At 49.7% G+C, this 71,777-nt stretch overlaps 1 protein-coding gene across 1 annotated transcript; it reads right to left on the bottom strand.

The window, feature by feature from the left end:
- Positions 1-13,891: 13,891 nt before the first annotated feature.
- On the bottom strand, positions 13,892-66,565 carry C13H14orf132 (chromosome 13 C14orf132 homolog). Its single transcript, XM_061159125.1, has 2 exons — positions 66,035-66,565; positions 13,892-21,970 (listed from the first exon to the last, which is right to left on the bottom strand). Exons 1-2 carry the CDS (start codon positions 66,563-66,565, stop codon positions 21,746-21,748), a joined length of 756 nt encoding a protein of 251 aa, XP_061015108.1. The 3' UTR covers positions 13,892-21,745.
- Between the last annotated feature and the right edge of the window lie 5,212 nt (positions 66,566-71,777).

Raw genomic sequence — 71,777 nt, 5'->3', positions numbered from 1 at the left:
AGGCTTCCCTTCTCTCCACACTCCCTCCAATGTTGTTATTTGTGTTCCTTTGGGTGATGGCCATTCTGACGTGTGTGAGTGATATTTCACTGTGGTTTTAATTTAGGGACGGGGCCTTTAAAATGTGGGCTCAGGACCATGTTCCCTCTTGCCTGGCCTAGAATGGGGGTACTGACATGCACTGATATGTGCTCACCTCCTTTAAAGTCGGCAGCCAACCTCGGTTCCCTCCACCTCTTTTTTGTCAAGAAATTCAGATTTTTCTACTGCTGTTGTTGTTGGCAACTAATTACATTGACGTTTACAGCATTGTGCAGGCTGAAGGGCTTCCTGGATGAGCTGAGACCATTCGGCTTATGGGACCTGAGTCTTTGATTTATGTGTGTGATGACCTCAAAAATTCACCGAACTGTGGGCCTATGACATGTGCATTTTCTTTGTGTATCATACAAAACTATCAAAACAGAGCCATGCCCAGGCACATCAGAAGAGCTCTGTGGGCCAAGTTCATCTGAAGATCCACCAGTTTGAATCCGCAGCTTTAATGACTGCTTGGCATTTGCAGGGCAGGGTCTGGGCACAACAAGGTTTGATCAGTTTCCGCCCTGTGGGACCATGATCTGCTGAAAAATACCAGAGTTCCTGCTGGCGCTTCCTGTAGGCACGTTTTCTCACACCGGTCTTACCCACAAAGCAACAGACAGCTACCAACCCACTTGCCCAACTGGCTGCCTCCCACCTGCTCGCATCCCTAGAGCCACACTGCCCCCTGCTGGTCCCAGCTCACTGCCTTTATCCATCTTTCCAGGCCCCGCAAACCTTGGTGCCCTCTTGGGGCAAATTTGGAGAATGAATTAAGTGCACTGGCATTTTCTGGGCAAGGCAGGATTTTGAATGGGTTTCCAGGGGATGGAAAACTAAGCATTAATGCAGGTATGGACACACTGTATACATACTCCTTTCCCATAGGAGGGTCCCACAGGTGGGGAAGGGGAGAGGTAGTTAGGGCTCTTGCCAAATGCTCCTCTGAAGACAGCCGAACTCCGCAGGATGCCCCTTGCCCCTCCAGGGCAAAGTGTGTGATTAAGAGCTCAGATGCCACTACCTCGGAGCCTAGTGGCCCCCAGGGCCCTCCAGCGGTGCCTGATGCCCCAGTGGAATGAACAAGGGTCATCACAGGTTCATTCTGTGACCTCAACTGACCTAGTCACACTGCATTTCATTCTCATACTTGACAAATGATGCTTCAACTCTCCTTCCCCTGGCCCTACTCATAATAAAACAACCCCAAGGAGGTGAAGTGTTGAGTGGACATAAGGACAACTTTGTAAATGACTTTATTCAGTTCAGTAGCTCAGTAGTGTCCAACTCTTTGTGACCCCATGAACCACAGCATGCCAGGCCTCTCTGCCCATCACCAACTACTGGAGTTTACTCAAATTCATGTCCATTGACTCGGTGATGCCATCCAACCATCTCATCCTCTGTCGTCCCCTTCTCCTCCTGCCTTCAATCTTTCCCAGCATCAGGGTCTTTTCTTCACATCAGGTAGCCAAAGGATTGGAGTTTCAGCTTCAGCATCAGTCCTTCCAATGAATATTCAGGACTGATTTCCTTTGGGATGGACTGGTTGGATCTCCTTGCAGTTCAAGGGACTCTCAAGAGTCTTCTCTAACACCACAGCCCAAAAGCATCGATTCTTGGGCACTTAGCTTTCTTTATAGTCCAACTCTTACATCCATACATGACTACTAGAAAAACCATAGCCTTGGCTAGATGCTTTGTTGGCAAAGCAATGTCTCTGCTTTTTAATATGCTGTCTAGGTTGGTCATAACTTTTCTTTTTTTTTTTTTTTCCTCTTTTTATTAGTTGGAGGCTAATTACCTCACAACACCTCAGTGGGTCCTGTCACACATCGACACGAATCAGCCATGGACCCACACGCATTCCCCATCCCGATCCCCGCTCCCACCTCCCTCTCCACCCGATTCCTCTGGGTCTTCCCAGTGCACCAGGCCTGAGCACTTGTCTCATGCATCCCACCTGGGCTGGTGATCTGTTTCACCATAGATAGTATACATGCTGTTCTTTTGAAATATCCCACCCTCACATTCTCCCACAGAGTTCAAAAGTCTGTTCTGTATTTCTGTGTCTCTTTTTCTGTTTTGCATATAGGGTTATCGTTACCATCTTTCTAAATTCCATATATATGTGTTAGTATGCTGTAATGTTCTTTATCTTTCTGGCTTACTTCACTCTGTATAAGGGGCTCCAGTTTCATCCATCTCATTAGGACTGGTTCAAATGAATTCTTTTTAATGGCTGAGTAATATTCCATGGTGTATATGTACCACAGCTTCCTTATCCATTCGTCTGCTGATGGGCATCTAGGTTGCTTCCATGTACTGGCTATTATAAACAGTGCTGCGATGAACATTGGGGTGCACATGTCTCTTTCAGATCTGGTTTCCTCAGTGTGTATGCCCAGAAGTGGGATTGCTGGGTCATATGGCAGTTCTATTTCCAGTTTTTTAAGAAATCTCCACACTGTTTTCCATAGCGGCTGTACTAGTTTGCATTCCCACCAACAGTGTAAGAGGGTTCCCTTTTCTCCACACCCTCTCCAGCATTTATTGCTTGTAGACTTTTGGATAGCAGCCATCCTGACTGGCGTGTAATGGTACCTCATTGTGGTTTTGATTTGCATTTCTCTAATAATGAGTGATGTTGAGCATATAACTTTTCTTCCAAGGAAATTAAGTGACTTTGTACCCAGCATTTTCCCCACCCCCTGCAAGTTAATGGAAATGTGCTATGCTGTGCTTAGTCGTGTCTGACTCTTTGTGATTCCATGGACTGCAGGCCACCAGGCTCCTCTGTCCATGGGGATTCTCCAGGCAAGAACACTGGAGTGGGTTGTCATGCCCTCCTCCAGGGGATCTTTCCAACCCAGGGATCGAACCCAGGTCTCCTGCATTGCAGACGGATTCTTTACCAACTGAACCACCAGGAAAGCCCTAATGAAAACAAGTCTTTATTAAGTAAATTTAACATTAGAAAATTTAAACTCATAGTAATTCTCACTACAGCAAATTATATTACCAGTGCTTTGGCCATCTTAAGTTAAAGGCCCTTTGTCTTAAGATTGCTGTTGTTGCTTAATCACTAAGTCATATCTGACCCTTTGTGACCCCTTGGACTCTAACCCGCCAGGCTCCTCTGCCCATGGGATTTCCAAGGCAAGAATACTGGAATGGGTTGCCATCTCCTTCTCCAAGCGATCTTCTCAACCCAGAGATCAAACCCAAGGCTCCTGCATTAGCAGGAGGGTTCTTTACTCCTGAGTTACCAGGGAAGCTTGTAAAATATATGGTTTTAAATTTTATTCACATTTGTAATCCCTTTGACTACACAACAAGAGTGTAAGAAAAGTAGCAAATTCCAAACTACATTGATAATGTATTAATCTTAGTTTGTGGGTTTTGGAAATAGCACATGCAAAGAATACACATTAATTTCTTGGCTTTTTAGTTGCAATGTACGACTCAGCAAACTACGTGCTGGGGTGGGCCAAAGCAAGCCCTCCTTGGCACTCTGGGCAGAGTGCTGCAGGGCTGTGACAAGATCCAGTCAGAAAACATCGCCCAAAGCACTTTGTAAAGTATAAAGCGTTGTGCATGTGTTGGTTACGTCAGGCTCCCCAGAGCAACAGTAATTACACCGGATTGTATTGGGGCTGCCCCCACTCTACTGAAATGAAAAAAAATGGGGGAGCTTTTCTGATGCGTTCTAATTCATTGGGGGCAGGACACAAAGGGGTGCCGGTTCATATGCTGATACCAGAGTCAGGTCCTAGGTGCTAGGACTCACTGGTGAGCTGTGCCTGGGGTCATGCATGCTTGATGCTTCATCGCTCAGTCATGTCCAGTCCTTTGTGACCCCATGGACTGTAGCCCACCAGGCTCCTCTGTCCGTGGAATTCTCCAGGCAAGAATATTGGAGTGGGTTGCCATTTCCTCCTCCAGGGGATCTTCCCAATTCAGGGATTGAACCTGGGTCTCATGTGTCTCCTGAATTGACAGGCAGATTCTCTACCATTCTCTTTCCATTTCTCTTCGCCAAATGGAAAGCCCATACTTGGGGCCATCAGAAGCCATAAAAAGGCCAAAGCCAGAAAAGTCGAACCTGTGGTCAGATTCAGAGTGCAGGATGCTGGGGGCAGGGGATGCTAGAGTGGGAGCAAGAATGGACTGAGGCAGCAGCAGGATAAAGAACACAAGATGGCTGGTGATGAATGAGACAGGGCCCCTGGAGCTCCCACAGGAGAGTTCTCACGGGAGTTAAGGTCAGCATGGACTGAGCAAGTATCAACCAAGACTCTTTCTGTTACAAGGGGAAGAAACCCAACTCAAACTGATGCAGACAAACAGGGAATGTATTAGCTCATGTAGCTGAGAAGCCCATGGGTAGGCCTTCAGGTAAAGCTTGATCCAGGAGCCGTCAGACCCATGAGGAGCCAATGTTTTTCTTTACATCCCTGGGTTCTGCTTCCTCTATGGCTCCATTCTTAGACAGTTCCTCTATTGCAAGGGCAAGATGGCAGCTGCCACTGCAGGTGCACACCCCGTGATGGCCCATCCAGCAGAAATAGCCTCCTCTCAGTGTTCTTGTACAAGTCAGGGGATCGTCCTGCCTGCACCCACTGGGTCAGGTAACTATGCCTGGCCCAGTCACTGGTGCCAGGGGGGTGGAAAGTCATAGGTGGCCAGGCTAGGACCATATGCCTGCCCTTCACACATTGTTGTGGCCACTGAGCCTGGGAAGGACAGAGTACATAACTGAGGGGGGTGGGTCACCAAAAGAAGATGGGTGCTCTAGCAAAAGGGGAACAGCAGGTGCTGAGAAGTCCCAAGACCAACACAATCTGCTTCAGAGCCGGGAAGCAAAGCCTGAATTCTGGAGGTGCTAGATCCCAGGGGAACACTCGCAAGAGTCATGTTGGGGTGCCCTTTCCACTTAGCAGAAAGACCAACAAGGTAACCCCTCCAACCACCAGCATACCCCACCTCCCCGACCACCGGCATGCCCCAAGGACATCAGTTCCCTGCTGATGTTTCCCCAATTATAGACCCCCTGCTGGGAATAAACTACCTTCAGAGGCTTCATCTCAGGGGAGAGCTGGGTCATGTCACATGACCTTCTCTGAGCGGGCCTTGGAGACTAGACAGTAGGCTCTCGGATACAGGAACTGAGTCCTACTCCTGTCTATTCATCTCAGAGTAGTGCGTGCTAAGTTGCTTCAGTCGAAACTCAGTGAATGCTTGCTGGTTGAATGAATGAATGATGCTATTTCCAAAAGCAATTTTGGAACAAGACAACACTTTGTGAGAACTGGGTACAAAACTCTCCTCCCCACCCAGCTCCTCGGGGTGGCTGGGCGCCTCGGATCTCCTCTTTGAACTGTCATCCTGGGCTGGACCAGCAATCCCCCTCCTCCCCGACCTCCCCCGGGAGCAGAAGTCTGAGAACTGCAAAGGTCTCTCTCTGCACATGCCAACTCCATCCAAAGCCCGACTCTCAGACCCCTGACCAACACCAGCAGGCTCCCAGCAGCCTCAGGCTGTGTCCCTGGCACGACCCAGCCCTTCTGAGTGGGTTTCTGTCCGGAAAAGCTCCCAGCTGGCAGAAGAATTTGCCATTTTCTCTAGCCAACACCTCCTGCCTTTTCTTAGATTGCTGACTTTAAAAAGGCTTAACAATTGTGAATCCTCCATCTGTCCCTTTGAGAGGTCTGTGGCCCTCTTACAACACAGGAGGGTCTTTCTCAAGGAACTGAAATGCAATCTTCAGGAAGGAGGGGGCCTCTGCCCCCCATTCCCTGGGTTGAGGGGAGATTGCATAGAATTGCCAGCCAGCGGACACCGCTGGCCTCACTGCATTACCCTGACCTGTGCTTTGCAGTTTTTCACTTCCACGAGCCACTCCCCCACCGCCCCCAACACCCTGCTTGCCCCTCGCCTCTCTCCTCTCCCTCACGCTCGCTTTAGAAGCCGTCACCTCTAGACAAGTCAGAGGGTCCCCGCAGCCCGTCGTTACTGAAGAAGCTCTGTTCTCACACCTTTAACTCCTGCCAGCTATGTTTGTCTTTGCCAGCTTCCTGACAACCCTCTCTCTAAACAGCCTGACTTTTCATCCTAGCCCATCTTTAGCTTTATTTTTTTCCTATGACACTTCGTATCATTTGATCTTTTCTTTAATGTTTATTTAAAATATATTTTAGCTTTTATTTATTTTTTTTTTTTGGCTGGGCCGAATGCCATGTGGGATCTTAGTCCCCTGACCACAGATCGAACCTATGCCCCCTGCAATGGAAGTGCAGAGTCTTAACCATTGGACCATCAGCGAGGTCTCAGCACCATTTGACATTAAAGGGAAGCTGTTCTTCCACTTAAAATACTTCTGACACCAAAGGTATGGGGCTATTTTCCCCATGCAAAGTGATTCTCAGATACCTATTGGATATCCAGTCTTATAATTTAATTCAATTCTGACACTACTTAGGTTTAGTGTCAAATCTCAGATTTAATGGCTTAGTCCCAAATACTGCCCCCACTGCAGACACCAGGCACAAGTACCAGGTCCCCAGGCCCTCCATACTTCTGTCTGGCTGTAAATAGGGGGTTCCCACCACCCCCTTCCTTAAGTTTGATACTTTGCTCGAACAGTTCACAGAATTATGTTTACTGGTTCATCATAACGCACACGAAGCTTCCCAGGTGGTTTAGTGGTAAAGAATCTGCCAGCCAACACAGGAGAGGCAGATTCCATCCCTGGAGATCTCCTGGAGAAGGAAATGGCAACCTGCTCCAGTATTCTTGCCTGGGAAATCCCATGGACAGAGGAGCCTGGTGGGCTACAGCCCATGGGGTTGCAAAGAGTTGGACACGACGGAGTGACTGAGCACACACCCACACATCAAGAACATTAAAAAGGATCCAGATGAACAGGTGGATGGACAGGAGCACAGAGCAAGGCCTGCAAGAGTCCTGAGTAAGGAGCTCTGTCCCCGTGGAGTTTGGGGTGCACCCCTTCAGGAACATGGACGTGTTAATCACCCAGGAAGTTTTCCCACCCCCACAGTCTGGGGGTGTTTACAGAGGCTTCACTGAGTAGTCAGGATCAATGATGAACTCAACATCCTCACCCTAGAGGATGGGGGTGGGTCTGAAAACTCCAAGCTTCTGATTATGGCTTGGGCTTTCTGGTGATCAGCCCCCATCCAGGAGCCCACCTAGAATCACCCCACCTAGAATCAGTCCACCTAGAAACACCCCATTAGAACAAGGGATGCTTCCAGCACCCAGGAAGTCCCCAGGGATTTAGGATCTCTGGATGAGTTCCTCTTATCACTCAGGACGTGACAAGGGTCTTTGGAGTCCTATGTCAGAGACCAGGGACAGAGACCAAATATATATTTTCTTTTATTAAAAAAATATCGGGTTGGCCAAAATGTTCGTTCAGGTTTTTCATAAGCTGTTCTGGATAAATACACACCCATGGAGCCATCACCGCCATCGAGGCCATGGATAAATCTGCACCTCCCAGTGTTTCCTCCATCCCTGTATTATTATTGTTGTTGTTCTTATTGCTAGAACACTGGACATAAGATCTACTCTCTTAGCAAATTTTAAGTATACGATGCGGTGTTGTTACCGAAAGGGTGTTTGTGGTCTGGCCGCACGAGCTCAAAAGCCATACAGGCCAGGCTGGTGGAAAGGAAAGCTTGGTTGTTTGCTTTATTTCAGATGCCGGCAACTGGTTGAGGGGGGTTGTCAGACATCTGTCCAGAGGCTGATTCCACCCCCACCCCTGGTCGACAAGCTGGGGTGAGAGCTTTTACAGAAAGATAGAGCAGGGGGACGCTTGGGCAGAAACAGCACAATCAACCCTGACAGTCATCTTCAAAGGTCATCGGTGGTCTGATCAGTATCGTCTCGGTTGTTTTAAGTACAGTTAATCTCCAGTTCCAGGGTCCGTTTGTTCCCATTTCTTTGAGGCCAGTTCTCGGAATTGTGGCAGCTCATGTCGTGGGTACAGTCTGGTCATCACGTAATTAACTTCTCTAGAATACTGGTGTTCTAATATCTATATGACAGCTCACAGGATATGGCTCAGAATATTATCTACAGCTCTTGAGAAACAACTAAAGGTCCTTGACTATGCTTAATGACGACATTATTCTTATTTAGTCTCCTCTGACGGTTTTCCTTTGTTTCCGCATTTCTCACTTCTGATTAAACTTATTCTTTGACTAAAGTTTTCCACAGACCAAAGGCAGGCCAAAGACACAGTGAGGGGGCAAGGACCATAGGGTCCTGCTCCATTGCAGGATTGTTAACTGTAGACACCGATATATTTCTTATGATGTCACAGATCCATTATTTAACTATTTCCTTATTTGGAGACCTGGGTTCGATCCCTGGCTTGGGAAGATCCCCTGGAGCAGGGAAAGGCTACCTACTCCAGTATTCTGGCCTGGAGAATTCCATGGACAGTCCATGGAGTCACAGAGTCAGACACAACTGAGCGACTTTTACTTCATTTGTTTCTTATCTCCCATCCCCATGAGAGTGTGCTAAAGAGACTTTGGTTTGGTTACTTCTGCACCTTTTCTGTCTAGAATAGAGTCTGACCCATAATAGGTGCTGGAGAAGGAAATGGCAATTTGCTCCAGGATTCTTGCCTGGAGAATCCCAAGGACTGAGGAGCCTGGAGGGCCAGTCCACGGGGTTGCAAAGAGTCGGACACGACTGAGTGACTCGGCATAGTAGGTGCTCAGCCATTAATGATTGAATGTACAAGCACATGAACTTCAGCTCTCTTTTCTAAAAACTGGATCTCGGCCTCTCGTCTGGGCTGCCAGCCTGGGTAAGGAGACCCTCCTCTAGCCGCCCCCTACCCACTGGGCTTCCCACAGTCCACATTTCACACCTTTGTCTTCAGCTGATCCTGTGTACCCTCCCATCCGCCCAAGACAGAGTGGGGTCCCTGCCTCATTCCAGCCCAGACAGGAGCCAGGTAGGCGTTGCTTGGAAGGGGCCCGTCCAGAGTCAAGGCTGGACTAGAAAGTGCTTTGTCAACCTCCAGGGCAGCACCTCTGGAGTGCTGGTTGCCATGGTAGTTAATGTTATTTGTTCAGTTTGCAGAAAAGGCCCCAGCAGCCTGGCTTGTATAAATATTAATCATGGGGCTATTTCTGCTGCCCGAGTCAGGCCAGCGCCCAGCTGGAACCCGGGCCAACAGGGGCCTGGCCGGGCCAAAGGAAAGATGCCCGCAGAGGGTGGGCTCCCGAGCTCTGTAAACAGGCCGGGCTCCCGGAATCACTAGATGACCCTTCTGCTTTCCTCCCCTTCCTCCATCCTCAAGGCTCCGACAGCTCCACGGGTGATGCGGAGTGTGGCCCTCCCGCCAGGCACCCAGGTGCCACGGTGCTTTTCATTCCAGCTCTTCTGTTCATTTGTCCGCCCACGTATGTGGAGGCATGGTAGTGTCCCCACTGGGCCGTGTGGGAGACACAGGGGGAGCCCACAGGGGCCTTTGTCCTCCGTGGAGACGGGAGCATGACAGCCCCCTCCACAGCACGGCTCCTGGAGGAAAAGGAAGAGCTGTGGTTGGTCAAAAGGTTATTTCTTCACAGGTTCAGTGTTGCATCTGGACATTCTGCCCCAGGAAACCCATTACCAGACCATTAAACTATCAAGGCTGATTGGTAGCAGGCAAATAGAATGTGAATGGATGTATTTACCAACCAAATTTGTAACACCAAAAGTTTAGTATAACATGCTGGCAGGGGTGGGGTGGCAGTGGGCAGTGGGGGCATTTTTTGGTAAAGGCTGGCCTGGCTGCAGGCTTCCCAGGTGGCTCAGTGGTGAAGAATCTGCCTGCCAGCACAGGAGATGCAGGAGACATGGGTTCAATCCCTGGGATGGGAAGATCCCTTGGAGAAGGGAAAGGTTACCCACTCCAGTATTCTTGTCTGGAGAATCCCACGGACAGAGAAGCCTGGCAAGCTGCAGTCCATGGGGTTGCAAAGAGTCAGACATGACTGAGCAACTGAGCATGCATACACGGCCTGGCTGCAGCCTCTTAAAATGGAAATATAGCAGCTTGGACTGCGGTGCCTCCTTCACTTGAAAAATCTTGCTGCCTGCCTTTTTCCTTATTTCCGAGTGACTCTCATCCATCTTGAGAACACTGTGTGTTGGGCTGTGTGAAAACCGCTGCCGTCTTCACAGGCTGCACGGGGGTGGCGGGGGTTGGGGGGGGAGGAAGGCCCCAGGCTACTGGCCCAAGCTGGGGGAGGAGGAGGTGCTGGGGAGATGGTGGGAGGTACATGTTTGAAAAGTCAATCAAGAGTCACTTCCCAGCATCTTGGTAATCCCCTGGTGGCTCAGAGGTAAAGAGTCTGCCTGCACTTTGGGAGACCTGAGTTCGATCCCTGGGTCCAGAAGATCCCCTGTAAAAGGAAATGGCAACCCATTCCAGTATTCTTGCCTGGAAAATCCCATGCACAGAGGAGCCTGGCAGGCTACAGTTCAAGGGGTTGCAAAGAGTTGGACACAACTGAGTGACTACAGTTTCTTTCCCTGCTCCCTCCTTGTTTCAGACCCTGTGCTCCTCTCTCTGAGGATCAGACCTGCTTGGGTACAGCTGATGGCAGCCCACAGCCTACCATGACCCTCACCCTGACATTCCGGCCCCTTCAAGCTGAGCTGATCCCCGTCACAGCCTTGACCTCCAGGCTCCACCCTGAACTCTCACCCCCACCCCAGGATCCATGGACCCCTGTGAAGGATCTGCTTCTCCAGATTTTACGCAAGGTTGAATTTTGCCTCCTCCAGGCAGCCTTCTGTGATTTATTTGGCTTTATTTGCCCCCTTAGGAGCCCATGCAGACTTGCATTCTGGAACCCCTTTGTTCCCTTGGCCTTACTCACCTGTGGGGCAGTTGACAGGCTGTCGGCTGGGACAGAGGGACGCCTGGGCCCTGGGCTCACCTCCTCAGGCAGGCTAACCTCACCTCCGCAGGGTTCCAAGGTCATCAGGAGAGAAAGCTGTAAAGCTTCCCGAGGCCCATGCCCAGGACTGGCCCAGTGACCATCCTATCAAACCCTCTTGGTGGACACAGGTCACAAGGCCAGTTCACAGAGTCAGATGTTGGGGAGACAGGGCCCCCCTGAATAGGGCAGCTGTGAAGTCATACTGGGAGAGGAGCCTGCATGCAGGCATGGGAATATTTTCTGGCCCTTTCTGCATCTCCCACAGGCAGTCAACATGGGTTTCCCTGAGGAGCAGCCTGGGGGAGAGGATCGCACAGTGTGGTGTGAAGTGAGTTAGTCTGCCCCTGTCTTCCCCTGGCTGCGGGTGGGGTTCAGAGCAGCGGTGGCCAGGCCCAGCCTAGTGGGCAGGTAACCCGTGTCGTCAAGCTCAGAAGGGCCCCACACTTGGTTTAATGCCCCGCGGTCGCCATCTTGAAATTCTTCATAACTGAACAAGAGTTCTGCATTTTCAGTTTTCAATGGGTTCTGCAAATGAGGTAACTGGACCTGAGGGTGGCAGGTGTTGGTATCTGAATGACCCTGCCTGGGAGGACTCTTCCTGCCAGACAGATACTAGAAGAGCTGGAACCAGTCCAAGGTGATGGTTGAGGGAGGAGGACCCTCTGCAGCCCAAGGCCTCCTGATCATAAGAGCCATGAAATTTTTGACTGGTCTGTCCCCTCCTGTGATGGCCCCATGGGTAGACCCTCTTATCTTTTAGGATGTCTGGATGACCTCGATGCATGCTCAGTCACTTATATCTGACTCCTGGCGACCCCATGGACTGTAGCCCAGCTGTCCATGGAATGGACTCTGTCTGTAGAATTTTCCAGGCAAGAATACTGGAGTGGGTTGCCATTTCCTACTCCAGGAGATCTTCCTGACCCAGGGTTTGAACCCTCGGCTCTTGCATCTCCTACGTTGGCAGGCAGATTCTTTACAACTAGTGCTACCTGGGAAACCAAGAAGCCACTGTAAGTGTTCCCAACTGTGCACCCCAGGGGACTCAGGATGGAAAAAAACAGAAAACTGACCCTAGATAGCTGGAGTTCACATCAAATGAAGGACTCAGTCACTCTTGCATCTTCCAGTCCATAGAAAAGTGCTAAATGTATTAACTTGAAATGTCTGGTTTTCTTTAATGAGCATTAATCTTTTGATGTTCAGCTACCTGGTTTACACGGCAAAAATTCCTGTATATCCTGGCTCCCCCCCTCACCTCTTCAGAGCAGTCCCTCGGGATATCTTATAAGCTTTCTTCCAGACTTGAGTCCTCACTTTTGTCTGCTAAATAACACATAATTCTCAGCTTTTAGGTTGCACATTTCTTTCCAGTCGACAAAGTAACAACAGTACCTACTTTACACAACTGCTGTGGAGATCAAATGAGCTAATATACATGGAAAGAACTCAGAACTGCACAGAACACCTGGTCAGTGCCAGTTGTTTGCTGTTACCAGTGAATGAATGAATAAAGCTGGTATATAACTGCACACTCACTGTGCCAAGTAGTGCTGAAATTTCCTGGGCTGGCCCTTCAGATGCCATTCATTTATTACTTGCATGTCTGTTTCGTGTTTACCATGAGCCTGGCACTGTGCTAGGCACAGGAGATAAAAAATTGAGTAAGGTCAATTTTGCTTACAGATAACTCAGAGTGGGGAAACTGATGGGTACGTGAATGTAGCTTCTGTGATTTGCTGCAGGGGATGTGATGAGGGGGAGGTGTAGGACAGGGCAAGAGGGGCTCTGTTCTCCTGGGGAAGTGGTGGGGGGCAGAAGTGCTTCTGGGATGGGGGGCTCCGAGTAGCTCCAGTTCTTTATGTCTCATGGCAGAACGAATTCGGCGAGAGGCAAAACGATACATAAGAGGTGATTCATTAGAAAAGGACGCTTGTGCTTTCCAGGAGGCGCAGTGGTAAAGAATCTGCCTGCCAATGCCGGAGATGCGAGAGACGTGGATTTGATCCCTGGGTCAGGAAGATCCGCTGGAGAAGGAAATGGCAACCTGCTCCAGTACTCTTGCCTGGAAAATCCCATAGACAGAGGAGCCTGGCGGGCTACAGTCCATGGGGTCACAAAGAGTTGGACACGGCTGTGCACACATACCCATGAGGCTTATAAGGGGGTGGGCAACAGAGTGTGGCCCTAAGAACTTCGTGGGCTATGGTTTTATAATCAAAGGAAAAGTGGGGAGGGGGAGAAGACCACCTCTCCCTCCTTCTTGAGTAGATGTCACCCTTCCAGAGGTCATGCTTCCATCATCAGTTCCTCCTCCATGTCAGGCAGGGGAAGTTTTTTGTCTCTACAAGGTCAAACTGAGTCTGTGGTGGCACAGTGGAAATGAGCAAAAAGGCAGTGGACTGTGCTAAAATCCTCAGTCATATGGTTTCAGTGTAATGTCACCTTTTACTTACACTTTTGTTTTTAATTTCTGCAGAGAAGCCTGTTGTAGGAATCATTAACTTACTGACCTCCTGGGCAAAATGTGCATCTCAGGTTACCACCATTTTACTGTTCTGGGGGGCATGCCTCCTGCTTCTGTTGCATGGTGTCGTGGTTAAGCAAACCTGCTCTCTCGAGTGATCATTAGTTTACGGGGGTCTCTCATACTTCTTCCTTTACCTGTGATCCCTTAGTGGGATTGACTGTGTAATCACCTACTTTGTCCTTTTACTCCGTCCCTATGAGAAGGAGCACCAGGAGGGAGACAACACTGGTGGCGAGCCTCTCAAAGATGAGTCGACAGCATCCTTCAGACAAAGCACAGGTTGGACTCAGACACAGAGGAATCAACTGTTTCCTTTTCTTGTTTTAATGATCATAATAGAAAATGACAACAACAGCGACAGTGCCAACGGTCAAAGGGACACGATTCCACATGGCCACATTTTTTACATCCATTAAGGTTATAGGTTTTGGATCAAAAGAGCACATTGAAACCTTACATTAAGAAATAGCCTTTTCACTGTAGTAAAAGTTAGGGATCCCATTGTGAAGCCTGGGGGCTTCAGTAGCAAAGGACTAAGAGAATAGTTAAAATACCTTTTTATTAAGCAAACTACTTATAAGTACAAGTTGAATAGGAAAACATTAGTAAGACAGAGAAATATTTCCGATTTTCTCGGCATGAAGAATTGGCATCTGGACGGTGGCTAGTTCCAAGAATAAGGTTTAAAACTTTAAATAGTAGAAACTTTAAACAGTAGAAAGAGTGTTAGTATGTTTTCAACTGGGGGAAGTAGGGTGAGAAAAGGTCAGAAACAAGAGAGGATGCGGATTTGTCCAAAGGCTGTTAGCCAGCTCCTCCATCTCCACCCCTTCTAAGATTTTCCCCAAGAAGCATATCTCAGATACACTGACAAGGGGTCGGGTGCCTCAGGGTCCTGAGACTCAGATACTGGCTCAGGGGGAACACGGGACAAGTTCAGACCTACTGTCATATCCACTTCGTAGAGTTCTCCATCGAGAAGCCCGAGACAATGGAAAGGGAGAGGACGTGGATTTTCAAACAATTTGCTAGATTCCAATTCGCTGCCTTCCAACTGGAATATTTTTTAACTTGAGGCAGCAACCCTGATCACTTCTGTAGCTCAGAAGACCTTTGATTTACTCAATGACTCACAATCGGGGAAAGGGGCGCTTTGGAAGATTCCCATAGTCTGGGAACTAGAGACGGCATGGTCCAGTGCTGGGTTTCCCAACCTCAGCATGATTGGCACTTTGGGGGCTGGTCAGCGGCATCCCTGGCTTCCACCCACTAGGTGCTATCAGAGCACACCCCCCGTGTCATGAAAATCAAAACTGTCTCCAGACATTGCCAACAGTCCTTTGGGAGATGAAATGGCCCCCAGATGAGAACCACAGCCTAGTGGTTGAGAAGCTTCATAGATAGAAGCCCTGGGCTCCAGACCCCACTCTCCTGCTCACCAAGGTGACCTGGCAATGCTACCAAACCTCTGGGGGACTCGATTTCCTGGAGGAAAGTGTGAACTGTTGGAGGTCCCTTCCTGCCAGCTTACAGAGCCCGGGTCAGGACCATCTGGATTGCTAGGACAACACTTTAAACAACGTTGATGGTGGTGTTCAGTCACTCAGTCGTGTCTTGACTCTTTGTGACCCCACAGAGAGTAGCATGCCAGGCTCCCCTGTCCTTCACTATCTCCTGGAGTTTACTCAAATGCCTGTCCACTGAGCCAGTGATGCTATCTAACCATCCCATCCTCTGCCGCTCTTTAAACTATACACGCGGTGATTCTCTGGTTCATAATGACATTGGGGGAGAGAGAGCTGATGAAACTGACACTGAGGCCGCTGGTGGCCGCTCACCACGTGGAGGGGGCTCAGTGGCGGGGAGGGCTCTGCATCCCCCCAGTAGTCACGAATTCCCTTTGGATGTGCGTCATACATCTGTCAGGACTTCTTCCCAAGACGGCAGGTGTCTCAAACCTCCTCCTGGGAAGGCAGGAAATCAGCTTGCAAAAGGGCCCAGGAGTAGATGAAAGGCTTCATCAGACAGCTGGCTGGAGAGGTCTGGGCAGGCGCGAGTTGTCCAGGGCAGGCACAAAAGCAGGGGCCCGCACATCCTGGGAACTGGGCAGCCCGACCAACCTCTCCAAGGGCTTTCTCTGCCTTTATTCTCTATCTTGACAAAAAATGTACGACTTTTACCATGACTCAGAGCAAGCCATGCAGACTTATATTCCAAAATTTACATAGTCAGTTGTTTCAGGTACGCTTGACCATTCATTTCATTGCAGTTCCAGTAGCTGCTGTCTTCTCACTCTGGGAGGAACGTTCCTCCCTGTACTCACTATGGTCTGCACTGCTTTGCCCCTGCCCACGTCCATCCTCCCATCCAAAAAAGGGCAAGAAAATGCCCAAGGTCTGACCTCCAGAAGCGACTTGCTGGGGACACCCGGCCACCGCTGCATTCTGATTTCCTGGGTTTCTTGGAGGGGCTTCTTTTCCCACTTGGAGATTTTCGACTCCAGCCCTGTGCGCTCCCCGGGCTCCATCCCCTGGCTGTCCTCCACCCGCTCACTGCTGACCAGGACCAGGGCCCCGTGGGGCAGGCGGGGCAGCACGGGCGCTCACGGGACATCCAGGCTCCCGCTGCTCCCTTGGGCCAGAGGCGCAGCTCCGAGGGCATCTCCATCAGGGCAGCGCAGCGCTTCCAGGACTTGCTGTGTGTGTGTGTGTGTGTGTGTGTGTGTGTGTGTGTGTGTGTGTTAGCTGCTGTCATGTCTGACCCTTTTCAACCCCATGGACTGTGGCACACCAAGCTCCCCTGTCCATGGGATCCTCCATATTTATTTTTTGGGGCAGACCCAGATACAGAATTTCCCAGTTAATGGGGGGTGTGGCTGTTTCAGAGCTTCTAGTGCTCAGGGACAAAATTCTCAGAAGAGTGACTAATACCCCGGCCCTGCTTTACTGCCCAGGAAGATGCCACATGTTTGCACTCCAGGGATCAGAGCTTCTCCTTCCATTTGTAAAGGCTTTTGCTCCTGAGACTCAGTGAAGGGGGGCGGGGGGAGGTGTTGGGGAGGTGGGTTGCTCAAAGGGAGGGCTTGGCCCTGGATACAGTCCAGAAGATCAATGTCCAGGCCATCCAGACCCTTCCAGACATGTTTACAGGCTGATATGCCTTAAGTGCCAGAGTTGGCTTTGGCAGCTATTGCTGTTGTTTAGACTGTAGCCCACCAGGCTCCTCTGTCTATGGGATTTCTCAGGCAACACTGGAGTGGGATGCCATTTCCTTCTCCAGGGGATCCTTCTGACCCAGGAATCAAACCCGGGTCTCCCGCATTGCAGGCAGACTCTTTACCAACGGAGCCATGATAGCAGCCCACAGAGGATAGTCAAAGGGGCAACGGGGGCCAGATGACAGCTGGCTGAGAACACGATGGATGCCCATTCGAAGGCTGGGGGCAGGCAATCTGGGATCCCTCAGTGATCCCGGGCCGATGCACAACACCCCCAGCCTGGCATCCATCCAGGGGCCTGTCAGCTCTCCATTAACTTACAGCCTGGCCCCAGCTGACCTCCCGAAAGTCCCGATTAAACACTCTCTAAGGCCTCTTGCTGCTGCGAGGTTCTGAGACTGACAAATACCTACGCATGGTTGTCTGCCCCTTTCTAGGACTTCCATCGAAATCCATGCTCTAGGACCAGCAGAGCCCAGCCTCAGAAGTCCGTCCGAGATTGCTCCCATCCCAGAGGGCTCATCACAGAGGGTGTGGATGCGGGGAGACGCGAGGTAACCAGTGCGCCTACAGTCTGAATCACAGCTCCTCATCCACACAGCCTGGCCTCAGCTCCCTCTACAAAAAAAGTGACAATAATCCCCGTGCACCTCTCTGCACCCTCACTCCTGCCGAGGGGTGATTTGAGAAGTAAATGAGATACGGCTCACAGCACAAGGAAGGTGTGTAGGCTGACAGCAGGAAGGACAATCACGGTTAGTGGCATCACTACTAATAAAGAGAGAAGGTCAGCTTCCTGCAGGAGGAGGGGACCGTGTGTCTGGAAGGAGTCGGGCAGCGGTGCAGACAACAGCCAAGTCTCTTCAGTCTCCAAGGACAGCTTCCAAGGGATGCTAGTGGGCTGGCAGGCGGCCAGGCCTTCCATTTAGTACAAGCTGGAGAGTGACCTGTTGTCTCTTGAGCCCAGCGGTACTTACTAGCCAGTTCTCCCCTTGGATCCCAGGGGACTCCCTAAAGGAGATACGAGCTTCTTTCTCTGGGGGGTAGATGGGCGGATGGGGCCAAGGGAGCCTCATTTGCCTCTTGACCTTGGACCCATGGAAAGGGCAGCGATGACAGAGCGGGAGCCCGCAGAGCGATCGTCTGCCCCGGGGCCTACGAATCCCCTGGGGACACACCCGGCTCCAGGGTCCTCTGGCCTGGCCGTTCCTCCAAAGCTCCAGGGACTGCAACTCCTGCCCTCCTAAAGCAAGTGTTGCTGTGCGCGGTAAAATGGAAACACACACAGGTGTGGGATGTGGGATGCTCACAGCTTGCGGAGGGGAAATGGAGGGGCACGGGGAGGGGCAAATACAGAGAACATTCCAGAAAAGGTGGGATGCCTTCTCCGAGGAGTAGCCACAAAAGAGGCAAGTCCCTCCTTCCTCAGCATGGGCCTGTCAAGCCAGGGTGGGCTCAGGGGCCAACCTCGCCCAGGAGAAGCCAGAACAGGAGCCCCAGGCTGGGGTCCAAGGGAGGAGCATCCGTCCCCCTTGCTCAGGAGAGTCTTGGCGCTCAGAGGAAGGCCTGAGCCCGGGGTTGGGGCCCAGCCTGCAGTGCCGACTGTCCCAGGACTGTCCTTATCGATTTTGGTTGTGTGAGCCCCTCCTCGTGTGGGCCCTCCTGTGGGGCTCTGAGTCAGGGCCCTTCTGCGTGTGTCTTGAGAATGCTGGTCTCTGGGCACTTCTCTGGGCAAGGAAAGAGAGTTGAGTTCAACTTAAAGAGGTGGGCAGGCAACAGGGACCCCTTCCCCAAGGAGGCTGAGCATGTCCCAGCGCAGGATGGTCAGACACTTCCACCTGCAGAGGTCAGAGCCAGCCGGGCCACGCCATGACCTCAGGAAATGACCTCCAGAGACTCAGGGCCTGGTTTAAAGGTGCCTGGAGATGCCACACAGCCACTGAAGGCAGCATGGCATTCCAGAAAGAGCCTGGCTTTGGGACCAGATAGTTCAGGTTCATCCTGATCGTCACTTTGCTGCTGTGGCCTCAGGCAAGTTATTCCACTCCTCTGAGTTTCTGGTCCCTTATCTGCGCATCGAAGCAATGATGCTCTAGAGTAATGCCTGCATGCTCAGTCACTTCAGTCGTGTCTGACTCTTTGCAACCCCAGGCACTGTAGCCTGCCAGGCTCCTCTGTCCATGGGATTCTTCAGGCAAGAATACTGGAGTGAGTTGCCATGCCCTCTTGCAGGGGATCTTCCTGACCCAGGAATTGAACCCGCCATCTCTTAGGTCTCCTGCATTGTCAAGTGGGTTCTTTACCACTAGCGCCACCAAGGGTAATGGTGAAGATTAAATCTGTGCCTGTTACAAGGGCACAAGGCTTGGACAGACTCAAGCAATATGGCCTTTACTTAACATCCAAGACAGATCCCCTTCTGTGGCCAGAGGGAGAAGACAACGCACTCTGGCTGGAAAAATTAACAGGCACGTCAATCAACGATGTTATATGAGTGAAGCTGGAAAAAAATAAACAAAACCACAGCAGATGGAGATGGGCTGACCCTGGACAAGACACCGTGATCCATATGGATGCAAAGTTTGGACAAGAAGGTCCCTGAAACTCCTGATCATCTCTGGCCCTGACATTAAGAAGAGAGAGAGACTTGAAAGTTGAATTTAACTAACATTCACGTCAGGGGAAAGAAAACCTTCATAGGGGAGACTCCTGTGCCCAGAAACACCTAGTGAACCTGGGTGCCCCCAGGGCTGCCCTGGAAGGTTGGAGGTCTCCTTAGAGCTAAAAGTCAACCTTTCCTCTCTTCCCCTCTCTGCCCCATGTTACCAAACACAGAACCTTCTCTCCCAGGGCCACCCCGACATGCCATTTGAGAACAGGGACCTGCTACCTGCCTCAGACAGGCCTGCAGGCTTCCAGGGGATGTGAGGTCAGAAGGAAAATAATGGGGGTGTTTTGACGGGAATGAGCCCCATGAAGACAGCTTGCCTCCCCACCCTGGCTCTGGGCCTTACTCTTGGGTTTGCTCATGAACACACGTGTCTACCTATCTGCTCACGGGGCAGGGCCCAGGCCTTGACAGAGAGGGGGCTACTGGAGAAGCAGCTGAGATGCTGCGCTCGAAACGGCCACCACTCAGCGCTGCCTCAGAGCTGGTCCTGCCCGCAGACTGCGAGGCCTGCTTCGCTCCGCGGTTCCAGAAAGAGTCCAGGGAGGCAGTGCTACATTCCTTCTCCCAATCCCCAAAGGCCATACTAACACTCAGCGCTCATGACCGCCACTTGAGCTGAAGGTCAGGTGAAGGTCAAAGTTGTCTGGCGGTCAGGCTGCTAACCCCATTAACGCAGCAGCTCGGGGCCAATCTCCCAGACACAAGTGGCCGCCTCCAGACATGTCCCTTCACCTGTCATCAAGAACATTCCTTTTCTCCTGAGACCACAGCGACAAACTCAATTTTTACGATTGTCCCCAAATACACACGAGGGCTTCTTTACCAGTCTTTGAAGTTTCTCAGCCACTGAGAGGGAGTTTATGCCATCTATTTCCTTTTGTCCAACTGCAGGGAGGAAGCAAGGAAAAAGCCACTCTGGACTTGTGGGCAAACCAGCCTGTGTCCTAGCTCCCCCTACTCTTGGGGGGACAGGGAGGGCTGTCTTTGGGAGGGGGGTGCTTTGCCATGAACTTTCCTAAGGACGGAAGAAAAGCGAGTCCTTTGCTGTCTGAATCTCCCCCAGCATGTGGGTGCACTCAAAGGCCAACAGGTCTGTGGTCTTAATGAGAGGGCTCCCAGGCTAGCCAGGATTCCCCAGCCACTGATTTTTAAGCATATCAGGAAACTGACTCAGGCAGACCACAATTACACCTGCAAGAGTGCACGGGAGCCTAGCGGAGTCTAAAGCGTGGGTATCTTAATGCCCTGCCCACCTTGCACACAGCTTCAGAACCATCTGGATAGTCCCTCCCCACCCAGGGCAGCTGAGAAGGCAGGAATGTGCTCCAGAAAGGGCTGAGGTGGGGCAGAGACAGCCTTGAATCACAGTCAGGAAATGTCCCTCCTGCTCTGACCCCTGCCGTCCCATACTTTGGGACCACAGGCAAGTCACACCCCTCTCTCTCCCACCCACCAATTCATGAGATGCACAGACCTCATCTCTAGAGTTCCTTGACTTAGAGAAGAAAGAGCCTCTTGAGCGGATAGCCAGAAGAATTATCCGCCTGGCAGGTCTTATTTTTAAAGGCACCTTCTCTTCTCTTCACAAAGACGAGACAGTCCATCCAGCAGATAAAAATCACCACCACTACCACCCCTGAGATCCACGTCACCAGGAACTCCCCCATCCTTGGGTTCCATAAGGGGCCAGGTATCTGGCATCACAGACACCATTTCCAGGTCAAAGGAGGAATGTTCTATGACCATTCCAGGGGCCACCATCAATATTCCGAGGGGCCGAGTGGGAAACCAGATTGGGGTGGAAACACTCGGGTCCTGAAGGCCGCCCTTGCCCCAGCACCCCACACCCCAGGTGTGATATTAATATGTTTGCCTAAAAACGAGACACGTAAGTGATGATTTAGTGCCAGCAAGGGATCATCTAATCACATCTGTATTTTAAACCAAACTTGGCTGTTCCCTCTGATCTCACATTCGTGGAATGCAGTTTCAAGAATTTTCCAAACTGTTCCTCGAAGATTTTGCCTTGTCATGCCTCCAGGGGCCGGATGCCCAAGCTTCCACACTTTCTGGATCAGCAGAACCACAGCAGGGGGTTTTGAAATCGGGGCTGCTTGGGGGAAATTCCGGATACATGATCCCTCCGCTTGAGAGGCTGCGCTCCCGTCAGAACTCCCGGTTCTAGAACATGGGTGCGGTCACAGGCCAGCGGGGACAGCGCCATCAGTGAGTCCAGCGCAGGGGGGCCGGCCCGGAGCTCCCGCGGCTCAGAAGGTGAAGGCGTACACCACTCCCACCACCACGATGTTCCCCAGTGTCGCTATGATGGCGATCCAGAGCAGGACCGCGTCGTTGGAGGACCTGGGCGGCTCCTCCGGCTGACCTTGGCCGTTGGAGGCCGCGTGCACGTTGGGGGAGGAGTTAAAGAGGGAGTACTCGGTGCTGAAGTCCTCGTTGGGCGAGTCCATGAAGGCGCCTCCCATCATGGGGAGCTGGGAAGAAGGAGAGAGAGAGAGAATTAACCAGGGCTGGGGGCTGGAGGACCGCCTGCAGACTGGAGGCTGCCTGCTCGGGCAGCCCCGCGTTAAGATACAGCAACGATACAGGGCTTCCCGTCTGGCCTTTTAAATAAATGACAGCGCGTACTTTCATCTAGAAAAACGAGCACTCACAGCAACCTTTTGAGGCAGACGTTCATGGCAACCTTGCAGGTGAAAATATTAAGGCCCCCAGCTGTTCGGCAGACAATCCCGTGGGTAGTAGGCAATTCACTGGGACATATAGACCTTCCCTTTCTAAACACCAGGCCCACTGTGACAGCATACATCCTCAGGTGTCTTTATTCTTCTCCTAAGTAACATGGGCTCGGCACAGAACATTAAGAAAATACAAACGCAGAGAAAAAAAGAGAATCGCAATCTCACCACTTTGGGATACTCACTGTTAATATTGTGAAATCTTCCCTTTCAATCTTGTGTGTGTGTGTGTGTGTGTATGAGAGAGAGAAAACCTTTAAACATGTCACTTTATACTCCTGTATTAAAAAGACTATCAAAATGCCATTTTACAGTTGTATAATGTTCTATCCTAAATACAAGCCATAATTTAATCATTTCCCCAGAACTGGAGATTTAGGAGCTTGGATGTTTTCCTATTATAAATATGACAAACCTAGATAGTGTGTTAAAAATCAAAGATATCGCTGTGCCGACAAAAGTCAGGATAGTCAAGGCGATTTTTCCAGTAGTCATGTAAAGATGTGAGAATTGGACAATAAGGAAGGCAGAGCGCCAAAGAATTGATGCTTTTGAACTGTGGTGTTGGAGAAGACTCTTGAGAGTCCCTTGGATAGCAAGGAGATCTAACAAGTCAATCTTAAAGGAAATCAACCCTGAATACTGGAAGAACTGATGCTGAAGCTGAAGCTCCAAAACTCTGGCCACCTGATGTGAACAGCTGATCATTGGAAAAGACCCAGATGCTGGGAAAGACTGAAGACAGGAGGAGAAGAGGGTGACAGAGGGTGAGATGGTTGGATGGCATCACTGATTCAATGGACATGAACTTGGGCAGACTCCGGGAAGTGGTGAAGGACAGGGTTGCCTGGCGTGCTGCAGTCCATGGGGGTCACAAAGAGTTGGACATGACTTGGTGACTGAACAACAACAAACATCCTTCCTTGTGCATACACACATGCTTGCGTGTGCATATTTATTTTTTGGAGCAGACCCAGATACAGAATTTCCCAATCAATGGGTATGACTGTTTCAGAGTTTCTACTGCTCAGGGACAAAATTCTCAGAAGAGTGACTAATTCCCCAGCCCTGCTTTACTGCACAGGTAGATGCCACACGTTTGCACTCCAGGGATCAGCGCTTCTCCTTCCTTCCATTTGTAAGGCTTTTGCTCCTGAGACTCGGTGAAGAGGGGCAGGGGGAGGTGTTGGGGAGGTGGGTTGCTCAAAGGGAGGGACTGGCCCTGGATACAGTCCAGAAGATCAATGTCCAGGCCGTCCAGACCCTTCCAGACACATTTACAGGCTGATATGCCTTAAGTGCCAGAGTTGGCTTTGGCAGCTGTTGTTGTTATTTAGACAGTAGCCCACCTGGCTCCTCTGTCCATGGGATTTCTCAGGCAAGAACACTGGAGTGGGATGCCATTTCCTTCTTCAGGGGATCTTCCCAACCCAGGGATCAAACCCGAGTCTCTTGCATTGGCAGGTGTGTTCTATACCATTGAGCCGCCAGGGAAATCCCTCGGCAACTTTTAGGCCCATAATAAACTTTTTTTAATGGCACGTGAATGAATGAGCACTAGACAGTTAAGCCTTCCTTAGATAACATTTACTGAGCTACTGCTACTACTGCCCGTACAGAGACCCAGCTATGGTCAGGGAATGTGCTGGAGATCTTAAAACACTCTCATTTAATCATTCAGTTCTCCAGCTGCAGGGTACCATGGTATCCCCATTTCACAGATGGGTAAGTAAAGGTCAAGACCACTGCACTCATCTGTGCCAGGGTCAGGTCTGAGAGCAGTGTGTCTGACTGTGGGGCCAGGGTGCTTCCTGATATGTCCACAGCCTTCCCGATTCCTGGATCAGAGTCAGTACTGGGTCCCGGCACAGTCACTGCCCCCTGGGACCACGCTCCAGCGGGGATCTGTGTACTGCCCGGGGGAAACAGGAGCAGAGCGGAGACTGCCTCACTCAGCCGCTCGTCTGACTTGTACTAGGGACTATTAATTAGGGGCCACAGTTCTAGACTCTGCAGCGGTGAGCCAGATTGGGGGCGCCCTGCTTCTGGGGGTCCACACTCCAGCTGGGGATGAGAGCAGGAAAGGAGAAGGAGCAAAAAAAGAGGGGCAGGAGGGAGGGATGGAATAAAAGAGAAAGAATGTCTGCAGGGAACCTGAACTATTAGCGAATTCACACAGAGAGGCTACTTGCAGGCTGTTCCATGTGCAGCCTGCCCGGAATCTCAGTGGCCGTTTTTTAAAGGATGCCCCATGCCTGGGGCAACGGGTGCTTTTCAGCATCTGCGTGGAAGGCAAAGAGCAGTCTCTGACCGGTTGGTGCTCAGAGGAGCTCGGCATTTCATCCACAGCACAGCTCGGTCCTTTATTTAGGTGGGACCAGACCCTGTCAATGGGGGAGCTGTAGTGACAAACAGAGGCCACCAGGGGGCGATGAGGACAGGCCTCCTGCTGATCCTGGACAGGGGTGCAGGTCACAGGGGTGGGTTCACTTTGTGAGAATTCATCCCGGGCTGCATTTATATACGGGTCCTCCTTTCTTAGACCTCGCAGTTCTAGTTCTAGAACGTTATCCTAGGGAAACAATTATACCAGAGATACACAAAGATGTTGTCTAAATATTATACAAAATGTTCAGTGGAGGGAATTAAATAAATTCTGGTGTATCTATCCAGCAGATTACACAGTCTTAATGATACAGACCTATAAGTAGGTCAAGTAAAATACAGATACCACAATAACATTATAAATGGTATTAACAGTATGATATTTTTGTAAAAATATTTATACATGTATGTGTGTGTGTGTGTATTAGTTGCTCAGTCATGTCCAACTTTTTGCAACACCATAGACAGTAGCCCACCAGGCTCCTCGGTCCGTGGGGATTCTCTAGGCAAGAATACTGGAGTGGGTTGCCATTCCGTTCTCCAGGGGATGTCCCCAACCCAGGGATCAAACCCCGGTCTCCCACATTGCAGGCAGATTCTCTACTGTATGAGACGCCAGGGAAGTCTTATACGTGTACATGTGCTTCGGAAAAATCTGGAAAGACACTAGATGTGAACTGGTTAACTGAACAGTGGGATTAACTGACATGATCTTTTTACTTATACGTATATTTCTTTCTGGGCTTCCCTGGTGACTTGGTGGTGTAGAACCCTCCTGCCAATGCAGGAGACGTGGGTTCAATCCCTGGGTCGGGAAAATCCCCTGAAGAAGAAAATGGCAACCCACTCCAGTATTCTTGTCTGGGAAATCCCATGGACAGAGGAGCCTGGTGGGCTACAGTCCATGGGGTTGCAAAGAGCCAGACACGTCATAGCGATTAAACAATAACCTCCTTACATGTGTCTAACAGTGTATTAAATTAACATACTTAGTATATTTTAATAGATAAGATGATAAACACAAATGAGAGTAATAATTAGTGTATTTTCTATTAAAAATACAATCAAAAGTTTAAATAAGAGCTGTGACCTTGTTTTGCCCCTCAACTGGTGATATAGACGAGACGAGTTATGGATGAATCATGCACATCATCCTAGGGGGTCAGCAGAGGCAGTGATTGACTGTCCTGCAGGGAGGGGCCCAGGCTTTCCCATGAAACCTACTCACCCTTTGGCTCTTAGCCAAAAGGTCCCATCCACTATAGTTTTCCATCCTGTGTACTCCCAAGACCACAACCACTCCTTGGGGCTCCTGTCCCAAGATGCAGTTCTTATCTGCATCCCCCAATGGTCTGGAAGCTTTGAGGGGAGGGCAGACAAGTTACTTCTCATCGAGGAATTCCCAGAGCCTTGCTCGGGTCGTAGGAACAGTGGTGCCTGATAAATCCTGCTGATTGACAGATGAGTGACAACCACCCTCACCCTGGACCAACAATGTTGCTGGCCCCCCTCCAGCATCTCCCCACTGATCCCACCCCTACCTGGGGGAGTACCCTCTCCTCCAGCAGCCCTGACACCACACCACCCTTCTCTAGGGTCTTCATCTGACCCGCCCACAGCGAAGAATCACTCAGGTGAGGCTGCAGACACTGTTAGCTGGTGGCCTCTTAGAAGGTGGGGCTTAGGCCAGGCCAGAAGCTGAATTTCTCCCTCCCGAGCAAGCCTGGACTTCGAGGTTGGTTCACCCCCTTCCCTGACACCTCTGCTGCATGCCCCTCCCCAGAATTAATCACACACCCGTTGTCCTCTGCCCAGCGACCATCTCAGCCTCTCCTTCCCCCCACCCCCCAGGGCCCTGGGTTTTTAGACAGACCACTCCCTGCCCCCTGACTCCACTTCTGTCGAGATCTCTGGATGTTAGCCTGTTTCCCCGCCTCCCCTCTTCAGGGCATACAGTGGGTATTTTCATCCAAATCACTGGGGGAAAAGGTGGGGCACTGGGCAGAGCCTTTGGTGGGGGGAGGAGAGAACCGCCCCCCAGGCTGACACAGCCCTGCCGCCTGCTTGCAAAGGGGCTGCTAACTTCCTCCCCCAGAGCCCTCCCCTGTGCCCCCCCCCCGCCCCGCCCAGCTCTGCGGGTGGTTAATGTCGTTTCTGTTTCCTATGGAGGCGTAAGACGATGCACATTTGACTTCCCTGGTGCTCTAGTGGTTGAGACTCCACACTCTCCCTGCAGGGGGCATGGGTTCAATCCCTGCCCCCACCCCCCACCCCAGTGTGGCACAGATGAAAAATTAAAAAGAGACACATTTATTATCTTACAGTTCTGGGGGTCAGAAGCCTGACTGCACTCATTATACTGGGCTCCCTCAGGCCACTTCCCATCTCAAGACCCTTAACCTTCCTCACGCCCGCAAGGTCTCTGGCCACGTAAGGTGCCCACCACAGGCCTGGCGAACTGGAGGTGGATCTCCCACCACACGGGGAACTCTTGAAGGCAAGGCCATGGCCCACTCATCTCAGGCCCCCTCACCCCCATTCGTAACACAGAAAAGGCGACAAGGACAACCATGTGGAATTACTGAACTTGAAATCAGCAGACGGCCGATTGCCGACCCCTGATCCCAGAGCTCCCGGGTGATGGGACAGCTCGTTCTCCATGGTGAGCCCCTCTCTGCCCTAAACCTCAGGGTCACAGCCCGTGTCTGATTCTGCCGCCTCAGGGTGTGGGGGAGGGGGTGGGCTCTGGTGTCAGAAACTCTGGGGGGTGAACCCTGCTTCGTTACAGAGTACAGCCGAGCAGATCGTTTGCCCAACTCGCCCCCATTTCCTTCCCCGTAAGTGACAGAGATAATACGGTAGAACCGCTGGATTCTCCCAAGGAGGGAATCAGGTCATCTGAGATAAATAAAAGGTGGCACCAGCCACTCAGTCATTCCGAATATTCTTTTTTCCTCCTGTTTGTGTAGTAATTCAAAACCGAGAGCATGATGTGCATCTCTTATTCAGCTGCTTCCGCTAAAGTGAGGGGGTCGAGAACCTGGCCTTTCTGGATGTGAGTTTTTGTGCGATCAATTAATCAGATGCTCCTTTGTGACTGTACAGACCACCCTCCGCGCCCCCACAGGTTTTGTCGAGACCACCTGCCAAGAGATGCTCTGAGTCCGGCCCGCAGGGTCGCTCATGTTTGTGTGGTTCCCCTTCGTGAAACACAGTCTACTTCAAAGTGCCAGGTGAGACAAGAAAATAACTATAAACAGCAAAATCCCATGAGAAGTAAACCAAAAAAGGTTGGCCTCAATTCCACCATCTGGGAGTTGGGACGATCTGACCAGAAAGTGACTCATAGTAAGAATGAGGGAACTGTGGCTGAAGTCACTTCAAAGTCAGGTGACCCCAGAAGCCTCTGGCAGGTCTTTATCAAAGCCCCTCCAGCCGGCCAGGTCTGAATTTAAGCTGCTTTCGGAACTGACCTCTGGATGTCACGCCCTTATGGGGATGAGTAACTGGGCCTTCTCACACCCGCGGCAGGTGTCATCACCGGACCCCTGGGGAGGGGATGAGTGGCCTGGATGAGGTCACGGCTCAGATCTGGGGGTGAGGAGTCCTAACTTCAAACACCAGGAGGTCCCTCATGCAGAAGAGAACAAGGCCTGAGCAGAAAGAACAAGAGAAGTCTTCTCTTGCTCAGTTGTTTCGTTGCTAAGTTGTGTTCAGCCCTCTTGCGACACCATGGACTGGAACCCGCCAAACTCCTCCATCCACGGGATTTCCCAGGCAAGAATACTGAAGCGGCTTGCCATTTCCTTCTTCAGGGGATCTTCCCAACCCAGCAATCAAACCCGCGTCCCCTGCTTGGCAGGCAGGTTCTTTACCATCTGAGTCACCCGGGAAGCCCCTTGTTCAGTTAGATGCTAACAATCAGAATGACACTGCGTGCGTCGAGGATGGGGGTGGGAGCAGGAGACTCATTTCTTCATCAGAGACGATCTTGTCAAGATCAGAAAAAGTCTTGTTGGCTTATTGAAGCGGGGGCACCAGAACAGAGTGTTCAAGGTCAGTGTTACCTGCACAGATTCCCTGACCATAACTGCCAGGAAGGCAGGGACCTTCCCTCTTTCCCACAGTATCTTGGAGCCTAGAACAGAGCAGACACTCCAAACTAGAATACTTGGTGAATGAATGAATTCTAGGGCCCTCGGTCAAGACTCCCACGGGCATGCTGAGATTTGGGCCTGGAGCCAACATTTCCCTTTTTGTGGGCTTAAGACCCATTTCTTAATCTGAGGTTCAGATTTTTCATTTAAAACTGGGGATGGGCTTCTCTGGTAGCCCCGTGGCTAAGAATCTGCCTACAATGCAGGGAATGTGGGTTCGATTCCTGGTCGGAGAAGTTCCACATGCCTCAGAGCAACTAAGCCCACGCACCCCAACTACTGAAGCCTGTGCTCCAGAGCCGGAGAGTCTCAACTACTGAAGCCCGTGCCCTGGTGCCTGTGCTCCTCAACGAGGGAAGCCACCACAATAAGAAGCTGCAACTAGGGAGTAGCCCACACACAGCAACGAAGCCCCAGCACAGCCAAAAATAAATTAATTAAAAAAAAAATTAAAACAGGGGAAAAAAATGTAGACAGCCTCATAGAAGAAGAGAGATGCCAAGAGACCCTTATACTATGTGAAAAACACTTTTGGGGAGGAAAAAGCGAGTCTCAAGATGAACTTAGTTATCATCCCTGAAATTAAAAACATGCCTTAAAAATAATCCTATATAATATGCATGGATCCACATATCTGTAAATGTACAGACAAGGATGGTAAATGTATCAGCCAGATTTACAACAGCAGCAGCAGCTGTGATTTATCTGAGAAAGGAGGAGATGGGGGGAAAGGGACTGTTTGTAATATGTTATTCTAAGAAAAGAAAGATGAGGAAGCATGATTCAATATTAAAAGGGGTCTGCTCTGGTTGGTGGGCATATGGATGTCTGTCGCCTTCTGGTGTTTTAAACTTCCTCACATCAGTTCAATGCTTTGAACACTGGAGAGCGCCATCCACGAGATGGTTAGGACCAGACACCCTCAGAAGCCAGGATGGTGCCTCCGCCTTGGGGTGCCCGTCCTTCCATGTTGGGGTCACCATGTGGCCTGTGAGGTCCATCACAGCGTGCAAGGGCTCCAGGAGGGCGTGGCTGTCATGGCCTCTGGGGCCCCGTCCCCCAGGGTCCACACACTGCCCACCCCAGCCAGACAGCAGCTCTGCTCCGTGGAGGCAAGGCCTCCAGGTCCCATCTGCTTCTGCTCAGGAGTCAGAAGTGATAGAAATCTCCCCTCAGCTGGGCCCCTCCAGGGGAAGGAACAGAAGATGCTTTCAAAAGAAAATCTTCAAAGAGCGGTCACCAGAGCCCAGCCAGACACCTTCCTGAATAACGAGCACTTTGCAGAGTAGGGGACATTTGTTGGTGGTGGCTCATGAAGGGAGCTTGCTGGCCGTACCCTGGGCTCCACGGGACCCTGCCCCCAGAAGGCCCTCCTCAGGGCCCTGGCACTGCAGGGTCCCAGCCCAGGCACATGTAGACTCAACTAGACTCTGCAGGATGGGGCCCCAGTGCCCACGGCAGCCACGCCCCCTGGAGCCGATCCATACCATGCTCGGCCACGCGTGCCACACGGTGACCCCAACACTGCAGATGTAAAAGTTAAATTTGTACTAACAACATTCCTGGTAGCTCAGAGGGTAACGAATCTGCCTGCAATGCAGGAGACCAGGGTTCGATCCCTGAGTCAGGAAGATCCCTGGAGAAGGAAATGGCAACCCACTCCAGTACGCTTGCCGGGAAAATCCCATGGACCGGGGAGCCTGGCAGGCTACTGTCTATGGGGTCGCAAAGAGTCGGACACGACTGAGCGACTAACACACAAAAACATCCTTATTGTCCTACGTCCCTTTGGGGCCAGGAGACTTGGGGTCTGGCCGCTGCAGCCCTGCCCCCGTTTCCGAGCCTCATTCACCAGGAAGCAGCTCAGATGAGCCATCGCCAAGGTCCAAGCCCAGTGCTCAGAAGTCTCGCAGATACTAAGAAGCCCAGAGTCAGTTATAAATGGCTGTAAAGTGAGAGCCTGAGTGGTGAGATTGTCAGATAATCACTTAGATAAAGTCCTCAGAACTAATACGGACCTCCTGCATGGCATAGGACCTTGACAATATACTCTGTAATAGCCTACATGGGAGAAGAATCTAAAAAAAGACAGGATATATGTATATATATGACTGATTCACTTTGCTGTCTACTTAAAATGAACACAACATTGTAAATCAACTAGATGCCAATAACATTTTTAAAATATTCCTCAGATAAAATACAGGGCACCCAGTTAAATCTGAATTTCAAATAAACAACAAAATAATTTTTTTGTATAATAGTAGTAAAATACTCCAGGAGTTGGTCATGGACTAGGAGGCCTGGTGTGCTGCAGTCCATGGGGTCGCAAAGAATCAGACACGACTGAGCGACTGGACTGAACTGAACTGAGTAAAATAATTTTGTGTGTGTGTGTGTGTGTGTGTGTGTGTGTGTGTGTGTGTGTGAAGTCACTTCAGTCGTGTCTGACTCTGTGACCCTGTGGACTGTAGCCCACCAGGCTCCTCTGTCCACGGGATTCTGCAGGCAAGAATACTGGAGTGGGCTGTCATGCCGTCCTCCAGGGGATCTTCTGGACCTATGGATCAAACCCATATCTCTCCTGTCTCCTACATTGGCAGGCGGATTCTTTATCACTAGCGCCACCTAGGAAGCCCTAAATGATTTTTAGTATATCTCAAATATTGTATTACACATACTTTGAGCAAAAAAAAAATTATATATGTCATAAAAAATTATCTGACATTCAAATTTAACTGGACTAACAACCACGGCTGAGTTCTGCCCACCTTCTCCACCAGCCGTGCCAACCAGCAGATGCCCCACGTGACCCCAGACACGTGCTTGTTCTGACGCAGGCAGAAACTAAGAGCTCCAAGCAGACCTGCTTTGGGCTCCCTGGAAAGCAGGGAGGAAAAAGCAGGAAATCCTTTTCTCCTTCCCAGGAGGGTACCAGCCGGAGGGCTCCACCTCCTGCCGCAGAAGCTCAGGGTCAGGACCAGCGCCAGGGCTGGTCTGCAGTGACCGCCCCGAGCCCCAGGCGTTGGGCATCTTGTCTAAAACCATTAATAAGCATCACACACCTGGGACCAGCATCCAGGCCTCCGGACCACCAAGCCGGAGGGCCGGCTCATGAAGTCACGTGACACCTGGCAATGCTATCCCGGCAGAGAACTGGCCTCCACACTTGGCTCTTTTGTTCCAAGAGCACAAAGCAAAAAGAGCAGTCCTGCCCTTTCATCAAGCTTGAGAGTACACAGCCACCCTATGTGTTCCTTCCGTGGAGGCTGAAGTTAATGGCAATATTTGCCACTCCTGTTGGCTGGTGTTTACACACTGAAGCGTTTTTAATTAAAGACAAAGTGGAGGAAGTAAAAACCGTAGCTACCATTTATTGAGAGCCTGCTCTATGCCAGGTACACCCTGGGCGTCTCATGGGCATGATTGCATTTTGATCATGAACAACGGACCCCTTGGGTTGGGTACCATCCTCATGTAATGTCTGATAGGCAAGGAGAGGAAAGGGAGGCGGGTGCTGAGACGGGGGAGAGGGGTGAGCATCACCCCACAGCCAACCCCACAGCCACCGTACGTGGGTGCTGATGTTGTGTGGGACCCAGAGGAGAGATGCTTTATTCCCTCAAAGAGAGAGGGGAGCCCTGCGACACCCCGAAATGTGACCACGCACAATGCCATCCGGGCCAGTGCTGAGTGCACACAGAGAACATTTTTTTTTTTTAAGATTTTTTTTTTTCTTAATGTCGGCGATTGTTAAAGTCTTCTTTGAATTTGTTACAGTATTTCTTCTGTTTTCTGTTTTGGCTTTCCGGTTTCGAGGCAGGTGGGATCTTAGTTCCCTAACCAGGGATCGAACCTGCGCCTCCCGCACTGGAAGGTGAAAGCTTAACCGCTGGGCCACCAGGGAAGTTCTGACATGCTGAGGACTTTTAGAGCAACCTCTGTGTTTATTTGCAGCCTCCCTCGAAGCATGGGACCACTGTGACATTAGTCTTGTGCAATGGTGACTCTCAAAAAGTTTCCTGACCAGGGATGGTGATGGGTCAGATCCCACAAACTGCAGGGGCCACACTGTCCTTCCTTACCCCTGAGCTCGACGTTCCGGGCATTTTCACGAAGCTGCCCCATGGCTCAGGCTGCCCACCTGCCTACAGGTCCTCCACCTGGGCTCATGTCCTCTCCTGAGGCTCTCCTGAGCACCCAGGGGCCCAGCAGGGATGAGCAGGAAGTCCCAACGAAGAGCTATGTCACCCTCACACCAGCCCAGCAGCAGGGGGCTGGCTGGGGGCTCAGAGAGGGGCAGTCTTTTCCCTGAGCTTGCACAGCTATCAGTAACGGATCAGAAACCAGCAACATCTGCCAGCTCCTAACCCCTGTTATCGCTCTGGGCTGTATGGCTCTCTCCAGTGGGGCCCCACACTAATTCATTCCTACAGCTGATGAAATACATTTGTTATGTTACACTACATTTATTACACTATATTTTATTTATTATATCATGCTACATTACATTATATCATAGCTAGCTATGTACTAACATTACATGAGGGCTGCCCAGGTGGCGCTAGCAGTCAAGAACCTGTAGGCCAATGTAGGAGACGTAAGAGACGTGGGTTTGATCCCTGGGTCGGGAAGATCCCCTGGAGGAGGGCACGGCAACCCACTCCAGTATTCTTGCCTGGAGAATTCCCAGGGATGGAAGAGCCTGGCGGGCTACTGTCCATGGGGTGGAAAGAGACACGACTGAAGTGACTTAGCCCACAAGACTCGGCACATTACTTCATGTTATGTTACAGCACATTACATTATAGTTAGCTCTGTACTTGGGTTTCATTATAGGACACAACGATAAGTTCAGTATACTATCAGTAACACTGTATTATGGCTAGCTGTGTGCTTGTGTGTCTTTCTTAAGGGCTCTGAACTTTTTAAGGACACAAGCTGAGTTTAATTTCTCTTTGAATCCCCGGTGCCAAGCACCTCAATTCACACAGACTAGATGCTAAAACTGTTTTTTTATTAAAAAAATATTTTCTCAGTTACTTGCCGCACCTTGCACTCTTTGAGACAACAGCTACATGGGGGACGAGGTGGTTCTACTTGCTGTGGCTGAATATTTCTAGACCCACAGAAGGCCCAGGAAAATAAGGATATTTTTGGAAAGCCTAAAAGCGTTACAGAATTAAGAGGAAAAATCAAATTCACCATCTTTGAAACCGTTGCCATAGAAACTCAGCACAACGCAGCAGGAGAAAACACTGTCTCGTCAGAACCCATCATCTTTGATTACGAGGAAGAAAGAGAACACTTGCCTTGGAGGCAGGAAAGCCAGACAGCATTGTGGGGTTCCAGACTTCCGGGACCCTGTCCACAGTGAGAACTCAGAGGCCATCACTTGCTTTTAGAGGAGGCTGGCTAAGAACCTTGAGGAGAAACAGCCAAGACCAGTTCAAGTTGATGCTACTTTACTGACTATTTGCAGCTGAGCAAACACAAAACGATGGGGAGTTTTGAAATTCTCCCTGAGGGAACAGCAGGCAAAGGTTGTCATAAATTAGTACCTATTCTGCCCCAGTGAATTCAATAGCATCTTCTGAGTAATTCCATAGCATCTCAACAATCAACTGAGCGTCCCCTGTGAGGGCCCACATCCTTCCCTGAGGGGGCCTTCATGTATCAAATTCTCTTTATCCAGTAGAATAAAATCTCAGGGCCTGAGGGTGATGGCAAAGAAATTTATGCTACTGTTCATTCATTCATTCATTCATTCATTGGCTAAACAAGCATCTACTATTTGCCAGGGGGCAGGGGTGAAAGTCTGAGGTGCAAAGAGAAAAGACATGTGATCCCTATTTTGGAGGAAGAGAGAAGGAGAAAGGGAAAGAGAGAGAAGGTGGGAGAAAGAGAGGGAGGGAGAGAGGCAGGGACAGAATTAACTAGTGAAATAAAGAAATAGAGTGCGTTCTACATCAGGGAGCGCGTGCATACCGCAGAGAAGGCAGGATGGGGATAGCACACCAGCACCTTTACTCCCCTAAGTGGGTCCTTTTGGATGATTTTTAAAACCTCCCCTCCTCTATGTGACAAAATGACAGAATCATTTTCAGAGTACTCACGACAAGAAACAAATAACAACAGCCTTGGCAGGAGAGATTGGCATCTCCATGGCATGTTTTTAACGTTTTAAGACATCAGAGTCTCTTTCAACCTATAAAGGTCCCAGTGAATCGCCACACCCCTCCTCCCCAGGGACACCTGTGTGTGCAGGAAAAAGGGGCAGACACAGCACAAGACAAGGCATGACTAATGTCCTGAGAAGCTTCCAGAAGGTTTTCACGAGGAGCTGTCCCTTGATACGGGTCCTAATAGATGGACAGGGAGGAGTCTGTCAGGCAGAGAGAAAGGATTGATCTGCCCAAATTCTTCTGATATTATGAGATAGGAACTAGTTCACAGCAATCTCATCCCATCCTTCACTGACTGTGTCGGGTACCATCTTGGAAAGCTGGCGGTGGCTCCCACCAGCCCACTCAGGACACGTAAACTCGCGATGACAGGTGTTCCTGTCTGAAGACAAAGTCTCTTCTCGTCCATTGAGAAGCCGTGTTGAAGCCTCCTGCCTGGGCACAGGAGAGAAAGGGAGCCCAGTGTGCTGTGAAGAAAACAGGGCAGAGGAGACATAAGAAAGTGAAGGTGAAGTCGCTCAGTCGTGTCCGACTCTTTGGGACCCCGTGGACTGTAGGCCACCAGGCTCCTCCATCCATGGGATTTTCCAGGCAAGAATACTGGAGTGGGTTGCCATTTCCTTCTCCAGGAGGTCTTGCCGACCCAGGGATTGAACCTGGGTCTCCCGCCAGCCACCAGGGAAGTCGAAAATATAAGAGGCTGAGGCAAAATGCCTAATTCCTTCCAAAGGGCATGGCAGGTCCAGAGTGGCCTGAACAGAGTCCCAGAGTGCCAGGAAAGCAAGTCTAGACCCAGGCGTGACTTCTGTCATTCCCCCAAAGTCCCCACCGTCCTGTTTTTGGATCAAGAGGACTTTTTAACTGCTCACAAGGAAGCTTAATTCCTGATCAGCTGGCAAGGCCAAGAGGGCTACTCCATTGTGATCCTCTGTCCCCCAGGGTAACATCCACCATCCTCAGGCTTGCGGGGACCAGAAGAGCTGGGACCTTGTCCACAACTGCAAATCAACAGGTGCTTAAGAACCTCTCTGGCCTCAGCTCAACAAACAAACATCTCTCACCTCCTGACCGCCGCTTCATAACCTCCCACAGTTTTGTTTTTTTTTTAACAGCAGATTAAAATTTTTTCTTTCTATGCGCTAACAGTCATGGTTTTACTGTGTATGGACACCTTCTTGTTTTGAGATTCAGAAGCACTTGTGCTATCTTTTCCTGCTTTGCACATAGTAGGTACTCAATATAATACTCACTGGCTTGTTTGGGCAAAATCAAGTCTGTATTACGCGCCACAGGAAACCTGTCTGTTGGAGAGAGGTCATCTTAGAAATGAGATTGTATTCTTCCCAAGAGTATTTAAGGACACTCCAAGGCTAACAAGGGCCAGGGTGCCCCAAGAAAGCATTTCAGTCCTCCGTGGAAAAACCCTGGTTCAGTTTCAGCTTAAAAGCTTGGGAAAGGGATCTGGGCTTATTTCCTGCAAGATCTGACAAGGATGCCACTCTGAGGATTGGTGTTAAGAGAATCTGATTGTCACTAGCAGCTGGAGAGAAGGGAGGAGAGAGGGAGGAGGAAATTTGCTCTAAGAAGCAGCAGAAAATGCCTCCTTTTCCATCAAAAAAGACAGTCCTCTTGTTTCAAATGAGTAATGTAAAAACACACACAGGTTCATGTGCTCAGTCGTGTCTGATTCTTTACGACCCCGTGGACTGTAGCCCGCCAGGCTCCTCTGTCCATGGGATTTTCCATGCAAGAATACTGGACTGGGTTGCGATTTCCTTCTCCAGGGGATCTTCCCAACCCAGGGATCAAACCTGTATCTCCTGTAGCCCCTGCATTAGCAGGTGGATTCTTTACCACTGAGCCACTTAAGGAACCTGAAGAGCCACACGGGTGACTGTAATCTCCATGTCAGCTTTTGCAACATGCAGGCAAGAACGAAGAGCAGATAAAAGAGAGGGTGAGTAAGACAAAGAACCACTGGTCCTTTTAGCTTTCTGTCCTGATGAATTGGGAACAATCAAAGACCGTGACACTCATCACATAAGTGAAGTGGGAAGAAGGGCTGGGGTTTGGGCCGGGGTGCAGATTCAGGCTCTGTCTCCCACGGAGGGTGTGGCCACAGGCATACCACCTTGCCCCAAGCCCATTTTCTTCACCTAACCTGTGGGGCCACCCCGGACTGCCAGACCATGGGGAAGTTCAGAGATACACAACAGGCACTCTGTAAGGGAAGTGACTTGTTGGAGAGAAGCAGTGAGCAGATAACAAAGCTGCCTGTCAGGGCTTTTGACTTCAAAAGGTGCCAGAGGTCCAAGGCAGCTGGAGAGAGGATTTATCATCAGGGATTTTCCCTGATAGCTCGGTTGGTAAAGAATCCGCTTGCAATGCAGGAGACCCCAGTTCGATTCCTGGGTCAGGAAGATCCCCTGGAGAAGGGAAAGGCTACCCACTCCAGTATGCTAGCCTGGAGAATTTCATGGACTGTATAGTCTATGGGGTCGCAAAGAGTCGGACACGACTGAGCGACTTTCACTTTCACTTTTATCATTAAGGAGATGTGTTGTTACAGATAGAAGACTCGGTGGTGGAGGAATTATCTCTTTGAGAAGGAGTGAGAAAGCTGGGGAATTGTGCCAGGCGTTTATTTCTTTAAATCTTGTTCACCCGCAGGCGTCATCTGTTACATACTGGCTACACTGTGGCTAACAGGTTCTACTTAAAAGAAAACACAGTAAATTAAACACACACCCACAAGCATCACATTTGCTACTGTAGCTCAGATGCTCTTCACACCCAGCCCAAGCAACAGACCGCTCTGGGCTGTCCTGGTGGCCCCGTTTGCTGCTTGTCACTTAACCAAGAACAGGCAGCTCTTTAAGTGAACTCACCGACTTATACCTGGGGCAACAACACACAGGCCCAATGGCAAGATTATAACATCTCAGCTACCCCAGCAGACAGAAAGGGCAGGACGTGGGCTCGGGCCGTCCGGATTTCAACATCCGCTTTGGCTACCAGAGAGCTGTGTGACCAGAGACGAATCCCTCACCCACTCTGAGCCCTACTTTTCTCAGCCGTAAGATGGGACCAACGAGGGCACTTCCCTCCTTGGGATGCTGTGAGGACTTCATGAGCTTTCAGACATAGAGACCTGAGCTCAATGCTTGGCCCAGGGTGTCAAGCACAGGGCCGGGCACCACGTGGTCACTAATTTAATAAGCAACCGACTTTCTAGCAATGATTGTTACCACTGCTATTATTAGCAGTAGTAGTTGGTGGATCTTGCCACTTTATTTTTACTACTTTAAGATGGTGCATCTCTGAAAAGAACTTTTGCAAACTTTGGAATTAGGAGCTCAGTATTTTCCTTCCAACTCTAGAATCTGTAGCAAACAAGCAATGAGCTGGGGAAATGGGCTGGAGGGGTGTGCTGGGTCATCCGGGAACCCTTGGCTCACTCCCTCCCCAGAGAGCATATTGGATCCTCTGATGTTTGGGGGATGGACGGGATGGAGGGTTTATTCCTCTTTGGACAGATGTGTGTTGATTGGCTGGTAGTGGGCAGATTCTCTGGGGCTGGAGGTGAGTGGGAGGGAACAGATGCCTGGCCGCGGAGGAAAGTAAGTGTGTGGGTGAGGCAGGAGGAGGGGAAAAAAGACAGAGGGCGAGCCGAGCCCCGAATTCCCAGCTCATAGCAAGAGAGAATGTGGGGGATGCAAACCAGCTGCTGGAATAAACCCAACCTACGGAGAAACATCAATAACCTCAGATATGCAGATGACACCACCTTTATGGCAGAAAGTGAAGAAGAACTAAAGAGCCTCTTGATGAAAGTGAAAGAGGAGAATGAAGAAGTTGGCTTAAAACTCAACATTCAGAAAACTAAGATCATGGCATCTGGTCCCATCACTTCATGGCAAATAGATGGGGAAATAATGGGAACAGTAAGAGATTTTATTTTGGGGGCTCCAAAATCACTGCAGATGGTGACTGCAGCCATGAAATTAAAAGATGCTTGCTCCTTGTAAGAAAAGCTATGACCAACCTAGACAGTATATTAAAAAGCAGAGACATTCCTTTGCCAACAAAGGTCCGTCTAGTCAAGGTTATAGTTTTTCCAGTAGTCATGTATGGATGTGAGAGTTGGACTATAAAGAAAGCTGAGCACTGAAGAATTGATGCTTTTGAACTGTGGTGTTGGAGAAAACTCTTGAGAATCCCTTTGATGGCAAGGAGATCCAACCAGTCCATCCTAAAGGAAATCAGTCCTGAATATTCATTGGAAGGACTGATGCTGAAGCTGAAACTCCAATACTTTGGCCACCTGATATGAAGAACTGCTGCTGCTGCTGCTAAGTCACTTCAGTCGTGTCCATCTCTATGCGACCCCATAGACGACAACGCACCAGGCTCCCCCATTCCTGGGATTCTCCATGCAAGAACACTGGAGTGGGTTGCCATTTCCTTCTCCAATGCATGAAAGTGAAAAGTGAAAGTGAAGTCACTCAGTCGCTCTTAGTGACCCCATGGACTGCAGCCCACCAGGCTCCTCCATCCATGGGATTTTCCAGGCAAGAGTACTGGAGTGGGGTGCCATTGCCTTCTCCGGATGCGAAGAACTGACTCATTGGAAAAGACCCTGATGCTGGGAAAGATTGAAGACGGGAGAAGGGGATGATAGAGGATGAGATGGTTGGATGGCATCACCGACGTGATGGACGAGAGTTTGAGTAGGCTCCGGGAGTTGGTGATGGACAGGGAAGCCTGGCGTGCTGCTGTCCAAGGGATCTCAAAGAGTTGGACACGACTGAGCGACTTAACTTACGTACTGTTTATCCATGAGACCAACAAGCACGTACAACACTGGAAGCTTCTACACCTTGCAAAGCGCATCTCCACTGGCTCTGCCCATTCAGTGCTCGTGGTGTAACACAGGGCCACTCTCCATCGGTACCGGCCAAGAGACAGCGGCTTTGGGGGACAAGGACTTGCCTGAGGGCCCCAGTGAGCATGGTGGTGGTGGTGGGGCGCAGCTCAGAACCAGATCCACTACTTCTGCCTTCATGGCATCCCCATGCCCCGCCCTGGGGATGGGCTGGAAAGAATGACACAGCCTGGGCCACGGGGGCTGCCCCTGACATCTGCCTGCACCCACGCCAGCCCAGCGACGGGAAGGAGCAGCGCCAAGTTGATGGAACAGGAGAGCACTGCCTCGGGGTTCAGGGCACCTGGCTTCTTGGAGATGGGGTTCTGAACCTGGCCTTGAAGCAGGGGGCATTCTGGGGAAAGCACAAAGGGTTCGGGCAGCATCTGGTTGAAGCAGGGACCAGGAAGGTGTGTGCGAGGCCCCAGGTGAGAGAGGCTGCCTGGGTCTACTCATAAGGAGGGAAGGTCAGCCCAAGTATTGGGATGTTATCTCACGGGCCAGCATTTCCAGCATCACATGGAAATCTCTGCAGCATGCTTGAGTGCCGGGCTGTGTGGGAAAAACTAAAAGTTAACTTCAATTAAAACCTGTTCCAATAAATCCTGCTTTGCTTTAAAGTGTTCTCAGAGCAGGTGAAGGATTAGAGCCTTTTAAGAAGTCTCAAGCATTAAAAAGAATTCATTTGAATCAGTTCTAATGAGATGGATGATACTGGAGCCCATTATACAGAGTGAAGTAAGCCAGAAACATAAAGAACATTACAGCATACTAACACATACATATGGAATTTAGAAAGATGGTAACGATAACCCTATATGCAAAACAGAAAAAGAGACACAGAAGTACAGAACAGACTTTTGAACTCTGTGGGAGAAGGTGAGGGTGGGATGTTTCGAAAGAACAGCATGTATATTATCTACAGTGAAACAGATCACCAGCCCAGGTGGGATGCATGAGACAAGTGCTCGGGCTTGGTGCACTGGGAAGACCCAGAGGAATCGGGTGGAGAGGGAAGTGGAAGGGGGGATCGGGATGGGGAATACGTGTAAATCTATGGCTGATTCATGTCAATGTATGACAAAACCCACTGAAATGTTGTAAAGTAATTGGCCTCCAACTAAAAAAAAAAAAGAAGAAGTCTCAAGCAAGGAGATGGACATTTAAAACCCCTAGCAGCATTTAATAAGTTGCATAGTTTTCAATAAATCAATATTCACAAGGCTTTTAAAAGTCAGAAGGGAGAGTTAAGGGTTGGGGGTCAGGGGAGAGGCAGGCAGCGATGATGTCATTAAGGGACCTCCTTCCAGTGGATAAAGCATTACTGGAACAGAGCACAGCTATTTTTTTCCAGGAGACAAAAGATGTGAGTAAGCTGTGTGCAAAAAAGAGGGGCTAACTCTTCTGTGTGAAACAGGGATACAGAGAAGTGGTCGAGTGAGAAGGATGTACCCCAAGAACTACTGGCAGGGATGGGGGACAGTGAGAGTAGCAGGTAACAAGGATCAAGTCCTTGGGGGACACTATCTGGGAGAGGACATAAGGAAATGTTCCACTTCTTGATCTGGGGGCCAGTTACGGGGGTGTCTACATATGTATGTTGGGATCTCCAAGAGCAACCCACATCCAGTGATTCTCTGGGAGGAGGCATGGTCCCCACTTATTACAGCACAGGACACAATGCCAAACCAGAAAAGAGAAAGGGCACATGGAGTGAAGAGGTCACAGGAAACCAGGGACAAGCTTTGAAGCCTCCCTCCCAGTGGAGTCACATAGGACGATCCTAATTCCCCAGCAACAGGTTGTGATCAAACATCTAAGAAGTAGTCAACTCAAGTTAGTGCCCAGGGTGGACCCAATCCCAGACTCCCAGAAGGAAAGCAGGCACTCCACACAAACTGTATTATTTGCACAAACAGCATAGGCACAGAGAACCATCCTTATCAGTGAGAATTATGGGGACCCCGACCCAGGGCCAACTTTGTAAGCAAAGCTTTCCCAGGATGGCAATCAGGCTTGCTATGTAAATTATCTGCACGATGTGTAGATTCGTTGGTCTGGGTGCTTAAGAGTCATGCTCTGTATTGCCTGTAAGTTATCCTTCAATTGAAAAAACAAACCCAGAAACAAACAATAAAATAGAATCCGCAGCTGTCTGCATGAAATTTGAGAGACACTGGGCTTCTAATCGTGATTTGAACAGATAAAAGATTATGTAATATTTACGTAAGTTACCATTATGTTTAAGTTAAAACTGGACCGATCTTGTATCTTGTCCTCAAAAAGTCAAGCTTCTATTTACCAAGAAAAGCTGCCAGCTTTGCTGTTATAATGACTCTTTTGTTTTCACAGTTCTAAGGACTGCTGACTTATAACCTTGAGTCCATGGATATTTGTTATCATTTGTTAGAATATTTGCTGTAGAAAACTGTGGGCACCCAAGGTTATGAACTGTTCGCTTCAGAAGGATTTTTGCACCAACCCAGCTGTAAGTAGCCTGCTGATGGCTAATTTCCTAAACTAGTAAGAATGAGCTCAGTGGGGATGGTGCTGCTTGAATTAAAATCAGGACCACAGCTAACAGCTTTTGCTGCCTGGCACACAATTATTTTGCAAGTAAAATAGTGTGGCTGACAGATGAGCTTTCAAATGCAATGTTGATTCTCATCCTTCCACCAGCACCACCCTTGACCTCCAGAAGGAGCTGAAAAATGGGAACTGATCATGGTATTTAAGATGATGTTCTGGAAAGAAGGGCTGGCCTGAGTAGGGGGCAGCTGGGGTCTGGCTGGTCAGAGGGAGCACAGGGCAGTCAGCAGGTCCAAGCGTGGGTGATGAGTGAGCCCAATGCTATGGGTCTGTATCCTTGAAATAGTGATGGCACACCTCCCTTCCCATCCCTGGGGTTCCCTTCCTTTGTTTTTCAGTGCTCAAGTCGTGTCTGACTCTTCGTGACCCCATGGACTGTAGCATGCCAGGTTTCCCTATCCTTCACCATCTTCTGGAGTTTGCTCAAACACATGTCCATTGACTGAGTCAATGATGCCATCTCATCCTCTGTCACCCCCTTCTAGATAATGCTCACCCCGAGGTCTATGCCAGGAGCTGGACCCTTGATCTTCCTTATCCGTATTCAACCCTTCCAGACCAAAGTCATTTGTTCAGTTGTACAGGCAAGGAGACATGTGTGGAGCCCGAGGCGGCTCAAGGCATGCGCCAGCCTGGATGGTGGAACCAGAATTTGAAGGCAGGCGCATCTTCCTCCAAAAGCAGAAGCCTAGCTGGGACAGGGAATGCAGGAGAGCAATATGTTCCCCCAAACCGGAGGCTTTTCAGGGGACTGTGAGCCTGGGACCCTTGTCAAGGTTGACGAAAAGAAAGTAGAGGTGGAGCAGGTGGCCTAAGGCAGCACCTCTTCTAGAGGCCAGTTCCCACCCAGGGGGCACACCGTGCCCTGGGCTCAGCCCTGCAACCGCAAAGCTGTCGCCTGCAGACCGTGCTGGCTCTGTGGATGCAGCCCCCAGGCCAAGCTGCTCCTAGGGCAGCAGGATGCATGCAAGCGTGTGATGCACAACCCGAGCTCCTGTCTCACTCTCCCTCTTTGCATCTCCTGCCTGATTGGAGAACCAACACTCCCAGGAGGCAAATGCCCCAGAGCAGACACCCAGAGTCTCAGGCAGGAGCTCAGGCCAAGTCCAGAGTGAACCTGGCGGGCACAGGGCCCCCTGGGCTCAGAGCTGGCCTCTGACAGTGGGCCTTGTGCATTACAGAGGGGGACGGCAAGGGGGACAAAGGAAGGGGTTCTGAGCCTCACCCAGTGGGAGGAGAAGATGGGAAGGACAACCCAGACTTCACCTCTGTCCCGGCCTCCCCTCCTTCCTTCCGTCCTTCCTTGCTGAGGAGCCCTCACTGCCCCAATGTCAACTTTTGGGTGCTCCAAACCACACTGAACCTGAACCGGCTAGAATCCAGAAATTACACAGCTCAGGGACCTGCCAGCCTGTTCCCTCCCAAGCCTGTGACCACATCAGAGCTGTCGCCACCTACAAGGAGGGCTCATGTGTCCAGAAGCAGAGCAGCAGGAGAGGAAGCCCCATAACGGCAGGCTTGAGATGCCACCTCCTCCAGAAAGCCCTCCTAGATGCTGCTTGCGGTGTCTCTGCTCTGCAGCCCAGCCCGCCCTTCTCTCTGAGTACTGTCAGCTCTCTTGGCTCCTCCGCTCTCCCTCTGCATGGCTGGCCTTGGTGACAAAGACTGTCCTCATCACCTCTTCTCTCAATTCCCAGCAGGGAGCCAGCCAAGCCCAGGGTGACCATTGAATGAGTTAAGTGGATTAAGGAATGAAAACAAGGCTTGGCAGGAAGCCCAGAGTGGCATCTTCTGCTTATTCTGGGGTCCGAGTGCCTTTGCTCTACGGGCCTGGGGACTCGTCCAAAGGACCCACACGTGTCCTGCCTCCTGTCCTCAGTCCAGCTCTCATCTACCAGCCCCCTTACTTCTCTGCACGCAGAGCACACCCTTCAGATGCGGCTCAGGAACCTTCCCGGGCACTCGCCAGACGTTTTCTCAGCTCCCACGGAGCGGCTCCCTGCGTGTCCCACCTGCTTCCATTATTATCCCTGTCTACACCCTTCAGAATGGCTGGGATCCAGCCTGGCCTGGAGATTGCATCCTGTGTGTCTAGAGGGGGCCCAATTCTCCCCTCCAAACCTTGGTTTCTGCTTTGAAAACAAAGTTGGTAACCCCTGCTCCCCTCTCTCTGGACTCCAAGCTCTGTGTTGCAAATCATGGTGGAAATGTGAGGTCACCCATTACTGCCACGCTCTGATTCTCTGCACTGAGCTCAGATCAAAAAACCAACCAGGCCCAACTGCAGAGCTACTAAGCCCAGGGAGGAAGCCAAGAGGAAGAGTCTGCAGCTGCCTAGTGGCCAGTTCAAATCCCAGTCCACTACTTACTTCACCTCTCTAGCCTCAGTTGCTTCATTTGAAAAATGGGCAGAATTGAATTTCCACTTGAGACTTTGATGGTGAGCCTTGGTTGTGTTGATCCAGGTAAGGCTCTCAGCAAGAACCTGGCACCTGGCAAATAGCAAGTGTTATCATGGTCAGGACAGTCACAGCGACCCAAGGGACTGCCAGCTCCTGGACGGTCCATTCCCCCAGCCCAGGTCATGGGACTTGAGAGACAGAAAGCGCCTCCTCTGTGATGGATCCAGGACACGGAGGCCACATCCCCCCCAACCCCACTCCCCAGACTATCCACTTAATTTTCCCAACAGGAAGTATGAAAAATGGACTTGGCTCCCCGCGGACCCAGTAAACATCATTTGTCAGGAGGAGTTGAGCAGATTTTGCTTTTGCAGAAATGCTGCTCCTTCCTGTCTGCCCGTGGGACGGTCCACCTTGCTTGCCACTGGGGTAACATGAGCTACAGGGTCCAGCGCCTGAGCTACTCTAGCAGCTCCGAGAACAACCCAAGGACTAATCTCTGGGTCAGGGACAGAGCAACAGTCAGCTCCAGCCGTCGGGACCTGACTGCAGCCCACTTTAACAACCTTGCGTGCTCCTCTGGCCCACCCAATATGCCGAGTGTGTTACGTCTCTACTTGCTACATCTTCAATACACAGGGCCCTCTCTGAAGCCAGCAGCCTTGCTGACTGACCAGCTGGGAGCTGGGAGGGCCCCTGAACGCTGACCAGGGTCCTGGGCCAGGCACGGTGACGAGTGTTTTCACCAAACATGGTGGAAAGAGGTGTGACGGGTTGGTATCACTCACAGTGCGGTGCAGAGAACTAAAGCGCCTTGTCCAGGTCACACACAGCCAGGAAGGCTAAAGAGAATCTGGACCAGGATCCCTTGACCTTGATTCCAGAATCTTCCATCTCTCCACCTAGTAAGAGATTTTGTGGTCCTACCCTCCCATCCCATTTTCCTAGATCAAGAAAGAGAAAATAATGCAATCTCATAATAGGCACCATTTCCTGACCTGGCTCCACATGGCCTTGTCTGATCCTCCCAAGGATCAGACTCCTGAAAGCAGGAAAGGCCATCAATCCCACTTTAGAGATGAGGAAACTGAGGCTCAGGAAACCGTATGACATGCTGGAATCTTCCAGCTGGTTTCAAACTCATGATTCAAACCCAGGTCTGCCTGACTCTGCATCTCAAACCCTTCACCATCAAGCTACACTGAGTTCCTCAATGGAGCCCAGAGAGGGGGTGTTAATCACCCCACCCCAGGGTCACATAGTAGGTGAACACGTCTCCACCACCAAGGCCAGAAAGCAGGTCTCCACAGTTTCAAGCTCCTCAATTCTGGCCCCACAGAAGGATGCCTTGGGGAGTTAGTGTACCCTCTGCGGGAGGCAGAACACAGAGGGTCCTGCCCCGGTGAATGCCCATAAACGGCTACTGAGCGCTGCCGGCATGCTGAGCAATCTGCAAGGAGCCTGCAAAATGAGCTCACACCCCCAGCCTTCTTTGTTTTGCTTTTCCTCATCAGCTCCCTCCAAGGAGCAGCTGCAGGGGCCCCTTTGCTCACAAGGCAGCAAGCTCCTGTCTTCAGCCCCATACCGCGCTGGGCAGCCTCAGGCTACTGAAAGGAAAAGGCATCCTAATGGCTCCGCTGAGCGCTTGACACATGTGTTCCACACACTCCGTTTATCACCTTTCATTCTTCCTTCAGTCCCGCGAGGTGGGTTCTGTGTTACAGACAAGGAAGCTGAGGCTCAGACACCAACCCATTCAGGTCCCGGAGCCCTGATGTGATCCAGGCTCTGCCCTCTCTGCCCCAGACCCCCCGTCCCCAGCTTCCCAGGTCCTCGCCACTGGCCAATGGGCTCAGGGCTAGGACTGCGTACTCTATCCCATCTGACAAGAGCCCTGAGGACTAGGTCGGGGGTGGGAGACGGTAAAGATGGAGGGGAAAGGAAGACCTCCAGATAATGGTGACTGCGAATTCAGTGACTTCTCTCCGTGGTCTGCTCAATACCAGGCACAGCAAGGGTGCTTTGAGGATACGACTACAAAAAATTCCTTAGCACTCTGGGAAAGTAGGAATTATGCCTTTTTCTGGCTATAGAAACTGAAGATCAGAGAGGCTAGGAATTCGCTCAAGGTGGCACAGCAGCTCTGGAATGGCCAAGGGAGGTGCAACCCCAGATCTGTGCAGTTTCTAGGGATAAGTATAAACACATTGTTGGGAGACAATTCTTGAGTCTTCATGTTCCGCCTGCTTTCTCAGTAAAGGCATGCCAGCTCTTGTTCCGGACTATCTTTTCAATGTCTGCACAGCAATAATATTTGGACAGCAAGCTTAATCTCCTACGAAAGAGACAACAGCATCCCCCTCGGGGCAGAGAGAACATTTGTTCCCCAGCCAGGATGATTATCCTCCTCTGAGACAATCAGATCTCTCTCTGAGACAAAGGACAAAGGTTAAGCAGGTTCGCTAGCAGCTCCTTCGAAAGAGCAGGGTTTCCTAAGCATGGGGCTGCTCACTGTTACACAAACCCACTGCACAGAATCCACCAGGGCACTGCCCGGCCCCTGTGGGCCTTGCGGGGCACCGAGGTGAACGTGATGGTCATGCTGCTGACTCTGCTGTGAGGAATAAAGCCCCCTGTCTGGAAGGCTCACATCTTGGGTCAGCATCTTTTACATTGTGGCAGGCTAGCTTGCAAACAAGGTAAAATTTCAGACCCTTCACAGCTCTTGACATATCTGTGCTGAAGTTCAAAAAAATCAGTTGCACAAATTCTGGAAGGGAAAACTGCTGAAGAGCAGCACTCAGGAAAGATGGACCATTCATTAGCATGCGGTAAAGATATAGCATTGCACAGGGCAAGATTCAGCGCCCAGGGGCCATATTAATGGGTATATCAGAGCTAGATCCAAGGAGGTGATAGATTCTTCTAGAGCATCATATCTTGTTCTGAGAAGAAGACAGAGTCTGACCTTGTGAAGATTCCAGAGAGATAAGTCATTTGGAAACACAGTTGAAGGAAATGGCCACATTTAATACAAAAAAAAAGAAAAAGGATGATGCAGGAGGAGGATTACAGGATGATGCTTCAAACATAATAATTATTATTGGGACTTATGCAATCCTATACAGTTTTACATTCATCATCTCGTTTCATTCTCCTGCCTATGCTGTGAGATGATGATACTACTCCCATTTAACAGACAGAAAAACTGAGGTTCTAAGAAGTTAAGCATCTCACTGCAAGTCATGAGGGGCAGAGTCAGGCCTGGAACTCAGGCATTTGGCCTCCCCATCTCAGATGCTCTCTGTGGCCCTAGAGAGTCACAGAACAGGCTACCAAGTGCAGACAGGATTAGACTCTCTTCTGAGGACCAATGGGCAGAGTTAAAGGGAAGAAGATTTTTGACTCAAGAGAGGAAGTTCATAATGAGGAATGTCCATTTACTGACCCCTTCCTGGTGCCACATTACCATATTGAAGTCTCAAAATCCTGACTGATCATAACTTATCACAATGACCGTCATCCTGCTGCACAATTGAGAACGCCAGGGCTTTGGAGAAACGGAGTGTTTCCCCAGATGCACGGTGGCTGGGCCACGTCGGAGCCCAACGCTACATGCCTCCCGTGGAAGTCACTGCCTTGTGAGGTGGTATGAGCTCCCCGTGATGAAGACACACAGAGGGTGACTCAATCTTCCCAGGGATGCTGGGGAGGGAGGCTGGCGTTTCATGGCAGATCTGCCCAGGTTACCTGGCCAGGGTTCTAGAGCGATGCAAACACACGAGTGAGAACTCACACGCACTGGCTGAGGCAGGAGGCGCCCTGGGGTGGAAGAAGAAGGTGGCGGATGCACTTGAAGATAAACTTGAGTCCTTGCTGAGGGTGCTCGATGCTGCACAAGCCCTCTGTGAGGGCCCATCACACACGCATTTCAGAGAGGGTAGCGAGGCTCAGAGAGCCCGCGGGTTTGGCCCAAAGTTACCCAGGCAGGAAGGGCTAAGATAGGATGGCTTGTGCTGAATGGAATACCCTAGTCCTGGGCCCCACAGGTGGCAGACACTCTGCAGGGGCCAAGGGAGGGTGTTGGGGCCTGGGAGTTTGAAGGACAGGGTGTAGGGTGCAGTGGCAAAGACTGGGTGTTGTCAGTAACCGGCACCTTCGGGGAAGGTACGGTGCAGACCAAGAAGCAAGGCCCCAGAGGCTGACGCAGCACATGGTTTTCCACCCAGCTCAGGCTTTTATTGATTCCTTGCTCTCTTTTGATTCATTTATTATTTATTTACCAGCTCTGGCCCTGGGACTAGGCAGCAGCAACCTGGCATAAATGAGACACAAACATTTGCCTTCAGGGATCCTCAGACACAGGGATGCTCTGATGGAGACCAGGATGGAGTCTCGGGGGCTCAGAGGAGGAAAGAGGGCTGATCCCTTCCAGAGGGAGCAAGCCCCCCGCCCCGCCCCCAGTCCTTCGCAGGCTCTTTCAGGCTCCTGTGGGCTCTGCCTTCGCCTCTGGTGCCAGCCTGTCTGAGCTCTGGAAGAGCTTGCTTCAGCCACAATCCACTCTGCCCACACAGGCCACCGGGGAGGAAGACCCAGGCTAATAGAGGGCTGGGCTGTGGAGGTTTGTGACACAGAATCACACCTGCCTGGGGCTCGAGTCCCCCTCCACCTTCCGCTTCAACACTCTGCAATCCATCAGCTGCTGCTCAGCATTGGTACCCGGGCCCTGGGCTCAGATCCGGCTTGTCTCAGTGCTTCCTGCCTAGCGACTTTGGGCCAGACCCTCGGGCTCCCTGAAATGGGCGCGTGATAGCCCTGCTCTCATAGGGGCATCACGCAGCACAGATCCTGGCCCTCAGCAGGTGCCCAAGTTCACCAGCACCACCTGCCCCTTCTTCTTCCATCCAAGGGTGGCTCCTGCCTCACCTGTGAGCTGAGACTGAATGTGAAAGACCTGTGAAAGCGAAAGTGTTAGTCGCTCAGTCGTGTCCATCTCTTTGCCACCCCATGGACTAGAGCCCGCCAGGCTCCTCTGTCCATGGGATTATCCAGGCAAGAATACTGGAGTGGGTTGCCATGCCCTCCTCCAGGGGACCTTCCCTACCCAGAGATCGAACCCGGGTTCTCCTGCATTGCAGGCAGATTCTTTACCATCTGAGCCTCCGGGGAAGCCCGTGTTTTTAATTCATGCTCACATGATGTTGGTGAGGGTGACAGAGATGACAGAGGCTGGTGATAACTTCTTTTTGGCTCCTTGACATCCCCCAACACAGCACGGGAGATGTTCCATGGCATGCTGCCTGCATCCCACCCGCCCCCTCTACCTGACTGATGTGGTTGCTGGGATACGCAGCGGGGCCAGGTGGAATCTCCGGTGGGAGTGAAGAAGGGTTGGCAGGATGTCAGGGAGGGGGCAGGAGATGCAGGCAGCAGAGCCTCAGCTCAGGGCAGAGCGGCGGGGGTGCAGGGGGCTGGGGAATGCATTAGTCACCTCCCTGAGGTCCCCCTCAAAGCTGCTGGAAGCCAAGCCTTAATACATTTCTAATCACCTCCCAGACCTCCGTGTTGAGGAGATGGATAAGAAGCTGTAATGGGGTCTGGAGAGGACTAATGGTCCCACCTGCTGGCTGCCACCCTGGGTGGGCCTGGGGCCAGAGCAACCTGCTCCCCACCGCCTCACTTTCATCCTCCCGGGGAAGGAGGCTCCTCTGAGTCTAGGTCCCTGGGATGGAGGCAAGAGGGAACCGGCTCTGCTCACGAGGTGGCCCAACTCCCGGCTGCCAGACTCGAGCCCTGGATGACTACCTGGCTCTCTCAACGCCCCGTGGAGTATTCTGCCACAGGACTCACTGAAGGAATGCAAGCGGGAGTGCCATGCAGAAAGGAACTGGGGCAGTCCAGGCATGTTCTGGCGAAGTCTGGTATCAGAGATTCACCTGTGAGGTTACATTTTATAGCATTCACAAGAGAGAAGTGCAGGTCAAGGTTCCATAGTGGGGAGTGGGGAGGCAGTGGACCAGATTCAGACTTAGCACTATATTCCTTTTCCCCAATGGGAGGAAAGGAGTAAGGATGAAACATACTTGTTAAAAACACAGGGTTAGGAAAACTCTGCTTCCAGCCAAGATGAAGTAACAGGGACTAGACCTACCCTCCCAAGGGAAACAATAAAAAAGAACAAAACACAGGGAAATGTTTTTCAAGACACTGGATATCAGGCAGTGAGGGACAGTGACCCTTGAGAGATGGGAAACAAGGCAAGAAAGCCCTGTTGTTGACTGTGTTTACTGCCTGGGAAGTTTCCAGGCCGTGGAGCAGGAAAGGGGAATCCAGATGGAGCCTGGGGGACTCAGGCATTGAAGAGATGGGACTGAGCGTCTGGGGAGCCTGGGGGCAGCTGGAGAACCAGGAGGCAGAGGGTGGAGAGGAGAGAGCTGAACAGAGATCTGTAAAAAGCCCACGAAAATATTTAGCAGAGGACTGGTGAGCACAGGTAGCAGCAAAAAAAAAAAAAAAAAAAATCACCAGAAAAGATGACAGGGAATAATGCCCGGCATTCACACAGGCCAGAAATAGTACCTGTTTCGACCAGCCATTTTGAAAACTCTCATAATTCACAGGGTATTGAGAAGAACACGCAGAGCAGCCTTACCTCGGTAATGGGAAAATATTACTCTTGGACTAAAGATGGCTCTGGTCCTGCCTAACGCATCTTAAAAGCAAGACCTAAAAAGATCAAACTGTTTCCAAGTCATATAAGTGCATCTCAGAACAAAGCTTGAGAACATTTACAGGAATACGAAAACATCTAGCATCCAACAAGGTAAAATTCACAATGTTCGGCATCCAATCAAAAATTATCAGGCATGAAAAGCAGCAGGAAAATGTGATTCATGAGAAGGGAAAGCCATCAATCAAAACCAACCCAGAGCAGAAGCAGATTTAGAATCAGTATATGAAGACACTTGAACATTGTTATAATGGTATCCCATATGTCCAAAGAGCTGTGGGGAAAACTGAGCATGTTAAGAAGAGGATGAAAATATAAAAAGAAAGACCCAAGTTAAACCTCGAGACACGAAAACTATAATGTCTGAGGTCAAAAATACACTGAATGGGATTAGCAAAGATTAGATATTTAAAAAAAAAATGTTGGTGAACTTTAAAGATACGTCAATAACAACTATCCAAAATGAAAACACAAACAGAAAAAAAGATTTAAAAAAAATGAGCAGTCATCAGGGAGTTGTGAGACTATATTAGTCAGCCTAATATACATGTAAATAGAATCACCAAAGGAGAAAAGAGAGAGGGAGGGACAGAAAAATGTGTAAAGAAATAATAGGAATCTCAGAACACAGTTATAAAAAAATAATAATCTAATTAAAAATTGACAGAGGACCCGAATAGGCATTTTTCCAAAGAAGATATTCAAATGGCTAACAGGTACATGAAAAGGTGTTCAACATCACAGACCATCAGGGAAATGAAAATCAGACCATAGTAAAACATCACCTCGTGACTATTAGAATGACTAGTATCAAAAACAGAAATAACAAGTGTTGGTGAAGATGTGGAGAAAATGGGTCACTTGTGCACCGCTAATGGGAATGTAAACTGGTTCAACCACTATGGAAAACAGCATAGGGATTCAAGAATTAAAAATAAAAATTAAAAATTGAGCTGCATATGACTCAGCAATTCCACTTCTGGGTGTATACCTGAAGGAAATGAAATCACTATCCTGAAAAGATATCCGCACTCACACGTTCACAGCAGCATGATTTACAATAATAGCCAGGATGCTGAAACAACCTAAGTCTCTATTGACAGGTGAACAGATAAAGAAATATCATATATATTAACATGCGTGTATGAGAGGTCAAACCAGTCAATCATAAAGAAAATCAACCCTGAATATGCTAGAGCTGAAGTTCAATACTTTGGTCACCTGATGTGAAAAGATGACTCATTGGAAGAGACCCTGATGCTGAGAAGGACCAAGAGCAGGAGAAGGGAGCGACAGAGCAGGAGATGGTTGTGTAACATCACCAACTCAGGGCACATGAGTTTGAGCAAACTGCAGGATACAGTGAAGGACAGGGAAGCTGGCGTGCTGCCGTCCACGGGGTCACAAAGAGTTGGGTACAACTTAGTGACTGAACAACAACAAATGTGTGTGTCTATGTGCTGAGTTGCTCAGTCGTGTCCAACTCTTTGCAGCCCCAGGCTCCTCTGTCCATGGAATTTTCCAGGCAAGAATACTGGAGTGAGTTACCACTTCCTGTTCCAGGGGATCTTCCCAACCCATGGATCAAACCCGCATATCTTGCATCTCCTGCATTGGCAGGTCAATTCTTTACCACTAGCACCATCTGGGAAGCCCCATGTGTGTGTGTATATATTATTAGTTATATATATATATATATATAAAATTCAGCCATTAAAAAAGAAGGAAATCTTGTCATTTGAGACACGTTGGAAGGACTTTGAGGGCATCATGCTAAGTGAGACAAACCAGATAGAGAAAGACAAATACTGTATTATCTCTCTTATACATAGAATCTTAAAAAAAAAAAAAAAAGAAAGAAAAACGTATAAACAGACCTCGTATAAACAGACCAGACTGGTGTTTTCCAAAGGCAGGGAGTTGGGCAACTGGATAAAGTTAGTTAAACGGTACAAACTTTCAGTTATAAGATAAATAAGTTCTGGAGATGTAATGTAAAGAACAGTGACTATAGTTAGCAATACTGCCTTGTATATACAAAAGCTGCTAAGAGAGTAGATCTTAAAAGTTTTCATCCCAAGAAAAAAAAGAACTGTAAATATGTGAATTGACAGATGTTAACTAAACTTATTGTGGTAATCTTTCTTGCAATGTATACATGTATGAAATCATTGTGTTGTACACCCTAAAATTATACAATGTCATATGCCAACTATATCTCAATAAAACTGGGAGGAGGGGAGAGAAAGAATGGCAGAGAACTTTCTAAATTGTGATGAAAAGTATAAACTCACAGATATAAGAAGTTCCCAAACCCTAAAGATGAGAAGCATGAAGAAAACTACACTAAGGTACATTATAATGAAAGTGCCCAAAATCAATAAGGAGAAAACTATGAACAGTCAAAGGGGTGAAAAAGGCACATTATGTTCGAAGGAATAGGATACGGATGGCAGCAGACTTCTCAGTGGAAAGAGTGGAAGCAGGAAGATGGTGGAGCAATATTTTAAAACACTGAGAAACAGTCAACTTAGGATTCTACGCTCAGTAAAAAATAAGTATTCAAATATGAAAGCCAAGGGACTTCCCCAGTGGTCCAGCAGCCAAGACGTTGCACTTTCAAAGCAGGGAGCCCTGGTTCAATCTCCGGTCAGGGAATGAGATCCCCTATACTGCAACTAAAGAGTTCACAAGCTGCAACTAAAGATCCTGCATGAGGCAACAAACATCAAAGATCCCACAACTAACACTTGGCAACTAACACCTGGCTCAGCCAAATAAATAAATGAATTAAAACAAATATGAAAGCCAAAAAAAGACATTTTTTTCCCAGACATACAAATGCTGAAAGAATCCATCACCAGCATTTTGCACTACTAGAAATGCTAAAGTCTTTTAGGTGGAAAGAAAATGATAATGTATAGAAATATGGATCTACACAAAGCAATAAAGAGCACTGGAAATAGTACCCATATGGGAAAATATTTAAGTTTTTTCCTTACATTTAAATCTCTTTAAAAGGTAATTGACTTTAAAAAAAAATAATAACAATGTAACATGAAGTTTAAAACACATGTAGAAATGAAATGTGCAAGAGTAATTTAATACCACCAAAGCTGAGAGGGGAGAAATAGAAGTGTTCTTATGCTGCATGTGAAGTGGCATAATACCACTTGTAGATGGACTGTGATAAGCTAAAGATAAATCCTATAAATCCTAAAGCAACCATCAAAATAACAAAATAGTTACAGCTAATAAGCCAAGACAGGAGACAACATGGGAGAATTAAAAACTCTCATTGAATCCAAAAGAAGAAAGAAAGAGAGGGAAAGGGGAACAGAACAGATGGGACCAATAGGAAACAGTAAGACAGCACATTTAAACCCAACTGTAAAGACAATCGGGCTTCCCTGGTGGCTCAGATGGTAAAGAATATGCCTGCAGTGCAGGACACCTGGGTTTGATCCCTGGGTCCAGAAGATCCCCTGGAGAAGGGAATGGCTATCCACTCCAGTATCCTTGCCTGGAGAATTCCACAGACAGAAGAGCCTGGAGGGCTACAGTCCACGAGGTCACAGTCAGACATGACTGAGTGACTAACACTTTCACTTTTCATATAGACAATTACATTAAATATAAGTGGTTTACACACACTCCAGTCAGAAGGCAGAGATTATGAGACTGGATTTTAAAAAAATAAGCTGAAGAGGCACAGAGATCTGGGTTTGAATTCTTCCAGTGGGCCTTGGGCATGTGACTTTGCCTCACTAAGCCTCAGTTTTTTCACCTATAAAATGGATCTTAAAATTGCCTATTCCCTTAGGGCTGTCATAGGATTAGGAAGTGAGATTCCACGTATTATTCAATCCAGGGCCTGCCTGGTACTTCCTGACCATTTGATAAAGGGCAGCAATGTAAAGCAACTGAGCACAAGATGGGAAGGTACTGTGACATCTTGAGAGAAGAGAACGAGGGTGGGGTAAACAGAGATGGGTTTCCATTATCTCAGAGTAGAAAGAGCTGGGTTCAGACCCCCCAAAGCTGGGCGGAGCACACAGCAGGTGCTCCACAAACACTGATGTATTCCGTTGGAAATGTGCAATTCATCTCCAAATGTCCTGGTTCTCTTAGCTCTGGGAGGTGCAATTGTTTCAAGTCAGATGGAATATCCTGACTCTTAAAACACTATCTAGAAATTTGGTCTACAAAACTTATTACAGATTTTTACATCTTCCTTAACTTCTCATTACACCACTGCAAAACTGTAGCACTATATGCTCTCCTGAGGCAAGTCTAATTAGAATAATAAAATATTTAAATCTTTTAAATGAGAATTCAAAGCACACGAAGACAAGCCCTTTGGTTAAAAACATCTGAGATAATAGACAATTTGTATTTTAATGATAATTCTTGCTCAAAGAAAAAGGAACAGTCACTGGCTGGGGAAAACATTTTCTAAGCATCAGACTGCCAGACTCCCTAGAATTCTCTGGGCAGTGTGGTGTTTCCTCTGGGGAGGGGAAACTTCTGCTGGCTTCCTGCAGATGTTTCAGAATGCTCCCCACAGGCCTTTGAGTACAGCTACGACCATTTCAAGAGATAACAGATTCATCTCTTCAGCTTGACCAGAAACCTTTTGTGGGTTTCTTTTTTTTCCCCTTCTGTGAAAAATGATTAAAATACAAACTAACTGTGAGCATCTCCATGTCCCGGGGGAGGCAGGGTGGGAGAAGAGGCGCTGGCAGTGGATATATTAGCATCTCAGCTATGATTAGACCATGTGTCTGTCTTCTAGAAAGACCCGCCCAATGGAAGATCCATCCAGATGTGACTGTGTCTTCCCACCAGCAAGGCCAAGCTTCTAAGAGCTGGGCTACGGAGGGAGACAGCAGTGGGGAGGCCCAAGCTTCTTAAGCCCAGGAAGCCCCCTCAGGTCTCCCCAGCAGGCAGTGACCCTCCCTTCCTAGGTTTCACAGCCCTTTTCCCTCCATAATGCAAAAAAAACTGACTGTCATTTGCAGCAACATGGACGGACCTAGAGATTGTCTCACTGAGTGAAATAAGTCAGAGAAAGAAAAACACTGGATGAGGTCTCTTATATGTGGATCCAAAAAAAAATGATACAAATGAACTTACTTACAAAACAGAAAGAGACTCACAGACTTAGAGAACGAACGGATGGTTGGCTGGGGGAAGGATGGGGGTAAGGTATTGTTAGGGAATTTGGAAAGGTCATGAACACACTGCTATGTTTAAAATGCATAGCCAAAAAGGACCTACTGTATAGCACATGGAACTCTGCTCAATGTTATGTGGCAGCCTGGACGGGAGGGGGTTTAGGGGAGAATGGATACATGTACCTGTAGCGCTGAGTTCTTTCACCTTTCACCAGAAATTAGCATAGCATTGTTAGTCGGCTATACCCCAATGCAAAATAAAAAGTTAAACCATTAATTTTAAAAATTAACATAAATATATAAAATAAAATTAGCATATAATTAATATCAAAACAAACCAAAAAAACTTAACTGTCTTTCTAGTTGGTACCTACTAAGCTGAAGGATAAGAAATTGTCACTTTGTAGGTCAAAATGGTCAAATATCAGCAACTTCATACAGTTCAGCCTGGTTAAATTTTGGTCTGGCTCCTTAGTAATAATCTACTTCTCTCCTGGGCTTGGAAATGTACAAGGTGTTGCCAAGCTCTACGCACACCTGTCTAGGCTAGAGATCCTTATTGTACTGGCAGCCCCAGGAGAAATCCAGTCCACAGACCTATTCTGTTTGGTCCAGGTGTAGCCTGCCTCCAAAGATGTCTGCCATCCATCCTTCCCTCCCCGGGTGCGCGTGCTGCGTCCTGCATGAGAGGTGGACTCTGATTCTCCTGTCCTTCAATCTGGGCTGCGCTCGGGATTTTCTTGACCAAATGAATGTGCAGTTTGTGACATTCTGGGACTTCCCAATCTGGATCATAAGAAACTTCGCAGGGTCCCCCTGGGTATGCTGATTGCAGAGGGAAGGCAGCACCAGGCAGTGACCCCGAGACCATCATGTGGGGAGGGAAGGGGGGAGCCCCACTTACCTAAAGAAACATTTGCAGGATGAAAGTCCAAGCGGAGAGAAGGGTCAGGCTGCACAAAGGTGTTAGACACACAAGGGAAGCTGTGATGCACGTCTAGACTTCAGCCCTGCGGCCCCAGCTGACATCATCGGAGCACAAACTGCCCAGCCCACTTCTTCCTGAATTCTGGTCCCACGAAAGAAATGACTGCTTTAAGCCACTAACTAGATGAAATGATACTGAAGTGAAAGTCGCTCAGTCAGGTCGGACTCGTTGCGACCCCATTGACTACAGAGTCCACGGAATTCTCCAGGCCAGAATACTGGAGTGGGTGGCCTATTCCCTTCTTCAGGGGATCTGCCCACCACAGGGATCAAACCCAGGTCTCCCGCATTGCAGGCGGATTCTTCACCAGCTGAGCCACTGGGGAAAGCAATAGGTAATTAAAACAGCTCACTTCGTGGTTGCTCGGTTGAGCCGGGGGATTAGGCCTGACGTAAACACACCACCATGTGTAAAACAGACAGCGAGTGGGAACCTGCTGCCCAGCTGGTAGTGCCAGTCCGCAGCCTGTTAGGACCCAGGCTGTACGGCAGGAGGTGAACGGCGGGTGAGCGAGCGAACCTTCACACCTTCATCCGCTGCTCCCCACGCCGGCAGCAGCGCCCACGCCCACCCCATCCATGGACACACGGTCTTCCACGAAGCCAGTCCCGGCGCTGTTGTGTACAGCGCAGGGAATTCAGCTCGGTGCTCTGTGATGACCCGCAGGGCGGGGAGGGGAGGGGGAGGAGGGGATATATGTATACAGGTAGCCGACTCACTTCATTGTATAGCAGAAACTAACACAGCGTGCTAAAGCAATTGTATTCCAATTAAAAAAAAAATAAAGATTTTCATTAGCTGTCAACATCGGAAAATCCAGACTGCTTGGAAGCATCAGAGTGTTCAGTTTCCTTAAAACACCCACAAGCGCCTGCAGCCCCCGGCCTGTGTCTGCAGGGCACGCGCTCGCTCCTGGAGCTCAGGGCCGCTGCCGTGTGCCCTCCAGGCCAGGCCCCCGCGCCCCGGGTCACCACAGACCCCTCCCCATCGTGCTCCACTCCATGAGTCCACCTACCTGGCCCCAGTGCCCCCTCCCTGCCCCCGGCTTCATCTCCACTACCCCCTGACCTGCTGCTCAGCCCAAACACATAACTGCTTGCACTCATCATTCCCAACAAGAGACATCGTTCAAGTCCCATCCGTGTCACGTCATTGCCTGGACCCCCAGCCTGGAGGGGCCTCACTCCTTTGTCTACATAACCCGCTATGCCTCCTTCAAACTCAGCTCAATTCAGACCTCCAGAAGCCTCCCTGAACCCCTAAGCTGGGTGAGGTGCCTCTTCCGGGGTACAGGGCAACTGCGTTTACTCCAGCCGGTCACATTATCACACGGCAGGGCCTGTGACCCTCTGCCCCTCAGCGCTCCACAGAGGGAGGACCTGGCACTCGGGAGATGTTTGCTGAATGACTAGATGAACAGTTCCACAAGGAAGGCCATTTTGTACCCATTTCACAGGGGAGAAAACTGAGGCCTAGAGAAGTGATCTGTCCACTGCCTCTCAAAGACCAGTGGCCACTAACACAGGAACCAAGATCTCACTCTTTAGGGATCTTAAGACCCTATTTTAGGGCTTCCCTGGTGGCACAGAGGATACAAATCCTTCTGTCAATGCAGGGGACATGGACTTGATCCCTGGTCCGGGAAGATCCCACATGCTGGGGAGCAACTCAGACCACAGGCCACAACTACTGAGCCCGCGCTCCAGAGTCTGCAGGCCACAACCACTGAGGCCCATGCGCCTAGAGCCTTCTTGACAAGAGTAGCCACCACAATGAGAAGACCGGGCACCGCAAGTAAGAGTAGCCCTGCTCGTCGCAACTAGAGAAAGCCCATGAAGCAACGAGGACCCAGTGAAACCAAAAAATAATAAAATAAATAAATTTTTTAAAAATATGCTATTATAGGTTGAATTATGCCTCCCCCAAAGATATAGTGAAGTCCTAACTCCCAGGACCTGTGAATTTGAACTTACTTGAAACCTAGACAGCATATTAAAAAGCAGAGACATTACTTTGTCCACAAAGGTCCATCTAGTTAAGGCTATGGTTTTTCCAGTGGCCATGAATGGATGTGAGAGTTGGACTATAAAGAAAGCTGAACACCGAAGAATTGGTGGTTTTGAGCTGTGGTGTTGGAGAAGACTCTTGAGAGTCCCTTGGATTGCAAGGAGATCCAACCAGCCCATTCTAAAGGAGATCAGTCCTGGGCGTTCATTGGACGGACTGATGCTGAAGCTGAAACTCCAGTACTTCGGCCACCTGATGTGGAGAGCTGACTCATCTGAAAAGACCCTGATGCTGGGAAAGATTGGGGGCAGGAGGAGAAGGGGATGACAGAGGATGAGATGGTTGGATGGCATCACTGACTCAATGGACATGAGTTTGGGTAAACTCCGGGAGCTCGTGATGGACAGGGAGGCCTGGCTTGCTGCAGTCCGTGGGGGTCACAAAGAGTCGGACATGACTGAGCGACTGAACTGAACTGAACTGAAAATAAGATCTATGCAGATGCTAACAAGTGAAGGTGACATAAGAAGGGCGGGCCCTAGTCCAATATGACTGCTGTGCTGAGAAGAGGAAGAGAAGAGACGCAGGGACATGGGGAGAGGGCCAGGTGACCACGGAGGTAGAGACCAGAGTGTGGCTGCCAGCCATGGACACAGTGATTGCAGACCACACCACGAAGCTAAGAGACAGGCTTGGGATTGTCGTCCCCGGAGCCTTCGAAGAGAACACAGCCCCGTCGACACCTTGGCTTTGGACTTGAAGCCTCCAGAACTGGGAGAATTTACATTTCTGTTGTTTTAAGTCACCCGGATTGTGGTCATTTGTTACAGCAGCCCTAGAAAACGAATACAGATTTAGGAACTTGTTTCAAAATGTACCTGATCATGATACTTCATGTCCCTTGGAGGCTTGATGATTCCCTGAAGCTGATCCATGGAGGGTCCTGGTTCCCCCTTGTCCCCCAGCATCTGGGCTGCTCTGGGACAGGAAGGACAGGCCTGTGGTCAGCAGATGAGGCTCCCCTCCTGCCTCCTCTGCCTGTCAGCCGAACCACTCCGTCTCTCCATTTCCTCCCTGTCTGTGCCCTGAGAATAATAACAGGACCCACTCTGGCTCCAAGTTAACCACCTGCAGCAGGTGTGATCTGGAAGAAGGGAGAACCTCGATTTTCTTTTTTCTTCTTTTAAATTTTATTTACAATACTGTGTTAGTTCCTGCTGTACAGCAGAATGATTGGCATATAGATAGAGAGACAGACAGATATCCTTTTTCATATTCTTTTCCATTAAGGTTTGTAACAGTGTATTGAACTGGGCTATAACAGTAGGACCTCATTGTTAACCCATCCTCTGCACAATAGTTTGCATCTGCCAAACGCAAATAAGGATCTCTATTTTGGAGCAAGTTCCCATTATTTTGGGCCTCAACATTTGAATTTGCTAAATTGATACTGGAGTGATTTCCAGGGACAACATGGCTTTATATGCCCTAACAGGGACCAGAGAGCCAAAGACTTGCTCCATCCAGAGAAGTGGCAGGGGAACAGCCCTAGAGTGTGGGTTTCAGGTCCAGGTCTCAACCTTGATCACACACTGGGATCACCTAGGGGATGAAAATAAAATATTGATGCTGGCTACCAGCTCCAGACTCAGATGGGAGTGTCTAGGGAGGGACCTGGGCAGCAGGACTCTTGAAAGTTTCCAGGTGATTCAAATGGTGGCAACATTTGGGAACTCCTGGGTTTAGACTCTTCACTGTAGGGACAACAGAAGACAAAAATAAAAGCGAGTTCTTATGCCCTGAAAGTGAAGTGAAAGTTAGTCACTTAGTTGTGTCTGACTCTTTGTGACCCCACGGACTGTAGCCCACCAGGCTCCTCTGTCCATGGAATTCTCAGGCAAGAATTCTGGAGTGGGTTGCCATTTCCTTCTCCATCTTATGCTCTAGGCCTGCTTTTTCTATAGGGGGTCACAACCTAGAAACATGTGAACAGGGCTCCTTGTACCTTGAGTTCATCCCATGTGTTGGCCCAGCACACAGTAGGTCCCTTAAATGTTCCTTCCCTTTCCTCAGTCTGGCTGTCTCAGGATCTCCACATTTCATGCACGATGGAAGCTCACGGACTTACCCCCGAGCAAGCGCTCCAAGAGTCCCAGGTAGAAGCTGCAGGTTTCTTACAAGCTAATCTCAGAAAGTCACTCACACTACTTGTCTTGGTCAGAAAAGTCACTAAGCCAGGCTCAGATCAAGGGGAGGGGAGTCAGATCTCCCACCCCCTAATGGGGGGCCAGCAGGCACCTTCAGGAGGTAGGGAAGGAATGGTTGGGGCCATTTTTGGAGATAGGCTACCCCAACGACAACACAGGGCTTTGAGGATCAGTCCTCAAGATCTGTGCTTCTCCCCTCCTCTTGGCTCCCAGGGGTCTGGGGAGCCTTGCTCTTCTGGCCATCTCTGGCCATAGAAAAACATATACACCTGTCCACCGTTCAACCTTCTAGAATCTCCAGGGACCCAGGGACTGTGTAGAGAGGGGTTGGGGTGTTTTCAGGGTTGGGGAAAAGGACAGCAGAGTGCCTCCAAGGCTCAGGAGTGAGCTGAGTCTTTATGTCTTCAGCATCCACAGCATCTTCTAAACCCAGACCCACAGCCCCGTGTACATGCACTAGGGAGGGTGCATCCCCATAAGAGGATCTGCTGGATAACTGATGTCCACTCTTGTACATCCAAGAACAGTGTCTTTTTGATGCTTAACTTTTGAGAGGGGTGTCTATCTAAAATGGCATGTATTCTTCAGATATTTTTTAAGCCACAAAGAGAAGTCATACTTCACAACTTGGTGAAGGGATAGAGACTTGGGGTTTGGAGTCACAAGGATGTGGTTTCTTCTACTCCATCAGTGAATCAAACAGGTGTGCGCTTTCTACTCCATCCATCCCTCCAGCTTCTGGGCTCTGCTGAGGCTGAGGTCTTCCCACGGTGCTGCTTCAGTTAGAAACCGTTTGCGCTCAGTCACCTACAATGGGTCCCATTGTCTCCTGCTTCAGTGTGAACTTCTCATCCCAGGCAGTGAGTACCTTCTACCACCAGGTCCTGGCCTCTCTCTCCCAATTCTACAGTGTCAGCTACCCTCCAGCTTCCTGGAGGATTCTGTGAATACATTCCGGCTTTCCTACCTCCATGCCTCTCTGCCTTTTTTTTGGTCACACCACATGGCTTTCAGGATCTTAGCTCCCTGACCAGGGATTGAACCCTGGCCCATGGCAGTGAAAGTGCCAGCTCCTAACCACTGAACCACCAGGGAAGTTCCGTGCCTCTCTGTTTAAAATACCTTTATTCCCAGGCCCATCAGGGGGAATCTGCCTCTAGTTCTCATCCATCAGGACCTCCAGCCTCAAGAACTGATGAGCAGGTGTTCGGGCAGGGGCATGTGATACCTCAAATTCACTGTCTTTTCCTCTGATTGTCTTTTCCAGTACACACATCTTGTTTTACCCTCATCCAATCATCTCACAGATGCTTACAGAGGCTCTACTATATGCCAGGCATTTTGGTCACCCTTTCTAGGAATGGCCTGGTCTGTCATTCTCCACTGCTCTCCAAGCGTCCAGAAACAAAATGTACATCCTATGCAACTGTCCCCCAGCATCCCTGTCCCAGTGCCTGACACGGAGCTTGGCCTAAGGCCAGCACTCAGCATTAGCCGAACAAGTGGATGGAAGCATTCACGTGTCTCTGTCCAACTGCCCCCTGCCGCCGTGTGGGGACAGCAGCTTGGTCACACGCACCTGGTGGTCACTGCACACCCACAGCTTGTGCTGAGCACGCACTCAGTGTTGTTTAGTCGCTAAGTCATGTCCAACTCTTTTGAGAGCCCATGGACTATAGCTTGCCAGGCTTCCTCTGTCCATGGGGTTTTCCAGGTAAGAATACTGGAGCAGGTGGCCATGCCCTTCTCGAGGGGATCTTCCTGACCCAGGGATCGAACCTGTGTCTCTTATGCTTCCTGCATTGGCAGGTGAGTTCTTTACCACTGAGCTACCTGGGATGCTTGGAGAAGAGATGAGCCATCTTTAAATATGTCCGCCTGGTCCCTTATTTTGTGTCTTTCTCAGGGGGAAGCAATAAGGTGGAAAACCTAGCAGCTTTGCAAATCCTCAGAGCCAGGTTTGAAACCCATGTTCCTCCTGCTAATAGTGTGTCCTGGGTTACTGCTAACCCAATGAAACTGTTTTTTAAATGTTTTTTAAATGAAATTGTTTCATTTCACTTAAGTGTGGTATCCTGATCTCTAAAATGGGGATAATAATACCAACATCACAGACTTGTCAGACGTGTTAGAATTTACTGTAATCAAGTATGCAAGTGTCCATGTCTGGCACAGAGCAGGTCTCAGTAAACGTCTTTCCACATTTGATGGCACTTCATGTTTCTGTCCTTGCAGCTAGCCCAGGACTGAGCATGTAATCAATGCCCAAACATCTGTCCACAGAAATAAACTGACCACATTAAACATGAATTGTAAACAAAAAAGAAAAAAACAGACCTCAACCTCTCAGCAGGCTCTGCCTATGGGTGTTGAAAAGCCCTAGTTTATTTTGTCAAGTTACCATAGCAACTCCTGAAGCTTCAGCCAGTCCTAGGGTTAGCAGTAATCAATTTATCCTGTAACCATGGCAACGTCAGCTGTTTGGTGGGCTCTAGAGGGGATCAGTGGGTAAAGAATCTGCCTGCAGTGCAGGAGACTTGTGTTCAATCCCAAGGTTTGATCCCGGGGTCTGGAAGATCCCCTAGAGGAGGAAATGGCGACCCACTCCAGTATTCTTGCCTGGAAAATCCCACGGACAGAGGAGCCTGGAGGCTACAGTCCATGAGGTCGCAAGAGTCGAACACCACTTAGGAACTAAACCACCAGAGGGGGAAGGCAGAGGTAGACATTGTGTGAGCCCCTCTCCTCTGTAGAAATAAATTTGGTGACGTCTCCTCAGCCACCACGCAGCTACCATCACCACTGCCTAAAATGATGTCCATGAGACAATATTTCTAAACATGCGTTTAGAAATAAGAGAAAATTAGGCAAAAAAAGACCAGCATGGCTCATGAAAGCAATTAGCATTATGGAAAACCTGTAAAGAGGCTGCCAAGAGCTGGAATCTGGGTTCCCTTAAGCCAACTTGGGGAATTCTGCACCATTCTCGCCTGCACTGGGGACTCACTGTCCCCATGGCCTAGACTGTGCAGTTACTTTTTAAAGAGGCCTCCACCAGGGCGAAGTTTGGGGGGGAATGGGAGGTATCCTCTGAAACACCATTCCCTGGAAGAGTAAACAGCAGCCAGGAGGGCTCCTGCCACACAGCCAGGGGACAGAGGGAATCTGAGGGTCCTTCCTGCCACTGGACTCTCAACGTAACCATCCTGGCAGAAGGTGCAAGGTCTGAACTCGTGGGGACTTAATCCCCCAACCCAAAAGCGGTGAACCTTCCCGAGAGCCAGACTGCATCTCTGAAAGGCCACAGACAGCTCTGGAAAGCAGGCGTTTGCCTTTGTTCTGGCTCCAGAGTTAGGGCACCAAACGACAAGATCACTCCAGGATCAGGGCTCCGGGGGATTCTCCTGGAGCAAAACCAAGCGATGAGAGGTCATCTGTTTTGTCTGCCACTGGGAACCTGTTCTGTGCCAAGGGAAGAACAATCGCTACAGACTCAGCACGAAGCAAAACAAGGATAGAGCCGCTGCTGCGCTCTGAGCTCCGGAGCCTGGCGGGTCACAAAGCGGGTCTCGCCGCCTTCCTCGGGTCTGCGGTCTCCATCAAAGGCGAGAAAAGTGAGGTCAAAGCAAGTGGCAGATTACCCGGCGCCTCGTTAAGAAACAGAATGGGGAAAAGCCAGGTTGCCTGCCCAACCCGGGCTCGCACGGATCTGGGGCTGCCTCGCCTTGACGGGCTCTGGGGCAACGGAAGGGGGACCCCGCAGGTGGGGGGTGGGCCGGGAGGGGACCACTGCCCAGACCCCGAGCTCAGGTCGGCGCGGGGAGCTCAGGCCGGCCCCACCCCCGGGAGCCGCGCTCGCCGCCCCAGACGCGCGCACCAGGTGGCGATGCCAGCTCCGGACAAAGGACCGGGACTCGGATCGCCGGCGGGCGCCACCTCCTGGCCTTACCCCTCCCGGCGCGCCCAGCCCCGGAGGAGAGGGCGAGACCGTGGCCCCGAACCTGCTCAAACTTGGCGGCCCGAGGCGCGCTTGGAAGGCGCCCCCTTACCTGGGCGGCCATAAAAGACAGATCCATGGTGTCGCGACTGCCGCCCGCGCTCGAGTCCTCGCTGTCGCTGCCGCCGCTGTCCAGCCGCCCGCACAGCTGGCCGGAGAAGGCCACGCAGCGAGCAGGGGTTCCTGAAACCGCGCGGCACCCTCGGCAGCTGGCGGTGGCGGCCGGTACCGAGCCCGCGCGGCGCCCTGCTCCGGCTCTGGGCTCTCGGCTGGCAGAGGGCGGGTGGGGGGCCTGGAGCCTGGGGGCGGGGCGGGGCTCGGACTGGGCGGGGGAACTGGACGCCCCTCCCCGTGACCGCTCCCAGCCCCGCCCCCGAGGGCGGGGCTCGGCGGAACCCCTGGAGCGCTCCCACTCGCTTCCCTGCGGGGAGGGGTGCGGAGTAGTGGACGCAGGGACCTGCTGAGGCCCGAGGTCGCGTGTCTGGTCCTTACAAGAGCCAGTCCTGAATCGAGTCCAGCGCCGTGGGCGCCCTGCCCCGTGCTGTGGCGCCCAGGCCCCAGGGGCGGCCAGCAGGGCTTTCATGGGTCTGGCCTGCCAGGGTCAGGGTTAACAGATTTTTGTGCCAACCCTGTGCTCACAGTCCGGTGTTCTGGGGACCCTGAAGCTGGGCAGTAGGAGGTTTAAATCCTAGCTCTGCTTTTGCCGTTTGGGCAAGGGAGTGGCTCTCTGAGCCTGGGTTTCATCGTCTGTAAAAGGAAGAAAACAGAAGCCGAGAATTTAGTGAGACCATGTATCTGGGACATAGTGTGTTCAATAAATGTGAGCTTCAACGTGGCTAATAGCAGAACGGAGACTCAGCTGTGAATGATGCCTTCTGGAATTGCAGTGTGCAGCTTGCACAACTGAGAGCTTACGGCTCTATCTTTCCTTACCTTCAACAATATCCCAAACTGAGCAGACACCGTAGCTCAGATGAGGACGATGGCAGAGATGCCAGAAGGGGCTAATCGCCGGTGTGAGCGTGTCTGTGTGATACCCTGACCTGGTGGCTGGGCCACAGACGAGCAGGTGGGAGTTTTGTCCTTCTCAGAGGGCTCCCTGGCAGGGAATAGGCTGTGTGTTACCTGTGCTGAGTCCTTGCTGCTGGGGCTGCTTCTGGTCCAGCTGCCTGCGCAGCTGGCCAGGAGAAGGTCATGCAAGGAGCAAGCCTCCCCTCCTACCCTCCCAACACCTACCCCCCAACCCCCAACTCCCCCCGCCCCACCCCGGGTGGCAGCAGAACAGACCACAGCTTAGCAAGGGGATGGAACCAGGACCTTACTGACAATGCTCAGTAGCAGTAGTGTTAGTCGCTCAGTCGTGTCCGACTCTTTGCGACCCCATGGACTGTAGCCTGCCAGGCTCCTCTGTCCATGGGCTTCTCCAGGCAAGAATACTGGAGTGGATTGCCATTCCCTTCTCCAGAGGATCTTTCAGACCCAGGGATCAAACCTGGGTCTTCTTCATTGCAGGCAGATTCTTAACCATCTGAGCTACAGGGAAGATCCACTGACAATGTTTACGTGCCATCAAAATTCACTCTAATCCCCAATCTGATAGTATTTGGAGGTGAGGGAGAAGTAATGAGGTCGCTTGGTCATGAGGGTGGAGCTCTCATAATGGGATTATAAGAAGAGACCCTTATAAGAAGAGACCCCAGAACAGTTCTTCGTTTTAATTGAGTTTATTAATATTTAACTTTAGAGTTGACCCTTGTGGAAGAAATGCCTTCCCAACTGGAAGCCATAGAGATACTCTAGTTTTTAATTTTGTGTTTTCATATTTTAGCCCTTTTCTTACTGATTAGTTTTTGGTCTGAGTTAAGGCAGCAATTTCACCTTTCCCATATTAATAATCTGTTACCCCATCCCTTTTATGAACAAGTCCAGCCTTTTTCGATTGGTGATGATCAGTGACACCGAGTTTGGCAAGTTTCCGTCCAGGTGTGGGCGTTTTTATGGGTTGTCTGTTCTAGTTCTTTTGTTGTTGTTCAGTCTGACTCTTTGCATGCAACCCCATGGGCTATAGCATGCCGGGCTTCCCTGTCTATCCCTACAGTAATGCTATTCTGACCACAGTTGTCAACTTCCCCGGGCCATAGGATGCTGAGATAGCTGATTAAACATTATTCTCTATCAGATTTTGGGGCAATTACATCTTTACTATGTTGAGGTTTCCAGTCCATGGAGACATTTTGTGTCTCCATTTATTTAGACCTTCTTTGATTTTTTTCACCAATGTTGTGTAGTTTACAGCATACAAAGCCTGGATGTGTTTGTTAAATGCACGTCTAAACATTTCTTCCTTTTCTTTTCTTTTTTTAGTGATTGTAAATTTTTAGGTATTGTACTTTTAATTTTATTGTTCACATGTTCATTGCTAATATATAAAGATATCATTGATTTTTTATGTTTGTCTTGTATCCTAGAGCCTAGAACTTATTAGTTCTTGAAATTTTTTTATGTATACATTTCTTGGGATTTTCTGTGTAGACAATTATGTCATCTGCAAATAGGAACCATTTTATTTATTCCTTTCTGATCTGTTTGTTCTTTATTTCTATGCTTTTTGCCTCATAGCCCTGACCAGACATCTAGGTCCAGTAAGAGTGCTGAGAGCAGACATCCTTGTTTCCATGTTCTCCTGAGGGCCCCAGGAGGCGAGCAAAGCAATGATGAAGGTGGGGAGAGCAGCATGAGGTGGTGCCAGCTGAAAAGTGGGGTTCACGATCCTGTACCCTCACTGTCCATGATGACGGTGTGCTTGTGATCAGAACAGGACCCTATGGTCCTTGCCCCTCCATACCATGTCCTCTGACTGCCTTATGTCTGTGGAAAACTTTAGTCAAAGAATAAATTTAATCAAGAGAAGTGAGAAATGGGAAAACAAAGGAAAACATCCAAAAGAGATTAATAATAATAATGTAGTCATTAAGCACAGTCAAGGACCTTTAGTTCTTTCTCAAGGGCTATAGATAATATTCTGAGCCATATCCTGTGAGCTGTCTTATAGATACTAAAACTCCAGGTGGAGAAATTAACTACATGTTGACCAAACTGTACTCAGGACACGAACTGCCACAGTTCTCAGAATTGGCCTCAGAGAAATGGGGTAAAAACAGACCCTGGAACTGGTGATTAACTGTACCTAAAACAACCAAGATGATGCTGTTCAGACCACCAATGACCATTTTGATGATGACTGTCAGAGATGACTGTGCTATTTCTGAATATAGCCCGCCCCCTGCACTCTGTCTATAAGAGCTCTTACCCCATTGGTTGCCAGGTGGAGGGGAGTTGGCCTTTGGACAGATGTCTGCCACCCTCCCCCTCCCCTAGTTGCTGGCATTTGAAATAAAACAAACTTTCCTTTCCACCAGCCTGGCCTGTTTATTGGCTTTTGAGCAGTGAGCAGCCAGATCCACATACTCTTTAGGTAATACTTGGACTGGCGGGTCATCTAGAAGATGCTCTACAGACAAAAGGTTTGTGCAGTTACCTGTAGGCGTGGCCTTGCTCAGGGGAACACAGACCTCTCCCAGGACTCAGCTCTGCAGAAAAAGAGAGATAGGACACTCTGTAGTCCATACCTACATCAAGCGTGTCTCCTCGGATGAGTCTCTCCTGCTCTCTGGGCCCTAGTCCCTTCACTTCTAACCAAAAGGGCAGGCATGGACCCACCAATCTTGCATCCATTTTGTATTTTTTTATTATTTATTTTATTTATTAGCTATTATATTTGGCTGCGCCTGGTCTTCGTTGCTCTGTGTGGTCTTTCTCTCATTGCAGTGTGCAGGCCTCTCATTGCGGTGGCTTCTCTTGTTGTGGAGCACGGGCTCTAGAACAGGGGGGCTTCAGGAGGTGTGGTGGGCAGACTCAGTAGTCGTGGTTTTCAGGCTCCAGAACACAGGCGCAGTAGTTGTAACACAGGGGCTTAGTTGCCTTATGGCATGTGGGATCTTCCGGGACCAGGGATTGCATCCATGTCCCCTGCATTGCCAGGTGGATTCTTTACCAGTGGACCACCAAGGGAGCCCTCTTGTGACCATTTTTAACACCCACCATATCCTGGAGGAGAACAGAACTACTTAGTCACCATGTCCTTTGACGAAAGAATATATTCTTCTGTTACCACACTCATAGTGCCATGGATGATCAGAGGATGGGTTGTCAGCAAAAGCCTGAACTTTTTTTTTTTCATTTATTTTTATTAGTTGGAGGCTAATTACTTTACTATATTGTAGTGGTTTTTCCACAATGAGGTACCATTACACGCCAGTCAGGATGGCTGCTATCCAAAAGTCTACAAGCAATAAATGCTGGAGGGTGTGGAGAAAAGGGAACCCTCTTACACTGTTGGTGGGAATGCAAACCTGTACAGCCGCTATGGAAAACAGTGTGGAGATTTCTTAAAAAACTGGAAATAGAACTGCCATATGACCCAGCAATCCCACTTCTGGGCATACACACCGAGGAAACCAGATCTGAAAGAGACATGTGGACCCCAATGTTCATCGCAGCACTGTTTATAATAGCCAGGACATGGAAGCAACCTAGATGCCCATCAACAGATGAATGGATAAGGAAGCTGTGGTACATATACACCATGGAATATTACTCAGCCATTAAAAAGAATTCATTTGAACCAGTCCTAATGAGATGGATGAAGCTGGAGCCCCTTATACAGAGTGAAGTAAGCCAGAAAGATAAAGAACATTACAGCATACTGACACATGTATATGGAATTTAGAAAGGTGATAACGATAACCCTATATGCAGAACAGAAAAAGAGACACAGAAATACAGAACAGACTTTTGAACTCTGTGGGAGAATGTGAGGGTGGGATATTTCAAAAGAACAGCATGTGTACTATCTATGGTGAAACAGATCACCAGCCCAGGTGGGATGCACGAGACAAGTGCTCCGGCCTGGTGCACTGGGAAGACCCAGAGGAATCGGGTGGAGAGGGAGGTGGGAGGGGGGATCGGGATTGGGAATACATGTAAATCCATGGCTGATTCATATCAATGTATGACAAAACCCACTGGAAAAAAATAATAATAATAATAATAATAAAAATTAAAAAAAAATAAAATGCATTTAATAACTTTGCTACTCAAAAAAAATAAATAAATAAAGTCAACTGAAACATAACAACAAAAAAAATATTGTAGTGGTTTTTGCCATACATTGACATAAATCAGCCATGGATTTACATGTATTCCCCATCCTGAACCCCCCTCCCGCCTCCCTCCCCATCCCATCCCTCTGGGTCATCCCAGTGCACCAGCCCTGAGCACTTGTCTCATGCATCCAACCTGGACTGGTGATCTGTTTCACACTTGATAATATACATGTTTTGATGCTGTTCTCTCAGATCATCCCACCTTCGCCTTCTCCCATAGAGTCCAAAAGTCTGTTCTGTACATCTGTGTCTCTTCTTCTGTCTTGCATATAGGGTTATCATTACCATCTTTCTAAATTCCATATATATGTGTTAGTATGCTGTATTGATGTTTATCTTTCTGGCTTACTTCACTCGGTATAATGGGCTCCGGTTTCATCCATCTCATTAGAACTGATTCAAATGTATTTTTTTTTAATGGCGGAGTAATATTCTGTTGTGTATATGTACCACATCTTTTTTATCCATTCATCTGCTGATGGGTATGTAGGTTGCTTCCATGTCCTGGCTATTATAAACAGTGCTGCGATGAACATTGGGGTACACGTGTCTCTTTCAGATCTGGTTTCC

The sequence above is a fragment of the Dama dama genome, chromosome 13 (assembly GCF_033118175.1).
Source record: "Dama dama isolate Ldn47 chromosome 13, ASM3311817v1, whole genome shotgun sequence".
Lineage (NCBI taxonomy): Eukaryota > Metazoa > Chordata > Mammalia > Artiodactyla > Cervidae > Dama > Dama dama.
This window is presented reverse-complemented; position numbering and strand designations above follow the sequence as displayed.

Excerpts from the sequence above, each read along its gene's own strand:
- C13H14orf132 (XM_061159125.1), bottom strand. The coding sequence starts at position 66,565 with ATGAAAGCCCTGCTGGCCGCCCCTGGGGCCTGGGCGCCACAGCACGGG. Across the intron at positions 21,971-66,034 it reads TGTCTTTTATGGCCGCCCAG|CTCCCCATGATGGGAGGCGC; the intron begins GTAAGGGGGCGC and ends CCTTCTTCCCAG.